The 72,089-nt window shown below is 35.3% G+C and overlaps 1 protein-coding gene across 3 annotated transcripts; it reads left to right on the top strand.

The window, feature by feature from the left end:
• Positions 1-21,527: 21,527 nt before the first annotated feature.
• Vgll3 (vestigial like family member 3) lies at positions 21,528-69,475 on the top strand. 3 transcript variants are annotated; one of them, XM_046430567.2, is made up of 4 exons: positions 21,528-21,670; positions 33,142-33,259; positions 42,148-42,684; positions 63,648-69,475. In XM_046430567.2, the coding sequence occupies exons 1-4, from the start codon at positions 21,545-21,547 to the stop codon at positions 63,689-63,691; spliced, it is 825 nt and encodes a 274-aa protein (XP_046286523.1). In that variant the 5' UTR covers positions 21,528-21,544; the 3' UTR covers positions 63,692-69,475. The 3 variants fall into 3 exon arrangements, with proteins under 3 accessions (XP_046286523.1, XP_046286522.1, XP_046286521.1); XM_046430566.2 differs by having other exon boundaries at positions 32,977-33,259; XM_046430565.2 differs by having other exon boundaries at positions 32,974-33,259.
• Positions 69,476-72,089: the final 2,614 nt, after the last annotated feature.

Genomic DNA, 72,089 nt, shown 5'->3' with positions numbered 1-72,089 from the left:
ATGAAATAACAGTAGAAATAGTAGAATTGAGATCTGTTGGATAAGAAAGGCTTAACTAAAAAAAGATTGTTAAAATAATAGCATTCCAGGTAAAGGGATTAGCAAGTACAAAGATTCTATGGTGGAAGTGAGCCTGGAATCCAATGAAACCAGAAGAGACTGTTGTGGCCAGGAATACTAGAGAGGAAAGGGTACAATGAGGTGAAATGACAGGAAGGGGCCAGCTTATCTGGGGCATTCAAGGCCCGTAGTATTTATCCTAAGTGCTCATGAGACAACTTGAGTAGAGAGAAAAGATTGTGGATATGTGTTTTTAAGAGGCTATTCTTACAGATTAATGAAGAGTGGCTTGGAGGAGCCCACGAGAATTAACATAAAAAATTCCTTGGAATACAGTGGAATTTAATATGTATCTTGGAAGAATTAAGATGATAGAAATAAATGTGGTACATATATAGAAATATATTCCACAAAATCGTGAAACAAGGAATATATCTATGTGATTGGAAGAGAGTGTCCATTTGATAAAGGAAGATGTTTGTAATGCTGGAAGAGGCAGAGGAGGGAGTCAGCAACCAACAGATAGGAACTTGTTAACAAAGGTAAGATGGTCAGATTAACTCTACAAGTAATGAGTTATTATTGAAGGTTTTGAGTAGAACCATAATAAAAGTAGAATATCGGCTTTTTAAAAAAGTTTCATGTAGTATCACAAATACGCACAACATAGTCTACACTAGGGGATTGAATATTAAAAATTATGAGTTAGTTAAACATTTACTCTAGACCAGGTAGACTGTGGAGGGGAAGGTGTGACTAACAGACTTTGTTTTGGAGAGAATGGCAGTAGTACAAAGACCTAATGGAAATAGTAATGAAGAAGCAAGAAAAAGGTAGGAAAAGAGAGAAAACAAAATAAAACAAACAACAGTAACAACCACAAATGACAAGTACTGTATCAAGTTCAAGGGAATAAAGAAGGAACTTCAAGGATGTGGGTTACAAAGGCTGCATAAAGTCAAGCAGGTTATAAGGAAGATTTTCCAAAGTTTACCACTCTGCTTTTGCTCAGTAACAAACTCAAAAGTCTCAGTTTCATACAACAGCTGAGATTCGTTTCTCACACAGATTACTCATAGGCTCTATCTTCATTCCCAGATGCAGCCTGAGAGAGCAGCCCTATGGGGACATGGAGTTCTCATGGTAGAGGCGAAAGCGTGGGACAGAAATATGCAGTTAAAAAAATTAATAACCTTTACTCAGAAACTCCACAGGTAGATTTGCTTACACTTCATTGGCTAAAGCAAATTCCATGGAGAACCCTGATATGAAAGGGAAATAAGTATAATTCTCTTACAGAGAGAGAGAAGTTAAATATAGACATGCATTAAGAGTCCTCCATTTCACCTCTATGCATTTGCCCCAAGAAAAATGAAGATGCAGCACTACACAAAACCAATATGTTGATGTTTAAAGCAGCTTTACTCATGACCACCAAGGAAGAAAACCATCCCAGTGCGTATCTCCTAGTGAATGCAGAAGCAAATAGTGGTACATCCATACAATGAAATAATACTAAGCAAGAAAAAGTAGCAAACAATTAATGACACATGTAACCACTAGTATCAAAGACATTATGCTTGGTGAAAGAAATCAAACCCAAATTGTTATGTATCTTATGATTCTATTTTTGTGACATTCAATAAAGATCAAAACCAGAAAATGAAAACAGACCAGTGTTTGGCAGAGACTGGTAGTGAGAAAGGCACTGAAGCTAAGTGGAAACAAGGGTATTTTGGAGGGATGATGGGAATATTATGTTTTATGGTGGTAATACAACTGTATGTTTTTCAAAACTCATAAACATCTTCTTCTAAAACAGTGAATTTCACTTTATGTAAATTATTCTTGTATATATATTAGCTTAAAGTATAAAAATCATATTTACTTTTGTGTTATTTTATGCTTAAATTGCTTAATATACTTTTCAAGAGCTAATAGTTGAAATATATAACAAACTAACAGACAAAGAAAACAAAATATTCATTTATAGCTTTTTGAGGCAGCAGCAAATAATTCATGAATTTAGATATAGTCTCTGATAACCATGACTTTAATATGAAAATTCGCAATTAAGAAATTTATTTTTATTTTCTTTTTAAGAAAATAATCCTCAGCGTGTAATGTCTATCATGGATTTTATGGTCTGTGGGTTTTATAAAAGAAGTTGGCTTCAGTAGATAATTGTAAAAGGCTTTTGAGTCATTCCCATTCCCTAAGAAATACTGCATAATCTAAATAAGGAATGCTGCACTTTAATGGGCATAATATTTTAATTTGGTAGTTGCACAAAACTGTGTTCTGGCAGTTTATAAATTATATAAACATATAAAAATTCAACTGACATGCATTATTCAAGAACAAATAATTGCCAAGAAAGATGAGTAGAGAGAAAAAAATGGAATATAATTGAGAGCCCCCACTCTCTGTATTTCACTTCTTTCATTCCAAGATAATATCGTAAAATACAGAGAAAAGAGGTAAAGGATTACTTTTTTATTTCCAGTAATGATTCAGTTAAAAGTAAAAATAAGCTCTAAAGTACAGAGAAAAATAGTTCAAAGCATTGTTTTTGTCTAAAATAGAGTCTTACATAATTTAAGTAATTCAGTTACAGAACTGGTGAATTAAGATAAATATCCAGATTGATTTTTAAATATTTTAAAACAAAATAAAATCAAACAAAAACAAATCACATCAATGGCTTAGTTGGGCATTTTCTGGGAGGGCAAGGTGGAGGTTAAATTTAACAAAGACTATTATTCATTAGACGCTTGTAGGGCTATGTATTAGTCCCTCTTATGTCCTCCGCCCACATTTATATAAAAAGCTTTTTACCAGTTGCATTTCTGAGTCTCTTCTAGTGAGTTCCAAGGTAAAAAAGTAACACTCCTATACATATCTTGCTCTGTCTTGATTACTAAGGATTGCTGGCTGCCAGGGTGGTGGGGGGGGGGGGGGGCAGGGGACACATTCTATGCTCTTGCTTTCCTATGTTGATTCTGTAATCTTGTATTGGATTTTAAAGTCTCTTGGTGGGAAGAGTCTGGACCTATTTGAAATCTGAATATAAAGCAGGTTCCCCACTGGTGCAGTATCATGACCCTTCCTGCCTAACCATAAGCATTCCCTAGGCAACCTTAATCAGGAGCATTGCAACCACTTCATAACTAATAGCATGTGTATTACGCAGACACTCTATCTAGCTTTTATTTCTCACTTCTACTTCCTAATCACAAACCATTTACAGACCACGGGAGTTAATAAGAAAGACTTTTGGAATCATCAAATATATATTTCTATACAAGTACTTATCAATCTTCTCAGAAAAAAAAATTGGTAGTGAAAAAAAGATCAACTTTAACAAAAAGTGAGAAATAAGATATGTTTAAGGGTATCAGATTCTACTCTGTATATCCTGTTCTGCCCCCAAATACAGGCTTACATTTTCTCTCAGTGATAAGTAATTCATATTATATTCGCATATAAATACCTGGGGAATTTGTAAGATGTTAACCTTATGAGGCATCGCAGTCTGTTCTTACTGTTATAGCAAAATGGCATGTCCTGTAGTTAATAAATATCTCAAATTAATTTCTAAGGTTTCTGGAGACTTGGACTGTGAGATCAAGGCACTGGCTGATTCAGTGTGTAATCAGTGCTCAGTTCCTTGTTCATAGTGGTGGCTTCGAGCTGTGTCTTCAGACAGTAAGAGAAACAAGGCAACTCTCTAGGTCCTCTTTAATAAGGGCAGTATTTCCCCGCATGGGAGCTCCACCTTCATATTTCCCAAAGACCATCACATTGGTGATTAGTCTTCAATATGTGAATTTTGTGTTCACAAATATTACAACCTCAGCATAGAGTAAGTGTGTTACCTGAGAGGATGGGAGTGACATGCCCAGATCATTGCTCCTGAAGACTAAGTTGACAGCAGGGAGGGATTGTATTCCCATTATGTCATGACTAGACAGTTGGCTGAAGTTGCGTTTCTTGTTCCGCACAGTTACTGGGCATCAGAGGGGGGCTTCTTCTAAAGTCTTTGTCCTTACCTCCTTGCTTTAGAAAAGAAGGCCTTCTGAAATGTAGCTACACTGTAGGACGGTGCTTAGAGGCATTTGGTACTCGGTTCCTATACCTCTCTAAGTACTCATTCAAATTTCCCCAGTTGTTCCCCAAATTTTCAGTCATACCATTTTGCTTCCTCCAAAATGAGTACATGAAGTGTTTTTCTGCTTATTTTTTCTCTCATGAAAGGATTTAAAAGAATAATCGTCTGTCAGAATAAAGCCCAAATCCATTAGCAATTTAAAAAATTATCTACCCTTCTTTAAGGATAGAGGGGACTTTGTCTTAAGAAACCCAATGCTCATACTTGGCCAAACTCCCAACAGAGGAAAAAAAGATGCTTCGTTTTGTCCTGGGAATCATGACCCTCAGGGGAGAGATTGAATGGCTCTAACGTAATGCATAGGAAACTTAAACTTTCATATCAAAAACACAAGTTGCAGTTTTATATACTGACAAAATTAAAGAAGAAAAGTTTAATTCACTCAGTTTAATTCACTTTCAAATTGTTGTTTCATTCTGAATTTTCCTTTTCTCTTCTTTTTCTTCTCCTATTTACATTTGCATAAGTTATGTCCATAAACTTGGAAAAATTATCAAGATTCCAGGTAAAAAGGGAAAAATAAGTAGAAATAAGAGCCTCTACTTATTTCCTCTTCCTCCAAAAAGAAGAAACAATTTAGAGTTTTTCAAAGAATATTATAAAATATTCAAACGTTCACCAAAGCAGAGAAGCAGTAGGCTGCAGCTGAGGGACACTAGATTGGGAATGTTTTACTATGTTTATGACTTGGTCAGGTCTCTCAGTTTCTTTAGTCCTCGGTTCTTCATTTAGAAAACCAATTAATTATATTATAAGATCTTGCAGAACTAATAACTTGTGAACTTAACCCTATCCCCAACTTTTTATCATCCTTAAACCTTATAATGATGTATAAAAATCACTCTTATTTTTTGGTTTCAGACAACTACCTGTTGCACTGATAAGATTCATACCTGCTCCCTCTACTCAGTGAACTTGGACTTGGAGAGAAGTCTTTAGTATCAGTTAGCTCTGTACTAGGTATTTCATGATAATGATGAAGATGTAATATCTATCATATATATTTACATTAAATATATAAAACTACATTTTTCTCTCTCTTGCATACTCTTATATAATAAGTGAGTGAGTGAGTGAAAGCTAGGAGAGAAGGAAGAGAGAGACTAGTTGTCTGAACTTTATGCATAGGATACAATGGGTGGCTCCTGCTTTCATCCTATGCTCTATCAAGTCTGATGTCTTCTTCTTTGTTCTTAAAATGGTGTAGATGATTATGAAATGCAAGAAATTATTGCAGTGTTATGTGCATCTTAAAAGAGAACAAAGATAGAAGTTTAAATGTCAGATATCAGCTATGGATGAAGAAGATCCTGAGAAAAATCACTCAATGGCACTTCTGAAATTATTCGAGGCAATTATTTGGGCAGAAAATTCAACATGTTAATATTCAGTATTGTGATGTGACTCTGTAATGTGACTCTTGCTCAAAGAAAGAGCAGGAGTGTGTCCTAAGGCAACGGATGCAAGTCCAGAGGAAATATAAGCTTTAAGAATATGCTTATTTCAAGAAGAAAAACACAATAATGTTTATTATGGGTTATTTGGAATGAAAAGAAGGAGAAAGGAAAGAATAAAGGAAGGAAGGAAGGAAGGAGAGGGAGGGAAGAAAGAAGGCAGAGGAGGGGAAATAAAGCAAGGAGAGAGAGGAGAGAGAAAACTGAAAACAGAAAATATAGCAACCATAGAAAAGTAGTTTAAATTATTAGCTATAAAAAGACTTTTCAATCTTTAAAATCATGGTTATAAAACCCCAAAAGTAAAGGGTAAAAATAATTATAATAAATCTAAAAATTAAATTTCAAAATATGATAAATATTTCCTAAAAAGCCATCTTTAGGATTTAAGGCAGGTATATTTATCTATTTTTATCTTGTACACTGTTATACACCCAGGACTTTTTATAGTATCTGGCACCTGATAGACACTTAATAAGTGTCATATTAATATACTGATGAATAATTTAAATTAAATATTGAAAAACAATATGCAAATTAATGTGATAATGGTTCCATGTTTGGCTGTGATATATTGGGTCTATTTAACTTTTTCCTGAATTTGTAAACATTTTCTACCACTTTTTCTACCTCTTCATATATTTTTTTGTTGATACTCAAAAATGTATTTCTTGAGCCTTCTACCAAAGCACATGCCCTTTCTCATTTAAAACTTGGCAAAACAGATCATTCAATTAAGAGGAAAAAGAGAAATTTTTAAAAAACAGATTGAACTTTTTTTCAAAAAAACAAAAATTAAGACATAAAGCAATGTGTGCTCTGTGTAGCTATCGTTCTATCTACGTCCAGGGACAGCTACATAGCATAGGAATTATTTCTTTCTGTTTTAGTCATGAGCTAGTTTTTCCATTGTACATTTATTCCACAGCTAATAAAACAGAGCAATTCTACTCGTTTTTAATGTTCTGCCAATGAACATACTGCTAAGAACAATAAGTATGAAATAAATTCTCACATTTTTCAGAGAGAATTAGTTTTGTACCATGAAATTTGACCACATTAAGTCAATTAAACCTACACAATAAAGCTTCAATTAGATTTTGCAGCAAAGATTTCCTTGCTGAGTCCCAGAGCAGTTTGCAGTTGTAGAAATCGATAGATAATATACACATTGGACTCTGATTTTGTTCTGGTTTTAGTAATATGTGAGGTCTGGAGACAGAACTGCACTGTGGTGAAATTCATAAATGCAGTCTGGCATGATACAGATAATCACAAAGGCTTCTCTTCTGCTTAAAATTATTCATGTATCAATTCACTCAATTGTCTTCTTCAAGAAATGCAGGTGTAGGTCCCACTACTTATTAGCTGTATGGTCTTGGATGGGTTTCTTAATTTTTGACGTTAAACTTTTTGGCTTTCATATATAAAAATCCAAGTTATATTTGTAACTATCTAAAATAGTTGTTAGAATTAAGTTAACATATGCAGTGTTTTAAAAGTCCTGGAGTATTATAAGGCCTCAGTAAACGTTAGGTTTTTTATGGTGCACTAAGTACTGTGTTAAGAACTGCAGGTGTGGTGATGAAAAAGAGTGTCTGGTCCATGGGAGCTTAAAGTCTAGTGGGCAGCACTGTTGCAAGGCAGCTCTGTTTCTCTTACATTTCTGCAGGTCTTGGGAGTAAGAAACACTGGCAGCCTTATTTCCCTCTTTCCAGATAGAACTCAGACTGTGTAGATAGCAAGCTTGGAAGATGGCATCTTCATTCACAGCAAAGAGGGGGGATTTTTTGTTTGTTTGTTTGTTTTTACTGTTAAAAAATTAAGAATAAAAAATGTTATGTTTTCCTCTAGAGCCATGTTTGGGCCGGCTTGCCTGCAGCCCTTCTAAAAGACAGAGATTTCCTAAGCTTGGGATTCCTTGCCTGATGCAACCCATAGCATCTGCAGGTGTCACCTGGCCCTCATCATATCCTCAAGGAATTGGGATGCAGGCAGCTAGTGCAAATGCTGATTTTTTTTTTTTTTTGGCTCCTGATATTGCTATATGTAATAAATTGTCTTTTGTTTGGGATCCAGGCATGTATTCCTTCTGCTAGTATCCATGAAACTAGGGCAAGCTAATTTGTTAGCCTTCAAACGGAATAAAAGATTCTTTATAATTCCTGACATTAGGTGAATAATCGTAGATGCAGAGCATGTCTGTTTAAACACAGAAATGGTATGTATTCATATATGTACTCTTGTATGTGGAAAAACAAAAATGCTATAGCAGCTTCATTGTACAGTAGGAGGTAGGGATAGTAATATTTTATTAATGTATTGAGCTGACCCTAAAATTCTTAGACTCAGTAGCAAACATAAGAAACTCCTAATCAAAACTATTAGACAATACTGAGAATTCACATTCATCTGGTTTACCACCTTTTCTCTGGGGTATAATAGAATATTGGCATATACTTTGTACTCCCTGACTATATCTATATCTATATCTATATCTATATCTATCTATCTATATATATATATATACACACACACATCTATCTATCTATATATATATACACACATATATATAAACACATACTCATACATATATATTTATTTATCAATACATTGATTTAACAAATGCACTTTCTTTAATGCTTGTCAATTTCTATGAAACTGTAGGTATTTCTGCATGAGAAACTCAGTCCATTGGTAAACACATATTCTACACAGTCTTTCTTACTTTATAATTCAAGATAAGAGACACTATGTTGTGATGATATAAAATCCACAAGGTATTTGTGAATGGCCTTACATAATACAAATTTTAATTTCTACTCATGTCAGCATGTGATATGAGTCAGGAAGTTGGCCTTCCTGGGGACTTTTTCTATCAAGTGATGGCTCAGGACTTGGGGTACTTCTATAACATTGCTTTACCAGGAGTAAATTGAAAATGGCATACTTAATTTGGACATGCATTTAACTTCTTTGAAATAATCTACTGATTCTTTTTCTGCACTTGTTCCAAACAATAACAAAAGTTTATTCACCTTTCCACATGATAAGATAGATGTTTGAATATTTATTTCCCTTTAGTCTATTTTTTCAAATAATTATAACTAATGTAATCAGGTCTCACCTGAAAATCATTCCTAGATAACTTACCATTTTGATCTTTTTCCTCGCAGCACTCTTAGGTTGTTGATGACATGTGAAAAATGCTACCAAGGACTGAAATCAGTACTTCACGTATTGTCAGAGAGATTCGTGTGAGCCTAACTTCCTATGATGTAAACTCTATAGAGTTTAGTTCCTCTAGACATTTACATTATCTTGTAAGAATTACAGAACATCAGAAAGGAAACTATTTTAAAGTATTAACCAATGCTAGCCATTTTGCCATTCCTCATTCCATTGCACCCTGTCACCTCTTCTTTACTTAGGCCACTAGACAGGCAGTGCCTCCAGGTGGAGCAGCAACTGTGGAAACCAGAGAACAAAAACATCAAATTCCTGACTTCTTAGCTTTCAAAAAAAAAGCCATAGTACAATACTTGAAAATCAAGTTTTTCCTGCCTTTGAAGTGATAAGAACTCCATGGACTAGAAGAAATAGGGAAGAGTTATAGAGGCAACTACAGACTTCATCTCTGGTGAGGACTCATGAGGTGGCTCCTGTGCCCTCTCCACTCTTCTTCCACCCTCACCCTCAGAGTCAGTTCCTACAAGGGAAAAAGAACAATAGAAGCTAGTCCTATTTGGACAAATCACCTGTTCCTGTTCCTCTGCTCCATGTCTGGCATGCTGAGAGGCAACAGCCTTCCAAGAATACTACCAAACCCTGGGAAGAAGGTAGAGGTGGCTATCCATGATGACAGGACTGAGAACTTTGAGACAATCATGGCTTCCCCTTAATGCTATTGTTTTCACATATGCACTCCCCAACCTCCAAATAGCCTAAGATCATTCAGGGAAGGAAGTGAAGAAAAAATCTGAAAGGTCTATACTGAAACTCCAAATCACTATGTTTGAATTACATAACTCAAAAAAAGTTGTGAAAATCTTGAGGTAATTGAGCTGATTAATACTTTACTTTTAAAATTGACTTTTATGCCTCAGGAAGAGTGAATGCTCTAATAGGGAATGTTAGGATGTTAGGTCCTAAAATAATAAAGACTATCCAACTCTAGCATTTCTAGAACAGAACTTGAAAATATTCTGACAATTGTAGATGCTTTGTTCAGGAATGGAAAAAGTTATTGGATTTGGATGGAGAAAACCAAGGCTTAAATCATCACATTTCTGTATTTGACCTCATGATAGTTTCTCTCTCAGCAATAATTTATCATAAAAAACCTGTATATATTCTGAATTTCTCATAGGCAGTATGAGGATATTACATGAGGTGACTCAGAAAGCACTTTGTAATATTTAAATTGTCAGAAATGTATCTTTATTAGTTTATCTTTGTCAAGTGGCAATGGTCTAAAAATCAGAATAATGGTAATCTAAGTGATTTGATTGGGTTTTGTTCAGTGATTCTCAAATTTTAATGTGCAAAGGAATCACCTGGAGAGTATTATTAAATGCAGATTGAGATCCATGTGTGGGATAGGGGTTGAGATGGTCTGTTTTTAACATAGATCATCATCCATCCTGTGGACCATATACCACATTTTGAGCAGCAATTCTCTAGTTAATGAACTATTTTTTTTTTTTGCATTTCCTGAGCTTGAAGTAACAATTAATATTGAATATCACATCTCACATTGCTCAAGAATTTCTTTATTACTCCCATCTGTTCACATCAAGTTCCTCGTATTCTAAGCATATCTGAAGTTGATGATATTATGACCTGATTATCAAATGCTCTGAAATTACTTTTAGGTTTTTTCTTTTAAATATTTGTTATTATCCATACAGAACATGATGTGCTTCCAGGGAAAGTATAAACAAACAGTTCAGTCCTTGAGAATTTATGAGATTTAATTCCACAAAGTTGGCAGCAGACATGCCATTATTTCAATTATTCGCTTTTAAGAAAGAACCAAATTTATATTTGGATACTATAAGTAAGAAATCTGGGCAAGATTTAAGGCAATAGAAGTACCATTTTATCTTGGTTTGATTATTTCTGTGGTCCCTATCTCCTTGAGAGTTCAAGAAAACAGTGCTTATGGAATATTATCTACAACCACAGCTTTGCCCCTTGGAAAAGACCATTGCCATTTAGAGTACAGAATGTCATTGTATATTCCAGAGATGATGTTGTCTGTTCATCTGATAAGACATAATAGACAAGAGCTGGTTGAATCTTATTTTAGAATGAGTCAAATGACCTGGAACTGCCTAAATCAAACAGCAACTGTTCTTAACCCCCTCTTCCTTTGAAAAGGAGTGCACTGGTTAAAAGCTATCAAAATATTGGGTGGATAATGGTGAGCAAATCACATAAACACATGGTGCCTCAGTTTCCTAGTCTGTATAATGGTGATAATTGTTCTTATCTCATGAGTTTTGTGAAGAATAAATGAGTTAATATGTGCAAAGTGTTTAAGGCTTGCCTAGATTCTTATTATAGGTACTTCAGAGGTTAATTATGATTATTATCACTATTATTATAATTACTGTTATTTTATCTCCTTATTCTGATCAAAATGTTATGGTTTTGTAATCTCAGGTGGTTTGCTCTTCACTATTCCACCAGGATGAACTTGATTTTTTCAAGTTCTCAAGATATTAACATAGGGAGGATGAACTGCTCCATTTATACTTACTGAAAATAGTATGTATTGTGAAATCCTAATTCTAATGGATTTTATTTTTTTCAGTTGTACTAGAATTGTCAGGTAGTAAGGGGTTTACTCTCTTTAAAATTCTTAGAAAATGAAAAGAAAACATATTGTCAGAAGGATTCCCAAGCATCTCACGTTTTCATGTTATTCAATAGATAAAGAAAGATACCCATTTAAAAATATGAAATGTACTCATCAAAGAAAGGACTGAAATTAGGCTAAAAATAATATAAGGTGTATTCCTTATATAAAATTCATAAAAAATGCTTAGCCTCTGTATCCTTTTTATTTGGTTGAAAGAGACCCAAACAAGAGCATTTATAGATTAAAAAGCAGCATTCACAAAGCACAGACAGAGTTGTTAAATTCAAATTAAATTCAGCAGGTTTATACTTTGTACCTAGCTTTGGAGCTGTATGATTCACCAATGATGTATCTAACTTTGTCTTTTCCCTCATGGAATTTACTTTTTCTTAAGATAGGTAATTATCACAATTGAAATCATCACCTAAAGTTAGCAGTAATCTAATTGCATACAATCAACTATCCAAATAAAAGGTGCAAGCAATGCTAATTATAATGTTATTAAGGAAGTCAATTTTCAGATGCTCAGATGTACTGCTTAAAGGAGGTGCTACTTTGGAAATAGGTGGGATTTGAATATATTGGAGCCATTTAAAAGCACAGGACAGTAAAGTTAAGCCATCCTCTCCAGTGACCTTTTTATACAATGAGAATGAAATAGGTTCAAGTAAGATACTTTCAGATTTAAAGATACACTCATTCTTCATTTTTGGATCAAACAAAGAATGAAAATCTGGAAACAGAAACAATAGAGAGGTGATTTTTCTTTCTCATAAAAGTTTTTGGCCTTCATAGTGGTTCAAAAAAGTTTTCCTTAAATAAAAAGTCTCTTCTGTGATTCTTAAACATAAGTTATATTATACATTAAACATAAATGTAAGAATTGTGATTTTACTCTCAGTGTTCCTGACTGACACCTCCCATGCAAAACGGTAGCCCAGTTCACAGTGTCACTTTGTAGCTAGCGCTTATGGGGGATTGGTGTGGGATGGCTTCTTCTTCTGCTTTCTTCTGAATGACAGCAACATGGACCTTTGGCTTCATTTATTCTAAAATATTTAAATCAAATTTCAAAACTAATGTATTAAAAATGGGAAATAAATGCAAACCAGATCCTTCTGGCTGCTGTGATTTATTAGTCCAATTGGTCTTTGTCTGTGGCTAGTTAGCCCCATGGGTTAGAACACGGTGCTAATGATGCCAAGATCAAGGGTTTAATCCTCCCTGGCCCACTTAGCTTTGTTCCATTCCATAGACAGAACGGTACTCATACCCAGGCCAGACATCATGCGAATGCATTCCACTTGTCAGAGCTGACAGAGAGGATGTCATTGAATTACCCTATACCTGTCATTACTACCAGGAGACCTAACAAAGCAAGGAACAACTAACTCAAGGTAACATTGAATTAATGGTTTGCCATTATCATTCATAAGGACAAATGCCCCTATTTTACAGTTTAGTATGTGCTCTTTACTGATCTTATTGATAATTAAATTTTAGTAACACGTGGATAAATGATGATATCTGAACATTTGTTAGACTAACTTGAGATTTAAAAAAAATATTTTATTTTAATTGATAAATAATAATTGTATATACTTTTGGGTATAAAGTGATATTATGATACATTAAATAATATGAGGTGGAATGATTTTCAAGATACAGACTAAGTAGTGTCTTGATATTTTTTTCTTTCCACTTAATTATTTCCCAACTTGGATTCCTTTGTTATCAAATATCTACAAAGTACACTAAATCTTAAGAGCCATGAAATTCTGCAACTCCAGTGAAGACTACAAAAGCAAAACAGAACACAAAACAACAAAAAGGCACTCAACAGAGAGAGCATCCTTTGTGGCTCAGGAATACCTTCAAGGGTTAGAGGTAGTGATAGATTTTAACAAATGCTGGCTGGGTTCCCAATGAGTGAGGTACTGTGTGAAGTAAGGGATGACAATTGCTATGTGTCTTTTGGGTCAACAATATATATTTAGTCTCACTATTCAGTAAACAAATCAAACTATGAGAATTAAGAGCATCTTTATTACTAATTGCTACAGATGAAATCGCAGCCTCCGAGTCTTCAGATGAGCTCTTCAGTTTGTAACTAGCACTTTGGAGTTCAATACTACAACATTACAAGAGGAATTAATAAAAGCAGGGACCACTTTACTACTGTTAAAAATTATCAGGATAAAATATATCATCTTGAATCAGAGTACAATTATAATCTCTGCAAGAAGTACTGTCAAGAAATACTTGCATGGGTTTTAAAAGACAATTACAAGCTTGCCTATTAAATCTTACCAGGCTGGAGAGAATAGAAGAATGCAAAACATAGTAGGCATGTGACATGCATTACACACAAGTCTGAAACCTTAGATTATTTTTTAATTGACAAAACTAAATAGTGTGCTTGTGAACAGTTCAATCAGAACTCTTAAAATGATTCCCAAATTATGCTTTTAAAAAAGGTTTTTGTTGCCCCACGATTCTAGACCTTGGTCTATTCCACCACTTTCCAAGGTAGTTATTTTAACAGGAAAACAAACAAATGTTTCAACATGGTTCATATTCCACACTATGAGTCTTATCTACATTATTTATCAATCTACAGAGAAGCCCTATTAATATTACTATCCCCATTCAGAAATGAAATATATATAAGAGGATGGGGAGATAAAATTTATGATAAAGAAGCAATGTAGTCAACATTGAACCCAACAGAGAATAAAATTAATGTGGGAGATGTGAGTCTGTCATTCCTTGAGTCATCTAAACTCTCCCATGCCCCTCCTACATTATGTGTATTGCCAAGCTGAATGAGATTTTAGCATTAGCACTTTTTAAATAGTATATATCTTTAAAAATGGCTTTTAAACATGAACTAATATTTCATCTGGTGGTGGTCAACCACAGAAAATAAAGTCTTTTCAATGTTAGAATCCATGTGAAATTTATTGAGATATAGTATTAGTGTATTTAACTCTTTGTAAGGGATTGGGAAAACTTTCAATAGCAAATCAAAATAAAATAAACATTTGGGTGTGATGGCATATGTCTTTAATCCCAGAGACTCCAGAGGCTGAGATAAGATGATCACAAGTTTGAGGTTAGCTACAGCAAAGTAGTGAGATCCTGTCTCAAGACAAAAATTTAAAAGAACTGGAGATGTAACTTAGTGCTAAAGTGCCCCTGGGTTCAATCCCAGTACATTTTTATATTATAATACATACAAATATGCATACGTAATAATTTATAATATATTATTATATATAATATTACATATATATAAAATAAACATATAAAACAAAATACTCCTTTGGGCCATGCATGATTATATTTGCTCTTATTTATTGATTTCAGAACCCCCATAGGGAAGCATCTCTTCAAGTCATGTGGTCTGAGGAACCCTCTGGGTGGGAGGTTAATTTTCTAAGTTATTGTATATAGAGGTGATTCAAAGATGCATGAGATCTCTTAAGATGATAATATAGAATAAGATGAGAAAGGACCATATGCACTATGGAACTCTATATTTAAAGTTTAGGTAGTGAACAAAGAAAGCAGAAAGCATGTCAGAGTAGAGGAAAACAGATTAAAAGAGGAGGATGTCAAAAACAGATGTCAGGAGAAGAAATTTAAGGAGAGATTAATCCACCATATCAAACATTATGAAGTATCAAATAGGACGAGGTTTAAATAATCAACTTTGTATTTTTTAACATGTGAATTACCAGTGATCTTACTGACTTTTGGTGGTGATATGGGGCAGAAGAGTGTTGTGAAAAGGAAGAAAGTGAACAAAAGTTAAATGTTAAAGATTTGAGACTGGTGAAATAAACAGGAGGTGACAAATGTTAAGAGGATATGCATAAGTACCATGAAGTTGTGGGCATTGAAGGACATAAAATAAAAAGCTCTTATTTGCCTATACATTTTGAATTCATATTTTATTTTCTATTACATTGGTACCACCTTAAGATCCAGGCAATCAGAATCCCTCCCTGGCCTCTGAGATTCAGAGTCCCTCTCACTAACCACCTCTCCATTGCACATCTCCTTATGGAACACTGCAGGACCAAGGGAATTTGCTCCTCTAGAGCCTTCCTTTCTAGTGACCCTTGCCCCATGAAACTATTGTATCATTCTCCAATCGTTGCTATAACCAGTAACCACAAACATAGTGATTTTAAACAAAGCACATCTATTATCTTACGTTCATATCTTGTCAGAAATCCCAAGCTTCAGCTTGTTACTGATGTCAGCAAGGTTGCATGCATTTCTGGAGACTCTAGAGGACTCCATTTTCCTCCCTGTCCTGCTTCAGTTGACTTCCTCTCTTCCTCTGCTTTTGATTCCCTTCTTTCTGCCCTCAAAGTCGGCAATGACCTATGGAGTCTTTTACCTTATTTCCTATCAATGTGAGACTGACTCCTCTCTGTCCTTCCTCTTTTTTTTTTTTAAGAGCCCTTAGGATGACATTGGGCCCACCCTGATAATCATAATTATCTTCCTATCTTAAAATTTTCTCCATAGCAATCTTCATTTCATCTATACTCTCAACTCTCTTAACCATGTAAGATAACGTGTTCATAGATTTCAGATATTAGAGTATGGAAAACTCTAGCAGATCATTTTTTCTGCCTAAAATAACCATGTTTTTATACTCATAACCTGCTGATCCTCTACACAAATGATGGACACCCATATCCTCAGAGCCCAGAGCAGGCTGTTTTATCAGTGGGCTCAACTTAGGCCAGAGGCTGCCTCAAAGTTGCTGTTTAGTGGCTGGAATAGGTAAGGAGGGGATTTGGATATATAGCCTGGGATAGCCATGCAAATGTATTTACAGGTCCTCTATGTTTTCTTACATTGTTACCCCAAGCTAAAAGCAGGCTGGCTGTCATCACTCAAAAAAAGAAGTTCCCCCACTTTTGACCCTAACTTATCCCAAGAGATAATTGAAAATCCAGTTCAAGGGCTGGGGATGTGGCTCAAGTGGTAGCATGCTTGCCTAGCATGCGTGAGGCACTGGGTTCGATTCTCAGCACCACATAAAAATTAAAAAAAAAGATATTGTGTCCACCTAAAACTAAAAAATATATATTAAAAAATAAAATATAAAAAAAGAAAAATCCAGTTCAAGTTACCTCTCCAAATTAAAATAAATAAATGAATAAGTAAATGGGAGGTTCACCTCACTAAATGTCAGCTATAAAATTTGGGAACATTCTAGGAAAATTTGCAGGTAGAGTCTTAAAATATAGTGGCTGTAAATTACTGAATCTGAAGAATTGGGAACATTTCAGGTCATTTGGGTATTTTATTAGTATTACAGTGACTGGGATAGAAAAAAGTAGAGGGATAAATATCAGACCAGGTAAGATTTGGCTCCATATATAGATTCAATCAGAAGAGAAGGTAAGTAGTGCTAAAGAAAGAGAAGAAAATACCAGAGGGCAAACTTTGAGAAACATAGGCTGAGAAGTTCATAAAATCACATTACCTTTCATTGTTCTTTCCACGCAATTGTGACTCTTGTACATAATAGCGATGACAATGAATGCAGTGGTCAGATAGTATTATCTGATCTGAGTGACTCATTATACACAGCTAAATGCAACTGGTCTGCACTTCTGCCCACACATTCCAAGGTGACCAAAGGATAATATAATAGGAAACCTCTTTTTTTTTCATGTATGCATGCTTGCATTTGCATAAATGAATATGCATACACATCCATAATGTGAATATAAATGTGAACAGAAGTGTTTAGTCATATATCCTTATTATGTGGTGTTTATTCATATATCCTTATCATGTGATGATGGAAAGAAAATTGAATCAAGATTCAAGAGACTTGGGGCTTTGGTTCTACCACAAGTCCATTATGAGACCTTTCTCAGGCCATATGTTCACTTATCTATGAAACAAGATGTTTTAAACTAAATGACTCTTCTGATTCTTTTCCATTCTAAAACCCTTAACATATACCTTGGATAAGTCAGACATATCTCCTTTTCTACCAGAATTCTAACTTAGTTCTAACTTAGTTCTAACAGTTCTAATTTTTACCAAGGAGACAACTAATACTACAGCCTTTGACAAGATATTTTCTCTCTCTTTTCTATGATTTGCTGCGGTCTGGCTGGGCACAAAATCACGAGCCACTCAAGCAGGAACAAACTTTATTTTTGAAACTGCCACCAATGCCCGTACGCTCCTGGGAAGATTTCCGACCGACCCACGAGGCCTTCTCCCGGACCCCAACAGGAAGTCCCTCCTCCGGAATTCCCTCCTACCGCACTTCCCCAACCAATGGGAATTCTCCAGGAGTCCAGTAGCAGGCCGAGGTGGACAGCAGGAGTCCAATATACATATGAATGCAGATCTTAACATAATCATACCATCTCAATGGCTTGCTGGTGTCACCTTTCAACCAAAAATGCCATGCATCATATTACTTGGCTGTGACTCTTAGCAATGATTTATTCTTTACTTTCTCATTTTTTTCTTTCAACAATAAAAAGGGAAGCTATCAAAAAAGATATTACATTGTAGGAAGATTTTATCAACTACTTCCAGACATTTGTGTCCATGACTTTAGGACCTAAGAACAATATCTTTGTCACAAAATGAAGATTTGCAAGATCTTTGGGCACTTGGAAAGTACCACAAGTGGGGGTATCATATCTTTAATCTAGTTCTGGTTTCTCAATCAACCTTGTAAATGTTAAATGGAGGAGTAAATAAGATAGAAATGATCTCTGCAAGATTCTAGTAGAGGAGATAGACATTAAACACATCATTGGAAAATGTAATTAATTATAATTATATTATCTGAAGAAAAAGTTGGAGCTATTAAGTGTTTTGAGAGGCTGTCCTAGCTTTGTGGTTGAATTCAGTCACTTTATCCTCTAGGTCTTGAATTTTTTCTACCATCAGTAACTTCTCATTCTCTTATTTGAGAGAAAAGCAGAAACATGTTCACCGTTTTAACATTCATTGGTTTCATATATGCTTGGATTTTTTAGATTCTTCTAAAATGTTTTTTATTCCTTCCTTTTTATAATTTATTCAATGAATATTTATTAAGCGACACTTTATAGGGTTGAGATTCAGAAGTAGAAGTCACAATCTCAGCTCTCAAATAGTTATTGTCAGGACAAGCACATAAGCAGTTTCAGGTCAAGTAATTGATTATTAGTAAAATAAGAGCAGTGTCTGTTGAGAATAGAGGCATTAAGGCTACCCTTCATTGGATCTTCTAAAAAATGGTTCCTTGAAGAGCAAGAAAGAATTAGCAAGTGAAGAAGACAGGAAGTAGGCTGTTGGATCAGATGTTCTGCACACCTATAAAAAGACATAGTGGTAGAAGATTCTATGGATCCTACCTAGAATGGGAGCTCTTGATTCAGATGACTACATGGTAGTCACAAAGGCAGAGTCCATGATTGGAAGATTAAAAAAAAAAAAAAGTAATGACACATTTTATGGAGCTACTATGATTTTTTTTAAAGGGATAAAACCTCCTTGCTCTGTTTGATTTGCTGTGTTTGGATCATAAAAGAATAAATAAAAATTGCTCAGAATGGATCTGTACATGAGGCCTGAAAATCAGCAAGGAGCCTCTTGCAGAATTCTGGGGAAGAGATACTGAGAAACTCAAGATCATAGCAACAAGAGTAAGGAAAGGAGAGGAGATTGTCAGCTTGTCAGCATCAATGTAAGATTTGGGATCAACTGGACTCCAAGACTGGAGGTAGGGACTCTGAGGAGAAGAAAGGAGTGTGTGAAGATTCTAAGTTGTCTACTGGTATAGTTGATCACTGATGTTTCAATATCTGGGATAGACATGAAAGCAGGATCAATTTGGGGTGTGGGGAGATCAGTGCTATCATGACCAAAGTCCTTATGGAGCACCTGTGTAGAGTGGTCTAGAAAGAATCCAAATAGATGAGTCTGGGGTATAACCAAGGAGAGTAAATTTGGGAAAATACAGTAATAAACAATTGAAGTAAACTTGTATTTATTTTATTGATAAAAATGCTAAAAAAGCATAATTTAAAGGTCTAACAGTGTAAGTCCCTGATAAATATATTTTTAAGAATCAAGGGATGATAAAATGAATGAATTAATAGGAGATGTTATGGGATAGCAAAATGTTCCTATTCAATTTTATAGTTTATGTATAGTTTATGTCTTTGTGTGTGTGCATTTGTGTGAGAGGATATAAAGATTAACAATATATTAGAACTATACATGTACATTGGTATGCTGGGTCTGGCATAAGAAAAATACCACACACAGACTGGGTGATTTAAACAACAAAATTTATTTTCTCTAAGTTCTGGAAGTTACAAATTCAAGATCCTCCTGCAGTGTTGATTTTAAGTTAGGCTTTTCTTCCTGGCTTGTAGAGATAGCTGCCTTGGCACTGACTCTTCATATGGACTTTCTTCTCTGTCAGTGGAGGGGTGGGGGAAGAGAGAGAGAGAGAGAGAGAGAGAGATCAATCTGAGGTGTCTTCCTCTTGTAAGCACACCAGTCTGTCCAATAAGTCCCAAAGCCATGACTTCTTAATTGCCTCCTTAAGGCCTATGTTCAAATACAATCATATTGGGGGCTGAGGGTTCAACTTGTGAATTTTTGGTGAGGGACGCTATTTAGTCCATGACAAAATCAGCTCATTTGACATCCAAATTGACTTTCTTCTGAGAAAGGACAGATCAAAAACAAGAGATCACTGTGTGTCATAAAAGAGGTAAAGGTCAGAACTAGAGTTTGCTCATTTATAAAATATGTATAATTCTTTTCTAAAACTGATTATATCGCAAAACAATTACATTCCTACAAACATTTTTTTTCTTCTTTTTGGAGAGGATTTATAAGCCACTTGCAAATCAATACATCTTTAAATAGTAGCTGAATGGGTTTGATCAATTTTTTCCCCCTAGAGCTCTATGGAAACCAGGTGGTAAGAGCCAGAAAAGGTACACATCCCACAGGAATGTCTTACCATGAAGATTAAATTTAAAGAGGAATTGCTTGTAGAAAACCGCGTTACATTCTTGGCATGTGAGCACTTGGGATAATATTAACTTTCACTTCGGGGTATTTTTAATGTTTGGAACTAATCTCAGTTTATTTTGCGCCTGCGAGGTTTTACCTCTTTGTACATTTGACCTCCATTTGGGTCTAGTGTTGATGCGCCCTGTAAAAGCTTCTTGGAATTGCGAAGCTCTGGCCCTGGTGTCCAGGTGACACAGACAGGGTGGGATCCTGTGGAACTCTGAGGGCGCGGAGCCTCTAGCATACCATTCTCCTCCCACCACCATCCCATGCTGGGAGGCGGAGAGGGCTGCAAACTTCGCTCCAATCCGCAGCCAGCCCTCTCCAGGGTCCCCCTGCTGGGCGACCCGCCCTCCGCAGACAGAGTTGAGGCAACTTTGCAAAGCTCGGCGTCAGAGCCTGGGGAGGTGAAGCGTTCCCCCTCCTCCCCAGCCTTCTTCCCTCGGTGCCCCCGCCTCCCGGTCCTCGCCCAGCAGCTAGCGCTGGTGATAGGACGAGCCCCGGGCGTGCATTGTGTATATGCAAACCAGTGTCCCGGCTCCCCAGGGCTACCTAACCCGGGCCAGGTCTGTGGCTGCTGCTGCCTTGGGCATCGCTGCCCTCTCCGGAACCGAGCACTGTCATGCTCCGGTTGCAGGGCGGGCGGCTGCGTCCCGGAGTCGCTATATAAGCTCGGGCAAGGGGGCACCCGGAGGGGCTGAAGATGAAGGTGCCCGCGCATGGGCCGCCGCTGATTGCCAACCCCTCCCGAGCTCGCTCCCGGCGCGGAGCCGGAGGCCGCCGAAGACCCGCCTTCGCCGCAGTAGCAGCTGGAGCAGCCACAGAGGCAGCAGCTGCGGCGGTGGCAGCGGCGCCCCTCGCGCCAGCGCGTAAAGCGGCGGCGGCAACTCGGGGTCCGCCTCTGCCCCTGCTGCCATGAGTTGTGCGGAGGTGATGTATCACCCCCAGCCGTATGGAGCGCCCCAGTATCTGCCCAACCCTGTGGCAGCTGCAACCTGCCCCACAGCTTGCTATCATTCGGCTCCCCAACCTGGCCAGCAGGTGAGTCACCGAGCAGGCAACCTGCCGGGGGCGGGGGCGAGGGGCACCGAGAGTATCGGTCTGGGGCTCCTGCGACATCCCGTCCGGCTGGGACGGGTGGCGCAAAGGATGCTCTGGGACCTGCGGAAGCGTCCCTGAGCAGAAAGCTAACAGAAGATAGGAGGAGAGGCTTGGGGAGGGAAGAACAGCCAGGTGGATGGGTGGGATAAGAGGCATTACCTGGCTGGGGGCTTTATTGAGCTGTTGTCACCAGAGCTCAGAGGCTGATCCTCAAAGCCACCCTGACTCTTAGGACTCAGTTCTCTGAAGCTCACCAAGGGCATCTGACTTAGGACTATGTGAGTAAACTTCCTTTAAATCAAATATTTTGTTTCTTTGGAAAGGTGAGAGTGTGCCAGCCAGGTTTTTCGGGATTAGGAGAACGAAGTGTGCCACTGAGGTATAAGAGGCTACCTGAACAGTGAGCTCATGACATGAACTTTTTGGGGAATTTTAGGGTGGAACACTGGCCTAATGCAACCTATATTGAATATTTCTATAACTTCTCGAAGAGCTTTTCTCTGTGACTGTGACTTAGACGGCAGCGATGTCAAGGTTCTTCATTCATTTTCTAATTCCATCAAAGCACAGAGCCTGTTAACAGTGTTTGGTCTGTTGAAACATGTGTTCCCCATTCCAGAGGTAATCTTGAGTCCCTGGAAGCTGGGTTTCCGCCATGCTAGGCGACTGAATGCATCCTTAAAGAGGGACTCAGAACAAGGAGACGATCTAGTTTAGAAGGGAGACCAGGGCTCTGTGGAATCAGACACTAGGAGTCCTTGGATATTACTCACTGAACACCACAAGGTTTAATTAGCACTACATTAAAAAATATATGTGTGTGTTAAGGGACTGTACCAAAATAGGATCCTCCTCAGATTGTGGGGTTTAGAGTCTTAAATGCCACTAGATATGGTTAGGGGTTAGGGCATTATCATTGACAGAATTTACTGATTTCCTTGATTTTTGTTTCTCAGGAAACAAATGTTTTATTGTGGCTCTACGTACTTGACCCTTTAGTTAATTCGCACCTCGAATTTTTATATTTCTTCTTCTGTTCCTTTCCTGGATTGATAGGTTTCTTTGGAAAGAAACTATGACTTTCTATTTAAATTTTAGGGGCTGTAAAATTCAACTGATTCTGTAAGGGTACGTGCCCCAGATTCATCTGCAACACAGAACCAACTTAACTTGTACCAGATAGGGTGAAAAAGGAAGAAGCCCTACTTTCTTGCTATTATTTATTTATTTGTTTATTTGTACTATTCAACAGCTTCAGCATTTCAAGGTGAAATTACTTTTGAAGAGGAGGATGGGGAAACATTTTGTAATTTGTACTGAGGATGAACAGATTAAAACATTTAGTTTAGCTGTTTTTCTTTGGTATATGCAAAATATCAGTAATAGAGGTTTAAACCTATGGGAGTTCAAGTGGGATAAGTGAGGCAAGGAGACCCTGGGGGTATTTTTAACATCCAGTCCAGAATGAAGCTCTTTTCCTCCATCTCTGAAACTCTAGAGGACTTCAGTTAACAGTTGGAGTGTAGATAAGCAACAGATTCAAACTTTATTAAATATTCAGAAAGATAGTTCCCCCTCTTAAAGAAATCTGGTGAGCTAGAAGTTGCAAATAAGGTCTTTTTGTAGAGTTGTGAAATTAATTCAATGAACCTCTGTGTAGGGATTAGTATTGTAATACTTTATTTGTGTTAGAAAGTGCAATCCATTATTAGAAAAATTACAAATTACCAATCATAAAATTAGTTTTCCGTGAGGAATGAATTCATTCTTTTACTAAAAGCTATCAACAAGCTGAAGAATGAACTTAAAAAAAAAATCTTTGTAAACCTGAGTTGTCTACATTTATGTTGTACTATGATCAACTTCTACTGTATTTGAGCTCCTGTAGACATTGCTTAAGTAGAAGTTTGGCTGAGTTGATCATAAGAATTGAGTTGAAAGGGGTGCTTGGAATTTTCATGTTGCTTTTACTAAAATGTCTTGTTCAAATCTCTCTCTCTCTCTTTTTCTTTCTTTTTTTTTCTCTATTTGACATTTGACTGGCTAGGGAACTAAAGAGAGACTTGAAAGTATGACTACTGTTCTTTTACTGTCAAGAGTTTATTTTGATGACCTATATTTTCTATTGGAGAAAAGAGTAAATCAGGAAATTCTTATCAGGCTGACAGCATTTTTAGACTATGCGGTGCGTGGGTGAAGTGGGACTAATATTGACTTGGCCCTAATGCAGTCATCCGAGAATACATATTTTGGTTGTTTTTGCATTCCATAAGGTTTTATCATTATTGTCCAAGAAGATTGTTTTCACCGTACATGGGAAGTGACCCCTAATAGCATCTTGCCTGTGAGACAAAAAAATGGGGCTTCAACTCCTAGTGCTCTTGAAAAACTTATTTATTGAGGAAATAAAAAGGAAAGGAATAAAAAGTCTGACAGTGTAATTAAGAAAGTTTAATGGTCATTTATAAAATGCTAGGAGAGAGAACATTAAAGTTTTATATTTTTTTATTCAGTTGTCCTAATGTATCTTTGCACTGATTTTCCCTTCAAATCTGCATAGCTCTGAGGTGCTCGAATGTTTGCTTTTGCCTCACAAATGCTAGACAAGTAATCTACCACTGAGCTATACCCCTAGTTGTGAAGTCCTTGTAAATTAATGTATCAACATGGTTCATTATCATTATAATGAATCTTAAGCATAGGTATGCTTTTCTTCTCAATGCATGATCATATACTGAAAATTCTTTGTGAACTAACTGAACTTTATTTTCCAAGCAAGTGTATTCTCAGCCTTTCCCCTAACAGCTGATATTTTAAGTTTAGGTTTTTATAGAACATATTATATGTTGTTGGTGAGTGGTCTTAAAAATATAGAAAGCTGCACACACCTAGGCTGTCCTATAATCTGTTATGGAGGCATATGGTAGGCTACATGAATCAAAGTAATTTGTAAGTGTCTGAAGAGTAAATTAAATCCTATAAATTACATGCTATGCATATATCTTACAGTGAGTTGTACAGTGCCAGGTATTTCTGAGAGATGCTAAGCCACCTATTCCCCATGCCCACCATCTCTTTATTGCCCTCACTCATCTATCCTAACATCTCCTCAGGAGAACTCTTGACTCGTGTTTCTTAGCACATGCTCTGGAGGCTGATGACACTGCAGAACGTGTGTGGAAAGGAATGCACTTGTATACTAGCAGTGACAGTAGGAATCAACAGAAAATTTCGAAATATGTGTCAGAAAAAATTGAAGGCAATGATATGAAATCATAGATTCCCTTCATACCCCATGGACTTCTCATCTTAAATGCAGACAGTCTGTTGTCTACCCACCCTACACCATGTTCTTAATGTTCACATTAGGAAGATTCTTAAAGGAAAGTTTTCAGAATTAAGTAGTTTATAAATGAGATGACAAAACCAGAAAACAATCTCCAAATTTCTAATTACGCTCATAAGTTTTTAACAATCACATTTCCGGCTTTGTGAAAGTTAGAACATATTTACTCTGTGCTTTTCAAGGGTAACAGCTGGGTGAATCTGCATGAGTGCTTTCACTTAAAAGAGTTCCCTTGGGAAGCAAAGCTCCAGTTATAAGTTTGTAGAGTTTTTTCAAACTCTTTCTCTGGACTCTGCCACCTTGGTTAAGTCATAAAACTGCTCTGAGATTGTTTGTCATGGAAAAACCCTGGAAAAAGTACTTCACCCTCTCCTTTTTGCATATGGGAAAATGCATGTTCACAGAGTTGAAATGCCTGGTTAGAGATTTAAAAGCTGATTGGAGAAAAAATCAAGGCCACCAGATCCCCTTGCCTCAGTGTAGCATCTTTCCACCATACCATGTGGTCTCTCAGTCTTTTATATATTCTCTCTCTCTCTCTCTCCTCTCTTTTTTGCTCTTGCACAATAGGCTTATTTTTGTCTTTAGTGCCCCAATCAACATTTTTGATAAAGAAGATTAATATGTAGTGGATTTTTGGCCTTGAAGTTTTAGATTCTTTCCAAGTCCTTGGTAGTGTACTTTTTTAAGTTTAGGCATTCCAAAGGCCTTTTGCAAGCATTTGTATTATGCTAATGACTTTTACTATCCATGTTGCATGTTTTATCTATGAGACAGAATATTCACTTAGAAAATGAACATTTATTTATTGAAAAGAAATTACAGGCAGTGGCATTAACAATCAGTTTTAAGTGCCTTGTATTTCATTGCTATTTGAGCATAAGTTTATATTCATTAAAAAGAAAGAATACAATTATAACTTAAATAGTTTCAATATACGGTCAACTTATTTAAGGCAGAGGATTTAATTTTCTTGAAACTGTAAGCAAAGACTTAAATGGATTTGTAAGAATTCATACAGGACTCCTTTGAGAAAAAGCAGCCTCTACCATTCCACACTACACAAATTAACTTGACTACAAAGACTTAGATTAATCTGTCCCATGGCTTTGGGTTCCCAGGAACTTCCTAGCCAGAAAAATTCAAAGATAGAGGGAAAATTAAAGTTTCAAATAACTGAACTATTGGCTCTGGCAGTCAACCAGAATGGAGATTACAATAATTATGGAAAGAGGAGGATTGAATCTATCATGCAGAGTGAGGATATGTTGGCTAACAAGCCAGATACACCCACATGGTGATCCTAGAAATTTAAGTAAAGGATACTTTGACTAAATGCAAGGGAGTCCTACTTCACCTAGCACTTGGTAAAATCTCAAAAAGTTTAAGATGGCAGGGATGCAAGCCATGGCAAGGGAAATGTGGGTGTTCAGAGCAAGAACCTTGCTCTTCTGCTCAGCATCTCTTCAGGCTACTGCAGAAGAGACACTAAGCTGACCTCGCTGAGTAGTGTGTGTATTTCTGTCTTGTATCCATCTATAAAAAGAGAATTTTCAATGAGAGTAAAACAATTATGCATATGATGCCTAGGGCAGATCCTTAAGCAAGTTTATCAGTGAGATGAGTATAATTTTAAAACAGCGTGCTTAACTTGAATCTCATTCTCACAGGTCCTATTTCTAGTTAACCTCTTATTTTTTTTAATACCTAAAGGAATACATCAGCTAATAGATAATAATTTAAGGTATCTCCAGAAAAATATTTTAATTCAAGAAACAGAGGCTCTCTAATTGTTGAATTTCAGGCTCTGGCAAAGATAGTGAAGGCAATAATTTTGGGCAAAGCTCTGCCCTGAGCCTTTCAAAATTCACCTCTTTAAACAGCTGTTTTTTCGCTTAAACTACTCATTTAGGAAGACCCTGAGAGTGCTTCGAACCATTAGATCCAAACAGCTGTTGCTAGAACAACTCATAAATGCCATATTTATAGATATTTCAGTGGATACCAGATTTGTGCCAGTAATTTATAAGTGTGGTCTGAACTGGGGTAACTGAACTATTTTTCATGTGTCTCTTAATATTTGTAGAGGGAAAAAAAAATGACCTAAACTCAACAGGTGTCTTTTCTTCTTAAAGAGATACCATTTTAGTATGCCAAATCACTTGTCCTTGGGAACTGGAGTAGGAGGATTCTGAAGACCTCTTCTTTCTTGTTTATATGAAGATAAATATAGGAAGCACCATAACTAATTGCTAGGAGTTGGGCTAGATGACCCTTGTCTAGATAGGAAGTAGTTTTTTTTTTTTTTAATGATCTGTAGATTTCTTTTTCTTTTTTCCTTTTTTTTTTTTTTTTTTTTTGGCTAGTGTCCTGCAATATCAGAAGAGGTAGCCAATGTAAAAAACATCTAAGTGTGAATCTGTCTAGAGCTCCAGTGTGTTGCTTATTATGATAGCTTTGGATGAGACTGCTGAGATGAAATCAAGTCAAAATTCCTTAGTTTCTAAAGATCAAGCTAAGGGTCAGAAGGCTCAGTGGCTTGCTTAGACTCATGGAACTAGTTTTGGTCAAGTCCTCTTTGTCATTTCAGCCTCCTTAGAAACTAGAAAAAAATTCATAGTTTACTTCCCCACTTTTTTTTAAATTGTTGAATATTAGCTCCTTTTAGAAATAACACAATTCACTATGTAGTTAAACCAGGAGGCCCACTTAATATACTATCATCCTTACTATCTCTTCCAACCACCATGAGTAATTTCAGTTTAGGCACCCGCTACACCTTTCATCTTTGTATCTCCAGACCTCTGTGCAATTACTGACACAAAATAGGAATCAATGGACGATTAGGTGAATTAATGAATAATAGATAATTTGTTTAAAAATCATACACTAAGTCTAGACAAAGGATTATAAAAAACATACCAGAAATTTATACATGGAAACTGTTGTTTCATTCAAAGTAGTTGGTTTGAGAAAAAACACATACCCTAATGATGTGATCATTGCTTAAAACATTTTGGGAATGCAAATTTTGAAATTGCTTCTAAGCCTGTGGCACATTTTTTTGAACATCATAAAAATGGAAAAGTTTTCATCTTTGGAGGTTGGAGTTTTGATAATAACCAGAATCATTTAGAGGCACAGTGCTCAAAAGTAGCTCGTTATGCTAAGTAATAGCATTTCAGATTAAGAAAAATAAATAAAAAACAGAGGATCTTGAGGTGATTGTTTCTTATAAGTTGACTCTTCTCACATTTCCAAAATAGGATTTCCAGAAAAATTGTAGACCAGTGGATTATGTGTCCGATTACCAAGGAGACAGTACATTTTTAGACACTACATTTCATCCAGACTTGCATATATATTTAAGAGCATTGCATTACTTAATAACTATATCCCTTTTTATAATGTAATTTTTAATGCTATAAATAACATTAGACTATCCTAGTTGTCATGCAATGCCATATTGACCGTGGAATTATGTTTGTTTATTCCATCAAAATAAGTTATGTTTTTGAGACTCACCTTCTCCAATCTGTTTTCCTAGCGCATGATTTGTATTAATACAGAAATAGGTTCTAATCCCATGTCTGCCTCTTATTACTTGGATGATCCTGGCTAAATTAGCCAGATTTTGCATATGTAAATTGGGAATTCTGGCAAAATATTTCTGCATGTGAGAGTGAGATATTAAATGAAATAAAATGTATAAAAGGTCTATGGCATGTTTCTACTAACCTAACCCAACCTTGCATTTCCTGATCCATTCACCTCCAAACAGGTGAAGATCTCAAAGCTCAAGTCTCTCTGAGATATTTTTAAAACTCTGTTATTAAAGTAAATTAAAAAAAAATGATGAAGGAGCAATGTGCTGCTCCTACGAGCTTCACAGTTTTGAAACATTTACTAAAAGCCAATGGTTCTTTCTAAAAGCACTGCTCATGTTTTTGAACCCCCCAAAATCCTTGCATTTAAAGAAGATAGCTAGTAGAAGAAATTTTTAAAAAATAAGAAAAGAAGAAAAAGAAAAAGCTATTTCTAAATATCCAATGATTGCAGTGATTCATTAAAATACTTTTGTTTCCTTAGGAAAAAAAGTTTCCACATATGCACAGTAATCATTTGGCATTTTACAGGCTTAAGCCTTGGGGAGTTAGTGGTATTTGGCTCCTGACATGGAAGTCTTTCTCTTGTCAGACAAATCCTTTCCCCTGCACATTCCTGCTGCAGTTTGTTTCTGTTGTGCCTAATGGCAGGCATTGAGGTGGTGGCTAAGGCTTGCACTGCCTGGGCCAACTCTCCTTCACTCTCCTGCTTTACACCTTTGTGAGTTAGCTTTCACTGTATGTCAGTTAACCCATTCATTGCCTCACCTAACTCCAAAGTAATATTACCTGGGGAAATATTGTCATTACTACGCAGTGACAGTGAGACATATATGTGCATTAGGTAAAGTGATTGTAGTCTTTAAGGCCACCTTTGACATCTTCTTAATTTCTGTTAACAATTCTTCAGAGGCTTATAAGGGAATTATGAATACTTATGAGATAGAGTTGTTATTAGGAAGTGATTGTGTATTTGGGGAATAATATAAGTGGGTTACATTTCTAATTTGATTTTAGAAGTTTATGTTCTGTGCATATTAGATTCCATATCAATATTTTAAATTTTATATGATTCCCAAGAAAGAATGTAACTCTAGGGAAATTTCATTCCAAAAAAGTAAACATTGGTGAATACAGAGTATGGCAAAAGCACACACAAGTAGTATGCTGGATTTAAGAAAAAAAAAAAGCAAATCATTGATTTACAATCACCAAAGCACAGATATAAGAAAGTAGTTAAGCTCAAGAGTCTATAAAGAAGAAAATTAGTGTGGTGTGAATGTCAGCATATGAGTTCATTTCTATTTAAAATTTGTTTTTGTATTCTTTATGCTCACAATTAATGTTAAAAAATTTATACTAATTCATATTTAGCATTTCAGGTAGTTATCAGGTCATTTGGATACTTTGAAATTTTTCTTTTAAACAGTGATGTTAACTGTGAGGCTATAAATATGTGAGTTTTGGAGATATAAATATTTAAATTGGTTCTGTATATTTTATGAAAATTTAATCCACTTTATTGTAAAAAAAGTGCAGATGGGAATGATAAATATTCTTAAATACTGCTTATTGATAGGAACATCATAGGCTCCCTTTTTTTAGAACCACAAGTGTTTGCAATATCAAAATGAAGTATTTTGACATGTATATTTATAAGAATATAAACAGAGATATTACATATGTGTGAAATATAAAGGATATAGAGAATCAATGCATGAATGAGCAGAAGAATGATTTTTAAAAACTAGAGTGATAGCTGTTTTGATACAAGGGCAGATTTTGCTTACTTTTCGCCCATGTATATTGAAAAGTATATGAGTTCAAGCATTAATTTATTTGCATTCAGTCATTCAATAACTGACAGAAAAAAACCCCACAAAACTAGTGCAGCATTTGGAAAATTATGTAATCTTAAATAGATTGAAAAATCTGTGTCTTGAATTCAACAGCCATCAATTACAAATTAAAATATTTTATGATTCCTGTTATTGATCACAATATTTTACATTTGTATCAGGATATGCAGTTTTCAAAATTTTTTTCAGTACATATAACTTTAAATTTATTTCACTTAAGAATTAATTCTTGATAAGTGAGGGTTAAAAAAAAACTCTTGCCTTTATTTGGATAATTAACACAGCCAAGGCTATTTTACTTGAAGAATACATATTAAAATTAAACAAGTGAAACTTTTATATGCATAGCCTGATTCTCACAAATTGTGCTGAGAATCAGTTTCACAGATTATAATGAACACTATGGACAGTGAAGCTGCTTTGTAGATCAGTTTTAATATCCCTTCCATAAAAATGTAGTGCTTCTTTCTAGTATGCCAGACTCTTCAAGAAAAAGTGTGTGCATATCCTTCAACAAAGCATGCTTTGAATAAATATATATCTACACACAAGGAAACAGCACTGTGGTTTGACTAATTGATCACAATATCTGTTTAATTTTTTAATGGAATTTGAAACTAGGATTAACTTTAGAGCTGATTTAGTTTAACCCCCTCCTTTTATACATAATCTATGTTATTATGTTGTTTTTACCATTCAAGTAAAATTAAACAGGCTTAAATCTGTGCAAAAATAGATTATAAGAAATATATCAGGCAGTCTTTGCAATTACCTATTCATTATCTATTCATTAACAAATGATACCACAATGACACAAAGTTTAAATTAAAAGCAACACATATATTGTGTAAATAAGAGCCCCAACCTAATAACCACACCTCACAATGTGTTTAAACATCCAGGACCCGCCTCACAAAAGAACATCATTTATAGTTTGGTGCTATGGATTTTCAATCTAGTAATTACATTAGAAACATAGAATCTAGGTTACGTGTTTTGGTAACATTTGCAGAACTAATGAGTAGTATTTTGTAATGATTTAGTTTAGTTTTGTCTATTCACACTCATTTTCTAGCATGTGTTTTTTTTTTGTTGTTGTTGTTGTTCGTTGTTTTTTTTTTTCCTGAAATAAGAAAAATGATATGAGAAGGGATGGGGTTTTACAAATAAGCAGATGATATAGAAAGCTTATTTGGTCACTGAAATAATGCATTTTATAAGCTTTAACAATACAGTGTATATTTAATTCATATTGAAGTAGTTGATAATACAAATAATACATGCTCAGTGAAAAAAATGTGGAAATATCAAAATGCAAGAATAAAAAAATAAACTACAGCTTACTGTTCAAAGAAACAATACCAAATACAACATATTGGTGACTTTTCTTCCACCCTAGATATTCCTCTCCTGTTCCCTGCAATGCATATGCATGCACATCTCTCCCCGATGTTTTATTATGCATTTTGCCTCCATCACTAACATGCTCTGTGATTTTTGAGAAGTCACTTAACTTCTCTATGCCTTAATGTCTTTTCTCTAAGATACAGATACTAATAATAACCATGTAATAGAATTGTCAAGATTAAATGAGGAACTAAACACAAGGTTTTTAGAAGAGTACCTGGCTTAATATGTATTAATTGTTATTGGTGTTATGATCATATATTTCAAAATATTTTTTAAATTATCAGGCTTTTCTCATTTTTATTTGGAAAGTTAGTCCTTTCCAGCATTTTGTATTATTTTCAGTAAGCCACAATAAAATCTTTTTTTCTCTCTATGTAATGGCGGTAAGTGGAACATCTGAAAAATATGTTCCATGCAAAATGGATCTTCACACAGACTTATTTTGTCATTTTAGTTTGATTTTTGAGAAATGAGTTCAGCACATCTGCCAAATCCTTTTATAAGATGCTACATTCCTGTTTTTATTTTAGTTTATTTCGTTTATGAAAAGCTCTTTTCTTCTCCATCGTGCCCTGAGTAAGTTAGATCTCCTATCCACTGTTCTTCCCTGTTTTAAACTATAATGCTACTGAAGATTACATCTTTAAAAGTCAATCAAAAGTGGGAAGAAAAAATAGAAGGAATCTGTCACTTTTTTTAAAAAAAATATTATCTTTTGTAGTACAACTAACTTAAAGAAAAACAAACAAAAATGAAATTCTGACACTGAAAATATACAATTTGAAAATGGCTTTTTTTTTTTTCCTTTAACTGATTTGGAATAGTAGTTTTTTTTTTTTTTTTTAGTGTGGGAAGGAGGCAATTGGTTTGGGGAGGGAAAAGATGGAATAAAGCAGATGAAGAATAATCAATTTGCAAACATATGTTAATATTTAGATTCTTTTTTTTTTAAGTGAAAAGTTAACTGGTTAATGCTTTTTTACAAATGGTCTTTGATACTGTGTTTTGTTTATTCCATCCCAGAAGAAGTTAGCGGTATACAGCAAGATGCAGGACTCTCTGGAAGTCACCCTTCCCAGCAAACAAGAGGAGGAGGAGGAGGAGGAGGATGAGGAGGAGGAGGAGGAGAAAGACCCGCCTGCCGAGATGGAGTACCTTAACTCTCGATGTGTCCTTTTCACTTATTTCCAGGGAGACATTGGGTCAGTAGTGGATGAACACTTCTCAAGAGCTTTGGGCCAAGCCAGCACCTTCCATCCAGAATCTGCCATTTCAAAAAGCAAGATGGGGCTAACCCCCCTATGGCGAGGTAAGAATTCAAAAGCAGATGCTCTCCAGGGCACTGTCTCTGTTTCGCAACTGCCTGTACCAGGTTCCAGCTGGAGACTTGCCTCTGGAGGACGGATATCACTTGCTTTTTAATTTTTAAGGACAGCAAGGAATTTCTTTCAGACAAACAGCTGGATCAGTTTTGTCACATGTGGAATGCAGGGTTGGAAAGGATGCAGTCACACCCCTTAAATTCCTCATGGAAAGTAGCAATGCAACCGGCCTGAGTTTATAGTGGCCAAATCAAAAAGCAAAGCACCATTCCTGAAGCCCCGATGGCCCAATTTTGGATCTCTAAATAATAGGCGTGCCTGAATCTCTTCTAAAAAAGGCTAGCTTTATTGCCCATTCCTGTAGGTGTTTCGTGGTGACATAGTGGAGATTTGAGTCTGACCCAGGGACACAGTCTGTGTTCTCTCCATAGCTTGCTTTTCAGCCGATTTTGGATTAACTCTTTAAAGTGTACAGCTAGGCATTGTTGGCAGCATTTCTATGATATAAAGTGATGTTTCACCATAATAAAGAAAACGGTGCAGATTGAGCATCTTCTTATTTTCTTCTATACTGGAGGACACAGAGATTTATTTGAATCTGATTTCTAACAAAAAAAAAATCACTGGGTGACATTTTCATGGTAATTACAAGGTTAGAAAAAAATAATGCATCAATCCAATGGTAGCTTCAGAGAAATGTGGTACAGATGTTTCTTACAAATTCACCTGGTTATGAGAAGTGCATATAAAATGGATCTCAAAGTTCTTGATCAGAACCCTGAACATCACAGGGAGCTTGTTAGAAATGTAAATTATCCACCTTATCCCCCAATCTACTAAATCAGAAACTCTGGGATAATGTCCACTTGTGTTCAGCCAATATGCCCAGTGATTGAGAGGCAAACTCAAATTTGGTAATCATTGATTTAGTGTTGTTGAAAACAAATCAAAGGCCACTTCCCTCAAGTCTATTGAAGCATAGTAGTTTCTGGAAGAAGACATGGGGAATCACATTTTAACAAGTGTCTTGAGTGATTCCCATGATAAGGACAGGCTGGCCATCTGCGAGCAGGTCAAGTGAGAGGTAACTGATATCTTTCTCAATGTCGGAGGAATGGTTTCGCTCTATTACAGCCAGAGAACTGGCCTGGAATTGATGAGCCTGATCTGTAGATCTGTAGATACAGGGCTTTTCTCCCTTCCCTTCTCCCCCTTTTTAATTCTTGCCCATTCTTCCTCCTTCCCTCCCTCCTTTTCTTCTACCCTTCTTCTTTCACTCTTCTTGCTTTCCTCCATCCCTCTCTTCTTTCCTTCCTCTCCTCTTACCTTTTCCTCTTTCCCTCCTTCCTTTCCCCTTTTTCCTCCTTATTTTTTTTCTAGCAAATATAAACTATTCTGTTATGACTATAGGGGAAGGTGGATTACACTCAGATAACAAGATTCTTAGAAGTGAATTGGGAAACATCCTGCTTATTTGATTAGTAAATACTATGGATTTCTTACAGGAACTAAAACAGTCCTTGGAAAACCTAAGACACTTATGATATCAATCAATGTCTTATTTGATAGCACATGGTAAATAATTTTTAGAGGGTGAAAATTAGAATGTTTCTGTGAATCAGATTATTTAGTAAACAATTTGATGCATCAATAAGAAATCTTATCAGGTTAATCAGTTCCAGGAGAATAATTATTGCAATATCTACTACTTTAAGTTTATTGGCATATAAAGCCTAGTAATCATTTAAACTCAAAACCAAAAGGGCACCAAATTGTCTAGAGCAATTGTCTATAGTATCATAGCCAGAAACGTTTTAAAGGGGTTGTTGTATTCTGTGCAAAAACTCTATAACATTTTCATGACTCATTGGAACATTTAGAGAAAACCTCTGATCAGATGGCACCTTTTAGTATACAAAGGGTGAATAATGGTAATATTTTAATACCATAATTAGAATTTTCTTGGCATAATCTTCAATTCAGTCTTCAAATCTATCTCCAGTTTCATTCATTGACTTATTCAACAAATATTTATCAAGCTCCTAGCATATCTAGTTGATGTTCTTGGTACTGGGACTGTATGAGACAGCCTGAAGCTCCACACTCGTGGAGCTTATGTTTCAGTGTTAGCAACAGGTAATAAAGAAAAAATGTCATGCAACGTCTTACTTTACTGCAGGCCATAATGGAAGCTCTGTCTGAAACAGTTACATTTGGACAGAGACCTGAAAGAAATAAGGATTCATCATGTGACTATTTAGGGGGAAATAATTCTACACAAAAAGAACTGCTAGTGCAAAGACTCAGAAGACTGACTCTAGCATGGGCAATGAGAAGCAAAAGTCTTTGTGTATGTGGAGAGAAGGGAAAAGTGGTAGTGTAGAGCATATATTTTAGAGCTTTTTAATTTCTTTCCCACTAGGTTTACGAATATCACACCTAGTTATCTCACATCATTTTTCCTGATGCTCAAGATAATGCATTTCTATGAGGAAACTCCAAAATAAATATAAATTAAATAATTGAATGACTGAATTAAGGGAACCAAATTTATACTATGTTCTCAGGATTTGAAAACAAGACTTCAGTAGAGAAACAAATATTGCAATAAGTTGTATGAAACCTTTGGATACACTTTTCTTATTTATAAGATAAGGCGGTGAATTAAGTAATTGTGAAAATCTTTTGTTCTGTAACATTCTTTGATTTCAGATGCATGATTTACTTTCCATTTGTGAACAGAAGTTTACCTTGGTTGTTTCTAGTTCTGAATTAGTCAATTTTAAATAAACATAAAAAGCTGGGTAGGATTCATAGGAGAGCCCCAAAATGTAATTGAAGATACAGAAAATTAAAGAGAAGATAAAATAAAATGAGATTCACATATCTGATGGAGATAGTTGGTGACATTTTTTTTTTTTTTCAGTAGTGGAGACTTAACCCAGGAGTGCTCTGCCAGTGAGCTACATCCCCAGACCTTTTTTATTTTGAGACAGGTTCTTTCTGAGTTGCCCAGGCTGGCCTCAAGCTTCTGATCCTTGTACCTCAGCCTCCTGAGTAGCTGGGATTGTAGCGTGTGCCAGCAAGAATTTAATATTAATTGAGAAAACTACACAAAGTTGAAAAATGCAGTCTTTGGAGCCTATTTATTTTGGAGTCAAGTCCAAACCTTATTAGTTTCTGGTTGTAATGTGATCTTGGATTAATAACTTAAAATCTCTCTGAGATCAACTTCCTCAATTGTAATATGTGTTTATTGATACTCAAGTCCTAGGGTTATTGTAAAGATTTTGTGATAATGTATATGAGTAATTCAGCACAGAGCTTGAATCAAGGCATTCAATGAAAGTCAGATGACATTTCTCTTTTCCTTAAGTAAGTTTCCACTCATTTGGTAAGTAGAAAACCAATCTTGAGTTTTTATCCAGAAGTGTTGTTTTCTGAAAGTTTATATTTCTGGCACAAAGCAAAGTGTTTTGGACATAATAGGTGCTAAAGGCTATTGATCATGTTAATAGTAGTGACTATGACACTTTACAAAGGAGCTGCTGACCAGCTCTGTTAAAGGGTCTAGTTTATATCATGGAGTTATTGCAATGCTTCAGACATGCTACAGTGCTACAACTGAATTATGTCTGACTACAAAAGATATTCCATATTAGATGAAAAAAGTCAGGTGAAAATCAAACAACAGCCATAATTTGAATGTATATCTTCTAATGAAGATAGAGTACTTTATGTGTTTTGTACTTAAACTAATTAGAGAAAATATTTGTACATTATTTCACAAATCATCTCATCAATTAATTCCAATCTCACTATACTTTTTATCAGGAATTAGAGGTTTTCAGTTAAGAAAACATAATGATCTGATTGTAACCTTATCCCCATCCAAATAAAAACATTGGCTTTGAATATGTCTGTGCATTAATTTACACACACACACACACACACAGAAAGAGAGAGAGAGAGAGAGAGAGAGAGAGAGAGAGAGAGAGATTGTGTGTAGAAATGAGTAACAAATCAAATAATGGCAGAGTACGTCACATATTTAAAACTGTGCTGAATGGAAAACTTATTGGTGTTTTGTTCTCCTTTTCTTGTAGTTGCAAAGCCACTATCTTTTGGTTAGTTGAGCTACATAGGGTGTGCTTGGGGCAACTCAGTTTTGGAAAAAAGGACGAGGAAGGCATATCTCAGGAACAGCCTGGCTAGAAAGGACAGAGTTGAGCAGAATGTCCAGGAGGCTCTGGAGGTTGTTGCTTTCAGGAAGTTTAGGAGGAACACGTGAGAAGGAAGCAAGGCTTGACTTACCTCATTCTTCTGCCCCCAAGGATATGGGCACCTGATGTCACTCTTTAAAACTCTCATTGTCGAGTCACGGGGCCCATTTTGAGTAACTGTGCAACAAAGTAACTAGAGGGCAATCTTTTAACATAATGGTAATGCATAATTCCTGAATGACAGAAAATGTTGAAACATGTTTCATTTCACCTCTGACCTGACAGTTTGTGTACATGAGAAGCTGAACAAGAGAGTGGCACTTGGATTTTATCAGGATCCCTTTAGGTTAAAAATGATTGATTGAGCTGATTTTTTTTTCTTTACTTAGATTAAGCTGATAAATATTATCATTTAACACTGATGTATTTAATCAATATTTATTCTAAGAATGTGTTTTCTGGAGATTATTAAGATGACTTAAGATAGAGGTCCTATAGCATTTCATTATCTCATTTTGTCTTTCAATATAGTTTTCAAAATTAATATTTTTTAAATTCTTTAAATTAAAATTTGAATTTTCTCTTCAATTTTTTATCATTAGTATTTTGCTTTCTTTTAAGAAACAATTGGGGTTACTATAAATAGCATCACAGCTATTAAACTGGAGGAAATACTGTAAGAAACTCCTTAGGTTTTCTAAGATACATTTCTGGTTGGAATCAGATAGATTTACTTAGTATGCTTTGGGTTGGTTGCACTGAATAAAAATATATCAATTTCATCATTTTCTTTTTTTGTTTAGAAATAAACTGTGGTGTGTGTTTGTGTGTGTGTGTGTGTGTGTGTGTGTGAAAGAGAGGGACGAGGTGGGGATTCCTAAATTCCAAATGCAAAGTGAACCAAATTATCTTTTGGCTTTTCATATGTGTTAGGCTATCAGTGTTAACATCATTCAAATATTGTTTAATATCACCCAAATATTGAATAATATTGAATCCAAAGTCACCAGAGACTGTTAATATCATGCAGTTTTGAATTGTCTCCACTAACCTGAAAAGTAATATGGCACAGAAATAGCTCGTGCTGTTTTTCATATGCTTTTTCATCCAACAAATGTGGCTGTGATTAAGTACTCATAAGCAAAGAGTCATGTAATGAAAAAAATTTACATACATATGAAATAAGCACAATGATTCTCCAGCATGAAACAAAGCATATCATCTGTTTCTTTGTGTCAAGATTTTTTTCTTTAAAAAAGATAGCAAATAGTGATTCTGAAGTGCATTTTTTTTCATACACATATTTTCCATTCAATATTGTTTCGCTTACTTGTAAAATGCAACAGTGTTTTTGAAAAAGGCTGCATAGATCTTTGTAAACTTTATATTGATCTCAGGAGACATACTGATTGGGAATATATTAAGTTGCTTTTATTTTTTTTTTCCTCTCTGGACATTTTAGTACTTTGTTTAATCTTTAAGGAGTGTATTTGTAAAAATAAATGTCTTCTTTCAATAATAATGAGTACACTAATCACAACCTGATACTTTATAAATAAGACAATGATATTTTGGTAGGGAATTAGTTCATTATTCACATTTGTGTATGTATATCCAAAATGTTTAGGCATGTATAAAATAAGATTGGTTCCATGTCCATATAAATGAGAATAAACAAAAGGAAAGCAACCAGAGAAACAGTCTACACTCTGTAATTTTGAATTTTGATAGGCTACTTTATTCAAGGGAACTCTATCTGTGGCACATATTTGTGAGCTGGAGTGTGGATTCTGGCACACCAAGAGATAAAGCTTGAGAGTAGAATGATTTGGTCCTAAAGATGGGAATTGCTACAGCAAAATGACAGATTGATGGTGGCAAATGCTGCATTATGTAATTTAGAGAATATCTATAAATTCCCTGTGTAGATTTTAAATACTAGTGGCTTTCATTGTAGATGTGACAAAAATATTCTACAAATGGCCATCCCTTAAGGCAAATTGTATTTTCTTCTCATAATTTATATAACTGTCCTTTGTTTCATCAGCAACATTTTTTGCGGGGGTACTGGGTATTGAATTCAGGGGCACTTGACCACTGAGCCAAATCCCCAGCCCTATTTTGTCTTTTTTTTTTTTTTTTCAGAAACAGGTTCTCACTGAGTTGCTTAATGCCTCACTTTTGCTGAGGCTGGCTTCAAACTCATGATCCTTCTGCCTCAGCCTCCCCAGCCACTGGAATTACAGGCATGCAACACTGCACCTGCCTTCATTAGCAGCATTTTTCATAATTGGAAACAATTATTAAATGAAGTGTATTTGCCGCAATGCCAGTGAGTTTGATTTTTACGTGGGATCTTTTGAATAGATTGTGACAAAACACAGTCATTCCATTAGGTTTCCTGGAAAGGTGGGAAGACTTGACAATTGTGCAGCTCCATCCTTTGCCTTTTGAAGAACAAAAGTTTCCTCAAAGCTTTCAGAACCGTCATGGTGCTGTGATGGATATGCTTGACAATGAGACTCTAAATGGCTGTTTATTCACAGGATAAATGGAGCACATGATGGCTGCAGGGAAGAGAGTAGAAGTGCTTGCACTGCTGGTGCCAGTGTCTTCAGGGAAGTTGGAGAAAATGCTTGAACATGATGGTGATAGCCTAATTATATTCACCTCATGATATATATATATATATATATATATATATATATATATATATATATATATAGAGAGAGAGAGAGAGAGAGAGAGAGAGGTTAATTCAAGTAATTTCCCTGATGCAGGAAAAAAAAAAAGTTCTGTAAATTAATGAAGTGAGACCATGAACACATTATACTTTGGATACTTTTAATTTTCAGAGTACTTTGGATATCCTTTCTTCAGTGGAATGATCTAGAAGGTTCTCTTATGTGGAACCCAGTATGAAAATACTACCTTATTATACATGCATAACTAATATTTTTGGCAATATGTATCAGTAGTTAGGAATAATTCATAGAACACTCATCTGGGTCCTTCATATTTCTGTAGTATCTTTCTTTTTTTCAAATTCTGCCTCTTGATCTCATTTTCCCTTCAGTATTGCTATTACAACTGCTGCTGTGTGCATGTGTATGTGATAAGTGGTCTTTGTTCATGTGCTTTTTCGTTGTCTTAAAATGCTTTGTCCTACCTCTTCACAAAACTAGCTTCCTCTCAACCTTTCAACGTAGACTGGGTTTCCACTTTATTAGATTGGTTCGGTGTTCTTTCTCTTGGCTTCCTCTTGTGAGAATGCCTGCCATGTCTTTTTGCTTATGCATTTTGACTTATTGTCCTCCTCCAGATGGTGATTGAAAATGACATTTGTCTAGTCATTCCTGACCCCTTTATGTTTGGCATACACTAGGTTAGGTCATTCAGAAATAGGTCATGACAGTTGAGCCACTGGACTGATGCAGAGTTAGAGGAAGAGTCCCCCTCTCTTTGGTGTTCTTTGATATTATCTTCTCTTTCAAACACCTCCTTACACCCATGAACTCTACTTAGATTTTTCAACAAATTCCAGATGTTCAGGTTGTAGTTATAATTATCTCTTTTTGCAGCATATTGTGAAGCATGCCAGCTGTTGATTCTTAAGACAAATGTCTTGGGCTGGGGATATAGCTCAGTTGGTAGAGTGCTTGTCTCACATGCACAAGACCCTGGGTTCAAACCCTAGCACTACAAATAAAATAATAAAATAAAGACAGATATCTTAGCTTCAAAGCCCAGCTTTGTGCTTGCCATTGTAAATCTTTGGTTTCTCTGCCTCTAAAATGTCCATAATAAAATAACAGTCTCATGGGACTAGAGTGAGGATCTTATGGGATCATCCATGCAAAGCACTTGACCTAGTGTTGGGTATTTGGTTATTCTCATTAAATGTTAACCATTATTATCACAATTGAAAGACTCCCAGTTCTGTACAGGGGGTAAAAAGAGGTTGGAAGACACTCCCCCCCCCACACACTTTTTTTTGAAATATTATTTTAGATGTTGATGGACCTTTATTTTATTCATTTATTTACCTGAGATGCTGAGAATTGATCCCAACACCAAAGGGAAAATTGATTCACACATGCTACCACTGAGCCAAAACCCTAGCCCCAGGAATATAGTTTTCTTAAAGGAAAATTAAATAGAGAGCACAGTAAAATGTAATCATACTTACATTTGTTACTTTTTGAGTTGGAATGTTTGGTTTGAGTGAAAAATATATATTTGTGTTTAAAAGAAGTTGGTCAAAATGATTATTTCCAATCCATACACGACTCATCTATGGCACAAGTTTTCTTTACAGGAAGAGTGTAGCCATGACCTGAGCTCAGGCCTAAAGGCACCAAACCTCCCAAGAGGAAATGAAGCTTTTCAATCCCCAAACTGCAAGCCTCAGCACAGACAGCACAACTAAGAAAGCAAATGCTGGGGGTGAAGGGGGTATTCAGCACTTTGAATCCTGCCCATTGTCTTGGCACGGGAGCCCACAGGCCAACATTTTATATCAGTTCACCCCTGTGTGGGGAGAGGAAGAGTGCATGCTGATTCACCTGCTTGTGAAACATTATCGGACAAGTAAAGGCAAGTCTATCCCAGAATTGAATCTTATGTAAATAATGTGTTTTCTGTCTTCTCAGATAGCTCAGCTCTCTCAAGCCCACGGAGTAGTTTTCCAACTTCCTTTTGGACCAGCTCCTACCAGCCCCCACCTGCACCCTGTTTGGGGGGAGTTCATCCCGACTTCCAGGTCACTGCACCCCCTGGCACCTTTACTGCTGCAGAGCCCAGCCCCTGGCCAGGACATGGCCTGCATCAGACTGGCCCAGCCCCTCCCCCGCCCGTGTCTGAGTCCTGGCATTATCCCTTGGCATCTCAGGTGAGCCCATCCTACAGCCACATGCATGACGTGTACATGCGGCACCACCACCCCCATGCCCACATGCACCACCGTCACCACCACCATCACCACCACCACCACCACCCTGCTGCTGGCTCTGCCCTGGATCCCTCATATGGGCCCCTGCTGATGCCATCAGTGCGAGCGGCCAGGATTCCTGCTCCCCAGTGTGACATCACAAAGACAGATCCGACTACAGTCACCACTGCTACCTCAGCGTGGGCCGGAGCCTTTCATGGAACAGTGGACATAGTGCCAAGTGTGGGGTTTGACACAGGTGAGCTGGTAGATTTCCTCCTTTTCATACAAAGAAGAATAAGTTAAGGCATTTAAAAAGATGGATTATTTAAAAAAATTTTTTTTGAAACATTTTTTTTCTATGTACAGTGAAGCTTTGATGATATGTTTGTAGAACCTAACCATTTTGCAATAATTCCTACATTCCTGCAGAAACTGGTATGACGAGCTTATGAAATCCAGCCTGAGAAAGATCTCATAACTTTTCTCCCGTCTCTTCGGCTAGTGATTGGTTCCTTTGCACTGGAATCTCTGGTACCTTAGGTTTATAGAGACTGGAACATATTCTTTAAATCTTATCTGTGCTCTATTCTGTGTAATGCCCAATAGAATTCATGATTAATTTGTCATGCCCTTCCCCACTCTCATTTCAGTAACATAGACTTAATTCGACTACTATAAAATCTACAAATTCAACAGATTCAAAAAAACATGGCAAGGAAAGGATTTCTTTCTCTAGCATTCATCTCCTCTCTAGCTTTGAAGGTCATGGTGTTAAATATTTGAGCTTGGTTTTTTGGACTAGATGTGTGATATTAATAGTATTACTAGTTCTGAGTTCATGAAATCACAGGCGCCAGACTAAAAATATTAAAAATTTAAGAAATGAACAAAAATCAAGTTAGCAATTCTACATTCCAAAGTCACCCATCTCCACCTCCAATCACAACTTCCTTCCCTGGAACACTTTGTGATGTACTAGAACTTTCTTTCCACCAGCTCAAAGATATTTTTTTTTCCTTCTTTAGATTTTCAACAGTGGGAGGGATCTTTAATCCTGTGCTACCTCATGACAGAAAACTCTCCAGAGTGGGAAATACCCAGCTTCAGGCTGCATTCACTCTGGCATGAGTAGAACATTCTTATTTTGGTCAGAGGCCTGTCTCTGAGTTTTTCGATATTGGTCAGTGCCCTGCCTCACCCATTTCAGCTTCTCATCCACTCTCAGGGTTCAAGCTTATTCTCTAAAAAAACTATCAAGGAGCTGAGTTCTCCTTCTTAAACAAGAGTGGGTTGTGGGGCTGGCTGTCATAGGCTGCTCTTCTTCTATTGCCACACACTAAAAGAATGAGGATGACTCTTGAGTTGTTTGATGCCTGGTGCCAGATATTTTTGGAGTCCCAGGTTAGTAGCCACTGTCATGGACAGTGGCCCTGATAATTTGCTCTGTGTTCTAATTCTGCCATCTTTTTCTTACTTTTGTACTGGTGTATTTTGATGTGAGTCTGATTCACGAATTGTTCAGAATTCAAACTTGAAATAGTCTTGTCAGGATGAAATGCCCTGTTCTTACCTTCTGGAAATGGACAAGAATGGATTTTTTGTTCTCTGAAAAGTCTTGAGAAGGATCTGTGTATATCCAGGCTTGGGAAATCCATTTGCCTAAATAGAATTGTCCTGTGTCCAAGCTGAGGTTTGAATCTGGACGTGTCCTTCTCTGATGGAGTGCTGGAAAAGCAGTTCCCTCTGTGCATAGATAAAATTAGGTAACTAAGACTCATAATAGTTCCTAGCGAGGAATGAAGACTTGCCTTACTCGATTTATGTAGTGTTGTACTTTGTCAGTGTGGACTTGGGGTCATGATCATGATCTATCCCTATCCCATGAGTTTTGAGTCAACTAAGAAGGTATCAAGCAGTTCAAAATGGCATTATTGGCATAGTCATTAAGGAGGTAGACTTGTATCCTAGATTAGGTTAACTGCTACAACTGGACTTTTTACTACCTGCAGCTAAATTTACATTTTGGGAGATGCAATCCCAGGGAAAATCTAAACCTCAGAGAAGATTCCCATAAACATCTTTATCACAGTTCAGAACCCCATTACTTGGAAAAGAGACTGATGACTGCTCAGACTTTTCTCTAAAAAACAATAATTTGAGGCATGAATCTTGTGTGTTTACCCTACAAATGGGAAGGCTCTAAGCCACATATAGTCATTTTCTTCACCTAAACTCAGACATAAAGTCAACTATCACATGAATTAGAAAGGGACCATTTTCCACAGGAAATTTTATGGGGTAGTGTTATTTGTGCATCACCTTTGTGAGTTGAGATAAGACTTGGACCAAGAAAGTCTTGCTTGTTGAATTAAGGTCAGTACAGACCTTACTTCACAGAGAACTCTGCAGCTAGATGGCCCTCCATCATTGTCGTTGAGCCTAGGACATCGGCCTTTCCTATTTTTGCATTCACCAGTTATTGCTTGTGATCTGCCTCTAGTAGAAGGCCATAATAAAGTTGTCTTCATTGAGCTGAAGGCAGTTCCCAAAGAATCAACTCTTAAGTCATGAACTACCAACAGGAGGAGAATGAATGCCTCAGTCACAAAAGGCACACCACAGTATTCACTATAGAAGGACAACAACCGGATAGTAGCTTTTCTTTCACTCTTACAACTACTTGTAAGAGATCATAAGTTTCCATGTAAAAGATACAAGCTTGGAAAGGATAAGGTAGCTGAGAAGAGTGAGGGACAGTTTCCTCTATGTGATTGCATCACACTGACCTGACTCTGCAGCTCAGGACTCGGCATCAATGTTGGAGGGCTACTGAATAGCCAAAGAAGAAAGCTTTATTCAGGTGAAAAAGTCATAACGCTTCTCAAAGTCTATAGATATCTAGACCACCAAAATGTAGGTCGTGTTAGACAGTAAATAAATCAATTCAACTTTTTTAGGGTAGTTTGTTAAATGACATGGTATTTTTCTTAGTCATGGTGTTTCCATAGAGAAGTGGTCTTACTCATTTTAGGCTACTACAACAAAATGACATAAGCTTGGTGACTATACTATGTAATATCATTATATAGCATTAAAAACAAGAGATTTTTCCCCCCAGTTTTGGAGACTGCTGAGTCTCAGATCAAAGCGCAGTGGCTGAGCCTGTGTCCAGTGGGGACCTGTTTCCTAGTTCATAGATGACCATTGTTTTGTTATGATTTCATATGGTGGTGGTAGGGGCAAATGAGCACCCTAGGACCTCTTTTAAAAGGCATTCATGAGGGCTCCATTCTTATGACCTGATCACCACGTAAAAGTCCCACATTCTAATACCACTACCTTGGCAGGTTAGGATTTCAATGTAAGAATTTGTGAGGGGAACGTAAACTTTCTGTTCATTGCAAATGATTTAATAACTGTGGGTACATTTTTATTTTGCAGCCATTTAAAGGAAATAAGGAAATCTAAAAGGTTCAACATAATATAGCATGAAATGATAAAAGAAAGTTTTGTAGTAACATGTACAGTATAGTGCAAGTGTGAAATTTTTTCTGTACAGGACCAGATAATAGTTTGTTTTGCTGGATCACTACTCAGCTCTGCTCAAACTGTCACAGCCCAAATTTAAATGAGATGTACTCTGTTTTAGTCAGCTTTGTTATCACTGTGGCCAAAATATCTGACAAGAACAACATAGAGGAGGGAAAACTTATTTGAGGCTCATGGTTTCAGTGGCCTTGGTCCATAGACAGCCCCCTTCATATCTCTGGGCCCAAAGTGAGGCAAAACATCAAGGCAGAATGACTCTGGAAAAAAGTAACTCAGGACCTGGAAAGCAGGATGAAGAGACAGAAACACATACACTTACACACACACACACACACACACACACACGGAAGGTGGGGGGGAGATCTCTTCATGGATAAAATATAAACACCAAAGGCACATGCCCAGTGACGTACCTCTTCTAGCCAGCCACACACTACCTACCTACACTTAACATCCAGTTAATGCATATCAATGGATTAATCTCTCCATTAGTTCAAAGCTCTCATAATCTAATTATTTCTCTTCTGAACCTTCTTGCATTGTCCCACACATGATCTTTTGGGGACACCAAACTATAGCATACTTCCTCAGTGAAAATTATTTAGAATTATATTCTCCCAACTGTTCATGGTAGTTACTCCTGGTAGGTTAGCACGTGACCTGAGTTTTAAAGTCAGACAGCCTGATTTCATAAACTCAGCTTAGTCATTTACAAAACAAAATAAGCAGACTCTGAGCAAATTGTTTAACCCCCTCCCAGTGCCTCAGGTTTCTTATGCATTAAAGATGCCTAATATACGATCATTTTGAGTGTTAAATGTATCATTTCAGTGAAACATTTACAAATGCTCTGGCTTATAACAGTCTCTAAATTCTAGTTACATAAGAAAAGGTAAACAGACTCACTGTTTTTAAGTTTAAACAATTATTATGTTGATGTACCTCAAAATTAATGAAAAACAATTCAGTAGCTTTAAGTCTATTCACCATATTGTGTAATCCTTTTCAATATAATTCCAGAACATTCAATAACCTCAGCAAGAAACTGTGTACTCATTAGGAATCACTTCTTATTCCCCGCTACCATCCTATCCTATCAACCACTAGTCAATTTGCTGCCTCTATGGATTTTTCTATTCTGGTCATTGTATATAAATAGGCTCATACATTATCTAACCTTAGTTATCTCCATTTGCTTAATGCAGTCTTTTCCAATTTCATCCATATTGTAGTATATATCATATTTTTTTCCTTTTTTAATGGGTGAATCTATTGTATGAATATACCGTATTTTGTTTATCCATGAATTAGTTGGTGAACATTTGCTTTGTTTCTAATTTTTGACTAATATGAATAATGCTGCTATGAACACTCATGATGAGTATATGTACATGTTTTCAAATCTCTTAAATGTGTATCTTGTGGGATTGAGAGGCTCTCACTTTTCATTTTATGTTTCTGTATTTCTGGAAGTTTATTTTTAAAAAATCATTTATCATATCTATAATTAATTTAAATTTCCTTTATAAATTTAGAAGTTTCATTTTTTAAAATTAATTACAGCATTTCATAATAATAGAGCTCTGTAGTTTGGTAAGTAAAATTCTTCCATAAGAATTAAGTGAAATGTTGCATCATTTCTGAAGAACTGAACTACAATGAGTTCAGTCAAGTTCTCTGGCACGCAAAATGTTAAAGCCTCCTTACTGTCAGGGTTGTGTGTATGCACACCTCCTTAGAATTTGTATCCAGGGAGCCTTCTCCCCTTCACCTTGTACTGCACTATCTCACTTATTACTCTCTTGTTGAACAGGTATTACAGTTACCTTGAGATGATCAGTGTGTTGATATGATATCTGCCCTTCTTGGGAAAATATATCTTTGCCAAAATGCTGTTATCACAAATCTTCTATTATTCTTTCTCCCCTTTCCTTTAGCAATCTCAAAACCAGGTTCTGTGACCTCCATAGAAGCACTGATTCTAGCATGTGGGCTTAGTTGAAAAAAAGCTGTTGAACTCACTTAGCTTAATTTTTCTTCATAGTAAAAGCCATTGCTTTCAAGTTTCCTCTCCCATTAAGCAGCTATGAAGTGGTTTAGTTTCAGGGTAGGTGGGACTGGAGATAATATCTAGAATAGTAAAGCTAAGGGAGGACTAATTTCAAGCAACCCCTGGATATTAAATGAGCCTGTGTGCATCAGAAAGAAGAGAGTTAAGTGTGGGAGGGTTTGTGGTTGTGTATAATATTATTATCAGACGTGCATATGAATGCAAGAATATGCATCTTCTTATTCACATATTTTTGGGTGATGACATTAATTAAATTCTGATCTAGTAATCCTCTTTCACATAACCATTTACTTCATTTCATTGAAATGCTGTCATTTCTATTTCTTGTTATTGTCCATAATTTACCTTATGTAAGACATACAATCTTGCATTTCCCAGCCAGTTTGAATTAATTTTTCAAGTAGAATTTTGTCAATGAGTTTTTTTTTTTTACTAAAATACAAAGTTGACTGTATTTATAACTTCCACTTCATTCTCTGTATTTAAACTTACTCAAAGTAGAAGGAGTCATGTTTTGTGATGTGACTTCTTCTCTGTAAACACAAGCTGCTTGTGGCTTGAGAATGGTATTCATCTGTAGATTCACAGATTTATTTTTCTATGTAGACCTCCTGTTATTTTAGCTAAAATTTTGTTATGAATTTATTCTCTCTTACTTTGATAAATGGTACAATAATGCAAATATATATATATATATATATATATATATATATATATATATATATATATATATATAATATTACAGTTGAGGTCCACATATTCTTTTTTTGAGATACATTTAGGTAAACTAAAATTAAAACACAAAACAACATTTTTTACTATAACATAGATCATGAAATGTGGAGCTAAAAAAGGAATAGAACATGCTAATGTTATTCTGACTTTTCAAAAAAATCTACCTTAAGAGTATTAACCATAGATATGTATAATTAGCCCCCGAGTAGTAGGTTCAGTGAGGGAATCATATGAGACTGTTCCAAACTATGGTGTTAGCTAGATAATAAGCATTATCTGGTTGATTTCTCGCTGACAAGATATATTCAAATATCAAGTAAAATCAAGATTATGTATCACAGGAAATTGGTTTTGGTCAGGCAGAGAAAAAACAGAGCTACAATAGTTACCAGATCTACAAATTACTTGTGAAATTCAGATAATGAAATTTTTCTTAAGTTCAGAAAAGTATTTCTAGTACTGTGTCAGATTTTGAAGAATGAACTAGATTATTTCTGAAGAGAAATGAATGTCAATGGGCCTAATTCTTTGGACTATGAATGGAATTTCTCTGTTAGGAAATCTGCTAAAAATTGTATGAGGAGAACCTGCATTTTGATATTAGGGAATACTGGGCATCACTGGGGAAGTTAGATGTAGAAGAATATCTTTATTTATCTATTCATAATTTTTGATGGACACTTTGTGTCTGATAAAATCATTAAAGTGAAATCACATTAAGTAGATTTCTGAAAACTTATGGAGTAAAATACCTTTAAAAAAAACCCCTGGTTTATTCTGAATCTTGCAGTGTGAACATCTATCGGAAGGACCATGTTTACAAATGACAAAATTATAATGGAATTTAAGTGGGAATCATTATTGCTCAAAATAGATACATAGTAGGGCTTGGGTGTAGCTCAGTGATACAGCATGTGCTTACCATGTGTGAGGTTCTGGGTTCAATACTCAGTACTAAAGCAAAATTCAAGAAAAGTTTTTTAAAGGTTACTATAGAACATATAGTGTTTCATTTGTAATAGGTTAAACTCCTTCACTGGTTAAGATCATGGTAATCAGTGCTATAAGAATGCTTTGCAATGAAATCCATTAGTAGAAACATAAATATATTTGATTTATTAAACACAGGAAACAGTAAAGCAGGACAAGAAACAGCTGATATACAACAGCAGTAAATGGAGAATGGTTTCTCTGCATAAAAGACCAGTAGATGTCTAGTTTGACATTGCTTTTTCATCCACCCTGTGAATTGTTATCTGTAGATAATATCCTGAGAGCCATGCATTTTTTGTAGCTGGTCTGATGCTAACAAACCCGGATCAAAAAGATTGTCATTGAAAGTTCCCAAAATAACCTTACTAAATTCTTCCAAAAGCTTTTAAAAATATTACTAATTTTGTAATTTAATTGGACTATTAAAAGGTTTAAAATTATGGAGCTTCATATCCAATCACTGCTGGGAGATAATTTCTCTTTTTAAACATTTTCATTTATAAGGAAAGACTAAAGAAAATCATGAGTTACTTAAGATGCTAGAATATTCATTAATATCACTATGCTCCAATTCCAAACTTTATCATGAAAGAGGGATGTAGTAAGTTTGGAGAGGAATTATCAGAGATCCACAATAATAATTTAGAGGGTACTCTAGGTAATATTAAAATATCATGGCCCTATGATACTTTTAACTCTAGGGAAGAGAAGGCATCAAAGTAACAAATATTATGTAGATGCTTCATTAAAATAATTTCTCCTTTTCACTTCACCTCTTCCTATGGAACATGTATTAGACCCCCATGGCTAATACATTTGTAAAAGGTGGCTGAATTGTAAACAAACATCTATTCCTACTCTCGAAAATATTATTAACTTTTATCAGTGATTATGAAATTATGAAATCTTATTTATTGTATATTCAGAAGTTATTTCTGAATATTTGATTTTAGCAGATAGAAAAATTAAATAGCATATCCATACAGAATCCAGTGTTAGACAGTAATTCTCAATGGCAGTAATGCTGTTCAGTAAAGATTTACAGAATTTTGAATACCTACATTGAACGTGTTATTTCAGTAAGGAACGTTAAAGTGTCACAAAGCAATAGTCACAGATTTATATATATATATATATATATATATATATATATATATATATATATATATATATATTTATTTATTTATTAGGCAGACATTTGTGAACTAATGGAAATACTTTCTTTGGACCTTTGTAATTGTTAAGTTGTTTTTTTTTTTTTGTGTGTGTGTGTTTTGATAACAGTAAGGGTTGCATAGTAATCAACAAATGATTGCTTCACCCTTTCTACAAAGCTCCCCCTGCCTATATATCATAAACCTATTTTCACTGAGGGAAAAAAAAAAAAAAAAATATCACACATGTGGTAAAATATTTACACACTCTTGAATGATGTTAGTTGACTAGGGCACATGTCCAGAATGACAATTTCATGACCAGAAGAGTAATGGAAACCATGTTTGAGAAGCATGCAAAATGCCAGGAGATCCCAGCCAGATAGTGAGATGTGCATGAAAAGCAACTGGGTGGTGAATCAGAGGGGAGAAATGCATTCCAGAGCCCTGCTGTCAGTTTCAAGTATCCATGGCTGAATTTTGCTGGACTTTAATGAAATTCCCCTGTTCTCCCAGAGCCATGTAGACATATCATGCCTGTGCTCTTACCTGGGCCTTTCGCCATAGAATAGTGCGATAATGTCATGATGCCCAATCCATGGGAATTTGCCTCAGAGATCCTCCTCTTGCTTGATAGGACAAGTTCAGGAGCCTTCTGAGAGCATTATGAATGTTTTAGGATGAATTTGTATAGTAATGCAAATAATTGTGAGTGTATAAATTTGAATCCTTGTATAAGATATCTTGGTTAAGGGAAAATTCTATTTTCCACATATATTGTTGGTAGGAAATTAAAGAGTTGTAACCTTTAAAAAAGTAGCTTAGAAAATGAATTAACATCAAAAGTACTCATAAGCTTTGGCTCCACATTTTAATCCCTGAGTCTTCTACACATAAATGCGAGCATTTAAGGATGTTTGAATAAAAAAAATGTTTAGTAATAATGTTCATAATAAGACTAGATAAGACTAGAATTCAGTGACTGTCACCAAGAGGAGAATCTATAAGTGAATTATGTTCCATGTGGAATTGCTGACTGGAAAAAATTGCAGGAAAAAAAATATATGTATATATATGTGTGTATATGCATATGTATATGTATACATATGTATGTATATGTATAAGAACATATATACATATATTATATATATACATATACATATATTTGTGTATATATATGCTTTCCTTAAGCATATATATATGCTTTCCTGATTTTATAAATACACACACACACACACACATACATATATATATATCTCCTTTCTTTTTTTTCTTTAAAATCCAGAATGTGTTGGTCTGTGTGATGTGTTCATGTACATGGAATTTAATGAAAGCAGAGAAAAGTAGTTTGTCAAATCATGTTTACTTTTGGGGCTGCAATATTGGGCTCACTAATAAGAGTTTGAGGAGAATAAAAGAAGGAAAGTCCAGAAAGAAGGAAAAAAATTATATAAGTACATCTGTGATCATATGTATATATATATATATATATATATATATATATATATATATATATATATATATAATTTTTTTTTTGGAATCTGAGCAGGGCCTCATGCATGACTGACTAGCACTCTACCACTGAGCTCTATACCCTCCTTAGTCTCCAAGAAAGAGGTGAACAAGGAGGAATAGAAAAGAGAAAGAGATTAATTTCTCCCCAATCACTTAGTAAATCTTAAAAAAATAATGGTAAGTGCAGGGATTTTTAGTTTTTACAGAGATGTAGCAATGTGTGTCCAGATATATGCACAGGAAAAAAAGCAAAAAGATTCTGGGACCCATATCACCACTTCATAGCTGTATCATGTTGAGCAAGTCTCATAACCTCTTAGCTCCTCCTTTTCCCTGGATTCAAAACAGAAATTATACTTTCTGACATGACCCAGCTAAAAGATTGCAATAAACCCATACACATGGTTGTGTTTTCCAGATGTTGACAAGTAAAACAAATGAAAGTTCTTGTGATTTTTGATAAATATGGTGCATTTTAAACAGAAAAAAGAAAATTACACTGGAGGTGTGAAGCATCAGGAATAATTTATATGCAAGCTTTAAATACCTGTTTTGTGTTTTGATTGCATCTAACTTAGTTTCTGTTCTTGACTATAAGTTGTGATATTTGTTGAAGCCAAATTTCTCAGTAGTGGTATTCACTGGTTGGCTATACAGTGAATACTGGGTGCTTTTTTTTTTTTTTTTTACTGGTTAGGCACATAATGGTAAAGTGTGGTCAAGAATGAAAAATAAAACATGTATACATACATACATACATATATATGATAACAATTACCATTTTATGTATTTCCAAGACATTTTTGAACATATTTCTCTCTTTTTAGAGCACTCTGTCACATGGAAGGAGAGGGGAATAAAAAAAAAAAAAAACCACCATCCCATTGTGCCTATGTATTGTCAAGGCATTCATCCTTTCACTCAGATGGATCAAAAAGAAATTTTAGGTGCAGAAAAGAAAGTCAGACTAGAAATTAGACTCCACAAGACTCCATTAATACCTGTTAATTTTTCAAAGTTGTGAAAGATTTAGTGCATCCTCTATTTTTGCATTAATTTTGATTGATGCTAATGTGAATGAGATTCAAAACATGTTTACTGTATCAGTTGCTGTGTAAATTGGATAGAATCTCTTGCTTTCTTAATTGCTTTCTCAAAAACAGTGAAATTAAGCAATACTGTTATCTTTTAACTGTTTTCTTTAAAATTTATTTTTATTAAGTAATTATATAAACTTATGGGACACAGTATAATATATAAAAATGTATATAAAATATTTATTGGTGAATAGGGTAATTAGCATTTTCATCTTATTTAATTATGTTTAGAGCCTTCTTGACAGATTTCTTAAAGGAGTTGTCATTCGCTAGCTATATTAGAAGTTGGGGCCTTTTAAAATGATACCACGGCTTCCTAAAAGAAACTGATTCTTTGTGTGTGGCGAGGGGCAGCTGTAGAGGTTTAAAACGCTCTTAGATAGTTTTGGTATGGCCCTTAAAGGTGGAAAACCACACAAACCTTTGGAATGTCTGTTTTCAGGGGTCAGGGTCTTTCTGTACCAGCAAATCATCTTTTCACTAGTGCTCTGCTATTTTTTCCCATCTCATATAGAGAATCTTCCAAAAGAACAGCTTGAATGAAGAGCTCTGTTTCAGAATTTGTTCCCAATTTTGCATCAGTTTTCAAATAGGCTGCAAAGATTACATACAAGAATTCCACATGGCCTGAAAAACTTACAGATATTCTTTATTCTCTTTCAGGCCACCTAACATTTCTCTTATTATTCTAGTTATCAACAATATAAGGTTTCACAAACAGTTGTCTGTAGCCAACATGTTCCAAATTCCTTGGAAAAAAGATGACCAAAAAAAAAAAAAAGGTCTTGCAAAGACTGATGAGAGGCAAAATATGCCATTGGATCCAGCTTGATATACTGGAGAATTAAGTTCATAAATTTTGTTTGACCACAGGCATGTGTTCTAATGCTTATTTTCATGCTGGCTTTGCTCGTGCTATATCAGGTGATGCTTAGCTTATTCATAATCATTGAAGTCCGATTCATGTTTGCTAGGATTGAACAAACTCTTCTGGAAATTGTCAGAGTAATCTTGTGTTCATGTCACACAGAAATGAGAAAAAAAATTAACCATGTCAGAGCAGGAATTGAGATATAAAACATAACTCATTCTTACTGAATTTTTTTACAATAAACATTGCTTTAATAAAGAGATTGTTTTTTTTTCCTTTTATTGATAATGGGGATTGAACTCAGAGCCACTCTCCCCTGAGCTACATCTCCAGTCCTTTGCACTTTTTAAATTTTAAGGCATGGTCTTTCTACATTGCCAAGGCTAGTCTCGAACTTGTGATTCTCCTGCTTTAGCTTCCTGAGTCACTGGGATTAGAGAAAGTGATTATTTAAACCAAATGCATATTTAAAAGATGTTTGTATTCCAGCAGTTCTGAAGTAATTTTTAAAATTGTGAAGTTTTAAAATATTTGATACTCCTAGATACTGTGTTTCCTGTGTGGTTATTGTATCCCTAATGATATTTTTGTGGATCCTGATTAGCTTTTCCTCTGGTTGGATTATCTATTTTCTGAATCGTAAAGCTGTCACTGCATAACCCAGAAACCTCTTTAAAGATGCATGTTTGGCTGCATTTGTTATCCAACAGATGTCTGAATAGTTAGAATCTCTTGAGAATATTATAACTTGTGGTTTCAGTTACAATAAGTGATCCAAACTTTTTTTTTTTTTTTTTTTTGTCTTGCTCCTCTCTGTTCTGGGAGAAAGTCTGTAGAAGAAATTACAAAGAGTATTCTATTTCACTCTTTCCCATTCCCTTCTTTCTTCATTCTTTGTCTTCAAAGTTTCTTTGTTTCTGCTTTTGAAGTTGAGGTCACTGAATTGGTAAATAGTTGCATTCCATATTGTGTCTCGTGATCCTCAGACTCTATCACCTAAGAGGTTATCAATCAAATTTGAGCCTGGTAAATTTCCACAATGATTAAAAACCACCTCACTCTGTGATTTATGTTTTATGTTTGTCCACAAGTTCAGTTTTCAAGTGACTTCTTCAGATTGGTAACTCCATATCCTGATGCCTTAAATACTCGCTAGTTTACCTTCCAGCTGCACATTTTAACATGGGCCAGTCTGAGGAAGCAGCTGATACTTAAAGGCGAAGGCTAGAGATTTTGTGCTGAGAAAGGCTCATGGTTTGAAGGAAAGAAGGTTCTGAGAGGAGAGACAGATGGCAGAGGCTTGCTGTCTAGATCTAGGAAAACAAGAGCTAGTGGAAAACACCTGGGCAGTGAAGAGCTTGTCACCTGTAATGCTTGCCTCAGGTATGCAGGTGCCCCACTTCCAATGACACTGTAAATTATGGTCTACTGGTAACATCAAGTTTGCTGGGGTTTACATTTCTACTCCTCTTTTGAATTTGAGTTTAAAGACATTTTGACAAGTTCAGACAGTTTTCACCTGATTGTTTCTGACAGTACTACTACGTGGAGATATTTAGTGGATTTTAAATGTGCCTCGAGAAAATCTCTCTATAGATAGAAAAATGTCTTTCTGCTAGAAAGTTATGCAATCACAACTGGGAGTCTTTTATTAATATTTTGGTGTGCAAGAGTTATAATCATAAGAAAGTCATTATCATTAAAATGTCTAATAAATAAATTTTATCTTTGATCTGGTCCAAGAGGAATACATCTTATTTTTGATGACCTTAAAAGGAATTATTGTCCATCATTTACAAATTAAATATGAAGATACATTATTAAAAAGGCAAAAAATATTTGTAATACATGAGAAAAATTTTTTCACATACCTAATATACAAAAAAAAAACACAAAACAAAACACTTAGAAGCCAGTGAACAAATTGCTTTTTAAAAAGCCCCCCAAAATTGGCCAAAGATAAAGTACAGGGAAGAAACACATAACGTCTTATCTTCACTAATTGTGAATGAAATCCAAGTGGAAACAATTATATATTTTATATAAATCATAAGTAGTAGCAAAAAAGTAGAAATATAGGTACAAACACACATTGAGCTTGTACTTAAACTGATTGTCCTCAGGCTCAGACACAAATGCAGTTGTAGGATCATTTACAAATATATAGACTAAAAGGTCGAATGTTTTCTCTAATATGCAGAACCTAATCCAAAATGGTGGATGGGGTATACAGAAGAAAGATCAGTGGAATAGATCAGGGTACTGAAGGGAAGGGAGGAAGGATGGAATAGAGCCACAATGGAATGAATATGACCTAACTTTTCTATGTACATATATTAATATACCACAGTGAATCTCTCCATCATATACATTCACAGGACACTAATAAAAAGAACTATAAATTAATAACAGATCAGTAGAGTTTAGGAAAGGGAACAGAAGGGAAGGAGGAGAGAAGAAGAGGAAGTACTGGGGACTGAATTAGAGCAAATTATATTCCATGCCTTTATAATTGTGTTAAAATGAATACTAATGCTATGTATAACTAAGAATATTAATGTTATGTATAACTAAGAAGAACCAATAAACAAGTATGTATGCTTGGATTCAGCAATGATACAAATATATTCTACAGAATTTATAACTACTAAAATATTCACATAAGTGATAAATGTGTGTGTGTGTATATATATATATATATATATATATATATATATATATACACACACACACACACCTGTATATAAATACACACTTGTATATGTGTATATGGGTGTATTCAAATGATGTATTGCTATGGAAAATTGAGAAATGACATACTGTGGAGTAAATACTGTGACGCTTTCAGAAGGATAGGGTGAGCTGTGCATACTGAAATGTGATGGTTTTCCAAGATAATATTGCTGGTGAAATAAGCTGCAGCACAATATAACTGGTGGCGTGTGTACATAGATCCAAAATATATTCAGCATGTTGTCTGATGACAAGGGGATATTATGTAGAGTTTTTCTTTTATAAATACTATTTATATTGAATTTTTAAACTAGAATTTTATGATGTTTTAAGATTCAAAAAACAAAGATGTTTTAAAAACATTTAAAGAATATTTCCATGGTGGGTGAACTTGATCTGTTTTGACAGTCACCTACAATAAAATCATAGTTTCCAAAGTGGACAACTTTTTTTTCCCTATATTTTTTGCCTGTAAGTTGATAGTAGGGTGCTATGCTCACATAGGTCTTAATTAGAAATTCTTAGTTTGAACTTAAATTGATTGTCCTCCGGCTGAGACACAAATGCAGTTATAGGATCATTTACAAAGATAATTTAATAAAGTTATAGAAAATAGCATGACTGTTTCTTGCATGTCTTTGTGATCATTTGTCACTGTGTCAATATGAGCTATCAGGTTGCTGGTGAAGGTTGGCTATCTTAATGCAGTATCCAACACAGTGTTGTATTTATTTAAGTTTGCACTAAGTATGACTTACCTTTACTAAAGCATGGGTAAAATAGGGGATTCATTTTGCTAAAATACAGGAAAAGAATTACCATCTTATCATTCTAATGGCAAGCATTCTTTTCTAAGTGAAATATAGACTTGTAATATCTACAACCTGAAAGTTGATATTTGTTCATTTAAATGCTTTTTTCACTTTTAGGTCATGGAATGTTCTACCCACACTCCCAGAGTTTATGTTCCTATTTCTCTTCTATTTTTATCAACAGTGTGTTTCCCATTTTATGGTTACTTCTTTTATCTCCAGCAATAAAAATAATTGGAAGCACATTCAACGTAAAGAGCTGTGGTCAAGTGTGTTGTCAAGTTATTATGCTTCCTTAGAAGTAGAACATGTTTCTCTAGTGAAATGTGATGCTGACAATCAAGATAGTCCCCACAACCCAGTTGTGCAGACGTGCAACTTTTTCAGTTACCTAATTGGTTGTTTCTATTTAATTGCAGATAATTTCGATTTATTTATTCTGATTATTATTGGTCCAATCTGGTGATATCTCCATTGCTCTCCGTTCAAAAACAACTCCCATTTACAGCTGAAACCTCTTCTCAAATTATTTCTTTGCGCTTTCCCTGTGGTTGCCCCTGTATTTCTAGGAAGTTATTAGATTGAAAAGTTTGTCAACTAATAGGTTGCTGTTTACTTCTGGGTGTGGTCATTTCATTTCTATTCTGATCCTGTTTCTTGATCTACCTCCTGAAGTCCTTCGTCTGATTCTCTGTGCACTCTCTGTACTGTGTCTCCCCCTATTAAACTTGGTGGTGAGTTCAGTTTCCTTGTGTTTGTGATCCCTTCAAAATGTTCCTCTGATGTGGTCTGAGCCCTTTCTTATGCTTTAGGGTACTTATGGAAACCATCGACAAGCCCGCCATCATTCCCTCTGCGCCAGTTTCTGTACCCTTCTTGCTTAGGGGTACGTGAAAACTTTAGGATGTATTCACAAAACTCTAGGAGTTGGAAACTGAAGAGCAGGAAGTTTCCAAGCTTTTCATACTTAGACACAAACTGTTGCTATTCTCTATCCTTATTCCTATAGCCTTTTGCAAATCTGTGAAGATGCACCCTCCTAAAATCATAATGAGCTTATGATTTTTCCTGTTCCCAATAACGGTGACTTGTTATTTGTCATCAATTTTATAATCTGGATATTTGTGTCTCCTCCTAAATTCACATGTTAATATTCTGTCCCTTATGGCTATGGTATTAGACCTTTGGGAGGTGAGTGGGCTTCTGGGAAACAGCCCTCAGAAATGGGATCAGTGTCCTTATAAAGAGGCCTCTGAGAAACTCCAAACCCTTTCTACATTGTTGAGGACACACTGAGAAAATACCTTCTTTGAAGAGTCCAGAGAGTCCTCTACCAGATATTGTGTCTCTAGGTGCCTCAGATCTTAGATTTCCTAGACTCCAGAGTTATGATGAATAAATTTCTGTTGTTTATAAGCTACACAGTTTATGTATAGTGATTTGTTTTAGCAGCATGAACAGACTGACTCAGATTTTCTAAATTTTGAAAGGAAATAAAATTTTGAACCTCTTCTTTGACCAAGATTTCTCTCTTGTCCCTAATTTTCCCAAGTATCTTTTCTTGTGTCTACTTTTTTCTTCCTTTCCTTCTCTGTTGGTCAGGTGGTAGTGCTGGTGGTATTAGAGTTGAAGTGAGGACATGCATCTATGAGCTTTCATTTTCTCTCAGGCTTTTCTGTAAACTGAACTTCAGATTCAGGCTCTGAAGCCAACAATTTGATGTCTTTGTTCCCTAGTTTATTTCTGACAAATACCTCAGGAGTCAAATAAATGACCACTCTATGTTTTAAAAAATTCACAATGGTGAAGTCTGATGGTGGTAGTGGGAAGAGTGGTCACATTAAAGAAAAACACACCTGTTGATATGGCATATCCCATTATATCACTGAAGAGACCTTTATCTGAAGCATAATGCATTACTGTGTATCGTTTATTGCATCTTGGGAAAAAAAGTCACATGTTTAGCTGTTGCAAAATCACTGAGACCTATTTTGTTAATTCCTATATCAATTCTATTAAATGAGGGTGTTTCTAAACAGTGCAAAAGAAATAATAAAAAAAAACAGCAACAACAAAAATACAGACTGACTTTTCCTTGAATTGATTCTGGAGAAGTTTCTTATTTGGAGAGTGGAGAGGATTAGGACAATGCCACAGCCCACAGCCAACATATACATATAGGTGAGCATATATGTTGTGATTAGGGCTGCTGACACTGACATCAAACACCTCTTTTAAAATTCTCCCGTCCCACCTAATAGTTGCATAACTTCTCTTAGTTTCAAAATTCTCATAGATAAAGTGAATATTATCCCAGCATTGTTGGGAACATTGAAAGAGTCATTTCATGTAAAGCAATTAGTTCAGCACCAGGCATATTCAGGCCCTAAGAAAGTGTCCGTTAACATCATTTTTATGTTGTTTATTTTCTCTTCTAGATATCTCACAGGCTGAAACAATAAAATTAAAACTGAATTACCATAAAAGAAAGTAAGCATAGTTGATTTCAAGTAGCTAGTAGTCTCAGGAAGTGGTGTGAACTCCTTCCATGGAGGCTTGAGTTAAGAAGTAAAAAGGCAGCAAAATCCTAAATAGGAGCAAAACTGGTGAAAGAGTGGCTGCTGTTGTGGCAAGAACATTTTGGGAAATCCCAAATATATATGGACCACACAAAGATCATGGTTTAACAGTTTTGTCCCCTCCTTTCTCGGGAACGCTAAATGTACTGGCTAACCATTAAATATCTTGATCCACCCTTTGTGATTGTCTTTTAACTAGAAAAATTATAAACCCTGCTTATCTATTGCAACTTAGAAGGGTCTTTTGTTGGAGATTGCTCATTTTCTTGTGCATTCCTCGTGCCTGTTTTGAAATTAAGATATGAATTCCTGGTAATTAAAGCAAAGTTTTTATTTATATCTCACCACAAAAGAAACGGAACTCCAAGTATCTATTAGATATGTAGTAGCTTTGGGGCCACAGATGAATTGATTATTAAAGGTTTACAGTGCAGTATTGCAGAGATGTGGAAACAAAAACCAAAGAGATGAATTTATAATGAGAGGATGCCTTCTGTTATTCTGGTTGGAATATTCGGGGCTATCTTAAGTAATCCAATACTTGTGTATGGCAAAAAAACTAATGCAATTTTGAAGGAGTCATATGTCTTTGCAAAGCAAACCAGGGATAGCCTTTATTTAAAAAGAAAAAAGATAGTCAAACCACTTGATGATTACAATAATATTCATGACTTGCAGTGCTGACATCCTATAGATAGATGCAGTCTTCAAGTGTGGAAACACTGAGTCATACAGAAGATGAGACGTTTTAATAATGAAAAAAATATTTATGTAGTCAGCAGATTGTCAGTAAAGGTGGTTTAGATTATAAGAGTCACCCAACAGAGACTATGTCAGGTTGCAAATTATTCTAACCACAGAATCATTTGAAAATGAGTAAAGCAAACTTTGAGTGACTTGATACAACCCAGATCCTTTTATTTCTTCTTCTCCCTTCTTCTTTCATCCCCCTCTCTCTCCTTTTGAAATTGGAAAAGTATTGATTATGCTTCTAAACATAATGCCAGTATGCCTAAGGGAAAAAAATAAGGACGGTATCTTTTTTCTTTTTTGCATTTGGGATGTGTTGCCTTTTCTTTTCCCAGTGCACTAATTCGAAATAGAATGTAGAGAGATTTGAAATTCTCTGTGTTGTCTCTTGATCTCATCTTTGCTGTTCCATTTTGTCTGACATCTGAAGGCTTGCATTCAAGGACTAATTGTGTCTGGTTTTGACTTATTTGATAAAATTCTTCTATAAATTGAGATACAAGGAATATTTTAGTAAAAGGTGCAAGATTTATGTGATCTGAAGAGAAACCAGAGTAAGTTGGAGAATATCATGCTAAGCAAAATACGCCAATCCCACAAAACTAAAGGCCGGATGTTTTCTCTAATATGCGGATGCTAATTCACAATAAGGTGGAGGCACTAGGGGAGAATAGCCTTACCTTAGATTAGATAGAGGGAAGTGATGAGAGGGAAGGGGAGAAGATGTAGGGCTAGGAAAAGATAGTAAAATGAAATAGACATTATTACTGTGTGTATATATGTGACTATATGACCAATATGATTCTGCAACATGTACACTCAGAAAAATGAGAAATTATATCCCATCTATGTATGATATATCAAAGTTCATACTGTCATGTATAACTAATTAAAACAAATATAAAAAATTAAAGAAGAAATATTTTAGTAACAATAAACCCCTAAAACCATACTGGGTCATTTAACTCTTTAATTTTTGATGTCCACCCAGATTTATAACAGTTTTGTGTTAAGAGTCAGGAGAGTATCCTGAGACCCTCACACCCACATATCTGCAGTCAAATCCCATTCCTCCCCACTTGTTTCTAAGGCTTCCATTTAGATTTTGATATTTGATTCTAAAGGATTTAAGAGTATTTTGGGGGTCTTCACTCTTCCAAACAACATGCTTTAGATACAAAAATAAGGGGAATTGAAAAGGTGATGGATATGTTAACTAATTTGACTGTGGTAGGTATTTCACAGTATATATGTACATCAAAGCCTTGTGCTACATGCATGCCTTAAATATATACATCTGTACTTGTCAATTATAGTTCAATAAAGCTGGAAAGAAAAATGTAAAACAAAATCTAAATGACTTCAAGTGGATATAAGCTAGGGATGCTATGCTAATTGCTCCTATCAGATATCAGTCAGCTGCATTAAACTTACATCAGAGTCATATTTTCTGGTTTTATTCTTTGATAAACTTTCCAATTTGAGCTATAAGTTGAAATGAATCTATGTTCTCATATCTTCCTTTGGATACTGTTTTTTTGTTTGTTTGTTTTTCACTGACAATTCTAAACTCCATTTTAGCCATAATTTATTTATTTTGAGACTAGGAATTGAATCGAGGGTACTTAAACACAGAGCTACATCCCCAGTCCTTTTTTTGGGTACTTTTTATTTAGAGAGAGGATCTGGCTGAGTTACTAAGAGCCTTATTAAGTTGCTGAGGCTGACTTTGAACTTGAGATCCTCCTACCTCAGCTCCCAAGTTGCTAGGATTACAAAATCTGTGCCATTGCTTTTAGTATAAATTCATATAAATCTGGCTTTTAGCTATAATTTATACTAAATTCATTGTGGAATATATTTCAAAACAATATAATTTGTTTATCATTTTATTCCTGAAGTATCATTTTTTGATAGTGACTAAACTATTAAAATATTGCTAAATATACCCCAAAGTTTGGCTATCATTTTTTTCTTCAAAATATCAGTTCCTTTTGAAATTACAAATAAAATTATTGTTTATGTTTTTGGATATATTATTTACTCAACACCAGGAGAATTAAAAAACCATAGCTAATGTATCTGTCTATATATTTTATAATATATAATATATATTACTATACAATAATATGACACTTATATGACAAAATGACACTTATATAGAATTTTTGTCACATATTGTGTTGGTATGCCTTTTGAAAATTGTGAATAGAAGCCCAGGATTTTCTTAGAGACTAGGTTGTCCTGAGGTCATTTCTCACAGCTGCCTGTATTCTTTTTGGCTTTTATATCCAGTGCATTGCAGGTTGTGCACATTTTTGAGTACAGTGAGTATTCATATCCACATTCTTCTTTTCTAGGTCTGCAGCATCAAGATAAAAGCAAGGAATCACCCTGGTACTGAAGCATCCAGTGTTAGCAAGTCAGGCTGCAGCCTGAATCCAAAGGCCCATTGGAGAAAGAAGCCATTGGGATTTTCCATTCCGCAATGGGACACAAGAAACGTGGAAGGAGAAGCGGAAGTGGCAGGCAGTTTACTTTGGTTTTGAACCTTTTCTGGAGAAAGCAGAGTGGGTCCTAGTCATTGAAGAAAAGCAGTTTTAATTTTTCCCTCATCTGAGCCTTTGTCAACTGTGCAACTCTTCCTTACTTTCTTGCTTTTACCAGTACTTGGGATAGTTTTTGTGTCATTTTTTTTTTCCAACTGGCCACCTTGTCAGGAAAAGATGAACCACAAATGAAAATGTTCATTCTTTCAGGAATACAATTTTGTAGTTCTGTGTGCATCTATTTTTGTAGAAATACAGAAAGTTTGGTTTAGCATTGATGGGCTATTTTGGGGGGATGTATTTTTTTTAATATTGTAACAATTGTTGAGTTCTGTTTAAAGAACTTGATCTCAGAGAAGCACTGGCAAAAATGTTTAAATGCTTATCTTTCAAATGTGTGATATGTTCCTGTCTGTGCTTTCTAGGTTACCTCAAGTGTTCAGTATTTTTCCTTTCAACAAAAGTAGCTATACCACAGCCAAACCAATGCAGTATTGTTTTTACATTAAACCTCAGTGAAGATTTAATTCCATGCTAGCTCACTTAGTTTTGAGTGATATATATAACTTGGAAAGGGAGATTTTTTTTTTTTTGGTCAGGGGGTGGAGCACACTAAAGAAAGAGTATTTCATTACTTTGATTTCTCCCAAAGAGTCCTTAGAAGTTGACTAAGAAGAAAGTTTGCACAAACTTTCAGTTAGATGGAAAGTTTACCTATAGTACACTCCTCTTTTTAGTCCATCCAACTTTGATAAATCAAACCAGAATTTTAATACAACTACTTATACTGGGATAAAATACATTTAACCATGAGATCTGTATGTGCCAGTGACTTATTTTCTGTGTTTCTTATTACTCATTAGTGGCAATTTCAAAAGTTATTTTTAAGTGATTTTTTTTTCCTGGAGTTTGAAGTAATAATATCTAGAAAGATACTAGATATATCACAAAGCCCTGTCTATTTCTGATCATGCCACTCATCATTGCAAATTGGAAAAAAATCTATATGCAATATTTTCAATAGCATTGTGCAAGCCATTTTTTGTTATTGTTCAAATTTAGTTTTGTTTCAATCCTTTTAAAAATTTAGGACAAAATAAAATTTATATTGGGATTATTATGTTGATACCACAGTTACTGAAATTGGGCTAAAATTTTTAAATTTGAGGATTCAATTTGATGTGGCCCTCAGGATCTAACTAAAATTTTAAAGTAAAGATTATCATTATGACACTATTAGAGAAAGATTAGGATTAAGAAGTTGGAAGTTATTGATAATGTAAGGAATTTAAAGACAAAATTCTCTCCTCTTTTCAACTGCTTTCAGGGCTTCATATAAAAAGTCAATGTAATATAGGTGTTTTCATTTGATAAAAAGTTTCTCAAGTTTCTCCTATCTCTCTCTACCAACAAGAAATCACATTTTCAGTGAAGTGATACTAGCATCTTTAGTTGCATTTATAATATGTGTGAATAAACATTGACAAGACAACATGCTTAGGTAGACAGAGTTCTCATATGTAATTTTCAAATATTATCTTGGCTATGTTTTGTGCATTAGTCTTCTTTCCTGATGCATTCTTTGACTTGTAAACCTGTATACTCTTTTGTATTCTCATCACTCCGTATTTTGCTTCTTCTCAACAATATACACAGTTTTACCAATGTGAAGTCCAAACTTGAAGAAACTTCCACTCACTTATAATATAAACTTCACTTTCCAGGGAAGTGGCTTGATTAAACTATGTACATTTTGACCTATAATTTGATTTGATGCAATTTTTTTTTTTTGTAATCTGCCAAATATGTGGAGCACACAGTTTGATGAATCTATACAATTTATTTTGTCTTGAGTTCTCTGAGTTTTCGAAAACAAAGCATTCAGTAGTTCCCATGGGATGACTCACTGGGGATTATTTATTTACCTCCTCTTCCCTTGGAATCTATTAACTTCCTTTGCAATTTCTCTTAGAACAGTGTCATACTTGAACTCATTCAGATCATTCAATTGGATTTTCTCAATTAAGAAGAGGGGAAAAAAGCATTAACTCTTTGCTTCTTTCCTTTGTCTCCATTGAATTGAATTGAAAGAGTAACAACTGGCTTCATCCTGATTTTAGACTTTGTTCTATGTCCCTCTGTTAACTATGGACAAAACATTTCTTGGCTGTGGCGACCTGAGAAAATGAAGAACCCCAATTCTTTTTTACATCAGAAAATTTCCATCAATAAGCTATCTCATTGAGAACAGGATCAGGTATTGTTAGCACACTGCCACCAAATTTGAGTAGAAAGAGGCAGAGCCTACTTACAAATTCTCTTAATTGTTTGGCATCCCTTAGTCCTGCCATGTCACCATTACTACCAGAAGTTATAAAACAGGATAGTTTGTAATTTAGCACAATAATCTGAATTTCCTTTACATTTAACATGCTATCATTTTCTAGGTCTGTTTTTCTCCCATCAAAATGCTACAGTTGAACTTATAGGTTTCTAAATTACTTTACTGAAGGCTATCAGTGGTCTCCCTAACTTGACTTAGACCCTTGAATCTTTTACAAAGGATGCTCCACTGAAACTATCTAAAACTCCTAAGAAGTAAATACTGGAAAATCTTCTCATTTATTCTCAATCTAATCTGTGCTTCCATCACTAAATTGCCAGGAGCTAAGAAACAACATAATGTTGGCAAGTTAGGATCCTAACAAGAGATGTGATGCTTCATTGTTAATTTGAAAAGAGACTGTGCAAACTTTTTAAAAACCAGTATGTTTTCTTAGATCAGCCACCCTCTCTTAACTGTCTGCTTTAATTTTTCTCTTACTCTTTGATCATAAGTTTATTTATATTATGCTAAGCAAAAATGGCCAAGATTGTTCAAAAAATGTACAAAATGAGAATTAGTGAATTGCAAATAATTAAGGAATTGATTTCTTTGACTTTATAACATTTGAAAAGAACTATAGACACTGTTATAAATGATACCCTTAAGGTGGTCATTATTTATTATGCCAATAATGTTTGCCCATTTTTATCCTGAGATTTGCAGAATATGTGACAGAATCTAGTCTTTGAGTTTCTGTCTGGCTTGACATTGTATTTGTAATTTAAAGTTGTAATCTCAACTGTATTTTAAGAAGCTACATTCTATTCCTCAGTGTCCTTTTGTTAAATAGTATTTGCTGAATTAAGCCACTGGGAGCAGTGGCATTAAGTGGTGGAAAAGGAAAGTACACATGTTTGAGTTTTGAGTGGGAGATGAGTAGGGAACAGAATAAGTTAATGGAAGAAAGTTTGGATATTAGGCCATTCTTTGAATTCTGGCTTAGCCACAATGTAATGTGTGATTTGGGACTTCACTTATTTACCTCTTAAGTAAAATGGGATACTGATTCCTAACAGGCTGCAGAAGTGGTAAATCATACATATATAAAAATAAAAGCTGGCTCACATTATGTGCTCAACAAATGACAGCTTCCAAAAAATGTCCATGAGTTGAGTAATTAAGTCATTAAATTGACCTGCCAAATGTCCCTTATCTTTACTTTCCATATGCATTTCTGTGGCAACAAAATAGATACATGACTGCTTTTCTGAAGGCCCAACTTGGAGTTTTCTCACATATTTCAAAATGTTATTCATCTAGGGTCCCTATATATTGCTATCTCCAAAATTAAGAGGACAGTGACATTAAATCATGAAAGTTTATGTTTTTCAGTTATGTTTTGAGTTTATTTGGCACCTGGAATAAGAACGTGTCATCTGAAGTTATCCAAGTTTTTCTTTTTTTTTTTTTTTTTTAATTTGCCTTGGAGGAAAAGTTGCAAAATATGGTGGAAAATATATCCCCCCATGAACTCATGAAAAGGAGGGGGAAAACAACCCTTTACAATCTCAGTCAGCAAATTTATTCTACTTGAGAAAAAAAGAAACAACTTTATTGGAAGCAGATGTTGACACTGTGTCAGTTATTGAAGATGGAAAGAGTTCACTCGAACCATTGCAGTTACAAAGGGTATTGATGGCAGTTAGAATCCCTGTGATGAATCTCCTTCACAGCTGACAGGACAGTAGAAACTATGGGACCAAAATGAAATCAGCCTGCCAATTTTAATGGACAGGACCATAAAGACTCAGATTTTTTTTTCCTCCCAGCAGGATAAAAGATATATATATATATATATATATATCTTTCAGAAAATATAAGACTTGTTTGAGAGAGAAATTATAGTTTACTCTCTAGAAACATTGAAAGGCTTGAGAACTCTTTCAATCCATTATCAAGGCATTAAAAATGTGGCTAAAATGTTTTTAGAAAAATTAGGATCATGTTTTGATCCAAAATTTATGTTGAAAATGAATATATAAGCTATAAAAGAGTTGGGTGACTTTGGTGATGGGGATATAAGTGGCATCTGCAAGGAAACCTCAATCTCAACAGCTTCAAAAGGTTAATGTCTTGGTTATGTGGTCATAGAGAGCAGTCAAAGAACAGATTTTTTTTTAGAAGTTTGCATTAAGAGTTTTCTTTTAGTGGTTTCTGGGGATTTTAAACCTTTAGAGTAGCCATTATTGCTAAATGTCCTAATTTTCTTATTTCCATTGTGCTTTTTTGTTTGCTTGAAAACTATTTTTATGATTTCAAATAATCAAACTAATATTCACTTGAAATCTCAAGATTAATTTGATTTAATAAATTTATGTAAATCTCTTAAAATTCCATGAAATTCTAATACATTTAAGTATCATTCACCAATTCCTTTGTCTAAGGACACCTTCTTGAAAAAGGCAGGTCATCATCAATTATCTTCCTTTTTAACAATTTCTGGACTACTAAATTTAGGTCTAAGAATAATTTTTTTAGAATACAAGACTCTTTAGTTAGTTGTTCGGTATATGCATAAGATGTGAAGGTTTCTATTGATCTCTTTATACTAATAGAGTTGTACATTTTCTATGCTGCGGCTACAGCAAAAGTTAATGGTTATTTACACACTTGATTTAATTTCTTAGGATATGTACAATCTTAAATATTCTATCTGATTTTAAAATATTCCATTCAGTTTTTTTTCAGGATATACAATATAGGGAAATGTTTTCATGTGAATTATTTGTATAATTTTAAAGTGCATATATTTAAAGGGGAAATATGGAGTAAATTTGGTATTGCATAAACATAGGTAAAGTCAAATTTTTCATAGAGGAAAAAAATACACAGTATGCTACACTTTATTTTATTCACTTGATTAGGTAATCTGAAAACTCATAACAAAAATATTATCTTATGGCATTGAAATACATTCAAATCCAGATTTGTTAGTTTTGTCAGAAATTATCCTACCTTAATTATACCTGATTTCAGAGAGAAAAATTAACTAATATTAGTTATGCTGTCATTCTTAATTAACAAAAATATATAATTCATAAAACTCTTGGCTTTATAAAATAATTATGAAATCATATGTTTTGTTTCTTTGTGGGAGGTTGGGGAAGAGACTTTTTCATTTCTATTTGCTCCTTAAATGCAGGACTCATACCTATGTGTCAAAGATATAAAATGATGGAAATTTTTGTAATGAAAACAGATGTCATTATCTTCAATTTGTTCAATAAATAATTTAATGTAAATTTAACGTTTATATTTTAATGTAGTTTTAATGTTGATTTGATCTGAATTTCTTAAGAATTGGCTAAATTCTTTTTTTGTTTCCTTCATTTTTAAACAACTTATAAATATCTTTCAAAATTGCATCATAGGCTTTCAAATTATGAGGTTAATATTTAGAGCCAAGACACTTATATGTTGCAGTGTAGAGTGGTGTAGAAAACAAATGTTTAGATCGGAGCCAACTTTTTCTTCTATCAGACGCAGAGTCTCTGATTTGATATCTAGCTCCTTGATCCACTTTGAGTTAACTTTTGTGCATGGCGAGAGGAGGGGATTCAGTTTCATTTTGTTGCATATGGATTTCCAGTTTTCCCAGCACCATTTGTTGAAGATGCTATCCTCCCTCCATTGCATGCTTTTAGCTCCTTTATCAAATATAAGATAGTTGTAGCTTTGTGGATTAGTCTCTGTGTCCTCTATTCTGTACCATTGGTCCACCCTCCTGTTTTGGTACCAGTACCATGCTGTTTTTGTTCCTATTGCTCTGTAATATAGTTTTAAGTCTGGTATCGCTATACCGCCTGATTCGCACTTCCTGCTTAGAATTGCTTTTGCTATTCTGGGTCTTTTATTTTTCCATATGAATTTCATGATTGCTTTATCCATTTCTACAAGAAATGCTGTTGGGATTTTGATTGGCATTGCATTAAACCTATAGAGAACTTTTGGTAATATCGCCATTTTGATGATGTTAGTTCTGCCTATCCATGAATTGTAGGGTCGGGCTCCAAATTCCTTAATAGGACACCCATAGCACAAAAGTTGATAACAAAAATCAACAAATGGGACTTACTTAAACTGAAAAGTTTTCTCTCAGCAAGAGAAACAATAAAAGAGGTAAATAGGGAGCCTACATCATGGGAACAAATCTTTACTCCTCACACTTCAGATAGAGCCCTAATATCCAGAGTATACAAAGAACTCAAAAAATTAAACAATAAGAAAACAAATAACCCAATCAACAAATGGGCCAAAGACCTGAACAGACACTTCTCAGAGGAGGACATACAATCAATCAACAAGTACATGAAAAAAATGCTCACCATCTCTAGCAGTCAGAGAAATGCAAATCAAAACCACCCTAAGATACCATCTCACTCCAGTAAGATTGGCAGCCATTATGAAGTCAAACAACAACAAGTGCTGGAGAGGATGTGGGGAAAAGGGTACTCTTGTACATTGCTGGTGGGACTGCAAACTGGTGCGGCCAATCTGGAAAGCAGTATGGAGATTCCTGGGAAAGCTGGGAATGGAACCACCATTTGACCCAGCTATTGCCCTTCTTGGACTTTTCCCTGAAGACCTTAAAAGAGCGTACTACAGGGATACTGCTACATCGATGTTCATAGCAGCACAATTCACAATTGCTAGACTGTGGAACCAACCCAGATGCCCTTCAATAGATGAATGGATAAAAAAATGTGGCATTTATACACCATGGAGTATTATACAGCACTAAAAAATGACAAAATCATAGAATTTGCAGGGAAATGGATGGCACTAGAGCAGATTATGCTTAGTGAAGCTAGCCAATCCCTAAAAAACAAATACCAAATGTCTTCTTTGATATAATGAGAGCAACTAAGAACAGAGCAGGGAGGAAGAGCAGGAAGAAAAGATTAACATTAAACAGATACATGAGGTGGGATGGAAAGGGAGAGAAAAGGGAAATTGCATGGTAATGGAGGGAGACCCTCATTGTTATACAAAATTACATATAAGAGGTTGTGAGGGGAATGGGAAAATAAACAAGGAGAGATATGAATTACAGTGGATGGGGTAGAGAGAGAAGATGGGAGGGGAGGGAGGGGGGATGGTAGAGGATAGGAAAGGTAGCAGAATACAACAGTTACTAATAGGGCATTATGTAAAAATGTGGATGTGTAACCGATGTGATTCTGCAATCTGTATTTGGGGTAAAATTGGGAGTTCATAACCAACTTGAATCTAATGTATGAAATATGATATGTCAAGAGCTTTATAATGTTTTGAACAACCAATAAAAAAAAATTAAAAAAAAAAATAAAAATAAAAAAAAAAGAGAGAGAATTTATTTGTAGGTTATTAGTACTGTCCATGTAGAATTACTTGTATTTAAGTAGAAAACTCAAATATTGGTGTACTTTTAATGTATTTGTAAGAGTAAATCTTCTCTGTACTTTAAAAAAAAAAAAAAAAAAAAGAAAACAAATGTTTATAATGAAAGGGAAAGTGGGATGGTTTATGCAAATTATTTAACAGCAGGAATCAAGATTTGTTTTTAAACAGTGCTTCTGAGGTATTCATTTGATCCTTGGAGGGATATTTGTTTGTTTTTCAGTTATTGACACAGACATGCTATAAGTAGTATGAAAAGACAAACTGACAAAAACTTTTCTATGATTCATTGACATTGAACAAGTGCCACAGAAGAATTCTAAGACCTTGTATTTTGAATGAAAGAAGGTGTGGATGTGGGCCCTAGATGGGGCTCCTCTATTTTAGTATTAAGTGAATCTTTAAAGTGAAAATGAAAAAGTCTGGAAATCAATATTTAAATAAGTATACCCTCCAGTATCCCAGTGAAATAATTTACATGGCCATCT

Source organism: Marmota monax, unplaced genomic scaffold, assembly GCF_021218885.2.
Source record: "Marmota monax isolate L192 unplaced genomic scaffold, Marmota_monax_Labrador192_F-V1.1 WCK01_AAM20220418_F8-fsc00016, whole genome shotgun sequence".
NCBI lineage: Eukaryota > Metazoa > Chordata > Mammalia > Rodentia > Sciuridae > Marmota > Marmota monax.
Note: the sequence above shows the minus strand (reverse complement) of the source record. Positions and strands in the feature narration are given on the sequence as shown.

Coding starts and splice junctions, on each gene's coding strand:
- Vgll3 (XM_046430565.2), top strand. CDS start 21,545: ATGAGTTGTGCGGAGGTGATGTATCACCCCCAGCCGTATGGAGCGCCC. Junction 33,260..42,147: donor GCTAACCCCCCTATGGCGAG/GTAAGAATTCAA, acceptor CTGTCTTCTCAG/ATAGCTCAGCTCTCTCAAGC. Junction 42,685..63,647: donor AAGTGTGGGGTTTGACACAG/GTGAGCTGGTAG, acceptor CTTCTTTTCTAG/GTCTGCAGCATCAAGATAAA.